Here is a 72,089-nt window from a genome sequence, read left to right as displayed (position 1 = left end):
CTGCCACACGTCGCGCAGCCTACACTGGATAGGAAAATTTTCCTCAAGACATGGGCCTTCACCAGGCTCTCTACCTCGACGTGGATTTCAGAAAAAATATTTTGAACTTCCCCAGCGACGTGCAGCCACTTCCCAGATTTGTTCGCGTCATTTTTAAATTAATTTGACTTCACAAAAAGACCCAATTAAGTGAGGGGTATTTTGGGTAATTTATGGGGTGAATATATATTCATTAGGTTCAATTTTAAGTTAAAATTAACCACCCAAATCAATTCCCGAAATCTATCTCACTTCTATCTAAATTCTCTCTCTAAGTCAACCACCATTGAAGAGCATTGGAAGCTTGGAGAAGAAGGCCTAATTATCAAATTTTCTTCTCAAATTTCGTGGATTAAGTCTTCCTTAAGGTATGGATTCTTCACTCATGGGTTTCCTTTCCCCAAGAGTTCCTTTCAAAGTTGATTTCAAAATCACCTGATTCCAAGGGTTTTCTTCTACAAACGGGTTTTCTTCTGTATTCAAAATTGATGATTAATTGTGATGAATTGATTACCTATGGTTAATTAAGTGTATATTGTTAAATAATTGATGTTAATTGTGGGATTTTTGTGTAGATCATGTCCTTTCCCCAATTTCCACAAACCTTGGATCTTGTTATGAATTGATGGGAATTGACCAATGTATTGATTGTTAGACTCATTTTAACTATTGTAATTCATTCATGGACTACCTAGGGTCATTTTATTGGTTGGATTGGATCTATTTCTTGAAGAATTCATGATGAACACTTTTCCCCAAATCCTAGGTTATGAGTTAAGGTTAATTTAGCTAGTATAATACAATTGACTTAGTTCTAGTATAGATTACTATTGTATGATGTTATTAAGCCTATTTATGGATGAATATGGTTCGTTTCATTCTAAGACCATTGAAGGAGTATTTTGAAGGTGAATTGGTAAGACTTGTGATCTTGTATCCTTACTTCAATTGTAATGGCTAATACTTGATAATGATGTTCAATAGAAGTATTGTATGTGATCAGATTTAGTACGTGATGGAATGATGAATGCAATGAAATTTCATGACTATATGAATTATGAGATTATGATGATATACTTAAGTGCCTTACTATGATATTATGATGATGATGTCTTAATCTCACAAATAAAGGTTTGTAATGAAAGGACATTCTCATGCAATACCTAATGATCTAATTATATGATATACAAGGAGTTAGTCTCCTATAGCCTATACTAAGTTATGATGATTAATAAAGGCTTAAAGACATTCCAAAAAGGAACTTTAGATTAGCACCGATCGAACAAGATATGAGATGTGTCCCTTCCCAATATGGGAAGGTAGGTTCACAATGGTTCTCATGAAATGGAGAATACATTGCAATTGTTCGTAAAGAGGGTCTCAAGCATGTCTCTTAGTTCTTGAACTGTGTTTCCCCCATAGGAATATTAGCTAGTGGATCCACCTAAAATGCTATGTTCATGTTATGGTACTACCTTGGAAAGTAGACCACCTTTTTTCGGTGTAGGGTTTGATGACACTGGATTTCGCATTTCGCTCATGTGGTCTATGTCGGTTAAGGTAATTGTTCCCGAAGGTAAAATGAAGTAATGAAGATGAGAACCAACTAGGGTGACTTAAGGGGTTTGACTTAGTGTAGGTAGGGTATGGGACTCTATCTATACATTGCACAAGTTAGCCTTGAGGGAAGTTCTAGGAGGTTGTTCTTATGTTATTATGTATTATGATATCATGAAATGTATAATGTTGACTTTATATGAGGTTACACTGATATAATTTTTGGTTACATTGATGAACATGGTATTTGTCTAAATTGTTATATATGTTGATGACTATCTATGATGATATGTGTTATGAAGCAAGGTAGTACTTATGATCTCCTACCTAATTTACTTGATTGTGTGGGTTATGGGGCTTCATATGAGCATTGCACTTGTAATCTTGGGATGTGATTGTTGATAAGGGTCTTCAATTTTGATGATATGAACTAATGAACATGAAATTCTAATGTGACTTTATGATGATGTTGTGCTTGTTAATTAACATGCCTTATGTTGTTGTGATCCTTGTTTTGTATATGCCCTCTTGTATGTACATAGAGACTTTCAAAATGACTTAGCATGTTTCTAAATAAATGGTCCCTTTCAGGCATGTCTTAAAATGATTTTATGTGCATATATCTGTACTTAGTACAAGTGGTGTACTAACCCATTTTTCTATGTTTTCTACAAATATGTAGTTTCGGACATTGAATTCCTAAAAGGCTGATTGAAGAAGATTTGGAATCTTTCCTCCAAGAGTTGGTAGGTTCTCGTGTTCGTGGATATTAACTTTTCTATCCCCTAGACTTGAAGTTGTATTGTCATAAAGACATTGTTCATTTGTTTATCATTTGAATATTGATGTAAGCCTATAATGGCATATTGACTTTGTATTGGCTATGTCCAACAATTGCACTTGTGCAAATGGTTCAATATGAGAAAAAGTATTAGACTAATTCCTATGTATCGATTATGTTGTCTAAATGAGAAGCCTATGTAAGATTCATATGCGAGGAGTCTAAGTAAACTCCATATGTAGTACGTGAGAGGTTTATGTAAACCTCACTATATATCTATGAAAAGTTTTTTAATTTTTTCGAGTTTTATTCTATGAAATGTAATGACAAATATTAAGAGGCTAGTCTTAGTCCTCTCTGAGGACGATGGAGCCGGTTACGTCTAGGGGTGATCCCCGGTCGTGAAACTTCACATCTAGCAAGTCCGGCTTCCCATAAGAGAACCCTTATGTTAGCAAGACTGCGTTCCCAACACAGCTGTTGTCTCATGAGATGGAAACTTCCACGTTAGCAAGTCAATAATTCAAATAAAAATCTCCTTGTTCCATAACTATGTGACCCCGTAGGTTATAGCTAGTGGATCCACCTAGATAGCTATTATGTAGGTTCTACCTTGGCAAGTAGAACACCTTTTTTTTAGTGTGCGGTTTTAAGACACTGGATTCCATGTAGCTCACTTGGTCTATGTCACTTATGGCTATGTCTCCCGAAAGTTAAGAAATGAACTAAGATAATATTATGAATTCTAATCATAACTCCTTAAGAAGTTTACTTAGTATAGGTAGGACTATGTACCCTACCGATGCATTGCACTAGTGGACTTTAATAAAGGATAGAATTGGATCCTCTTATGAAATAAAGACTTATATTTATGTATGATTAGTGTGAATGCATGTTAAAGTTAACTTTGCTTATGTCAATACATGAATTATGACTATGCATGTAAATTACCCTTATGACTTCTAAATGAGTTTACTTAGTATATGTGGGGGTATGGAACTCCATACGTACATTGAAAAAGTAAGCTTGTGAAGGGGTTGTGAGGATGGTATAGCTATGATATGAACTAAATGAGATATGATTAAAGTTGTAGTAAATGAATGGGTCGTTATATGATGCTATGAAGTATGTGCTCTTATGTCTAGTGATAAGTGAAAGTGTATGACTTATGGAATATGATATGCCTAGTCTAGGGTGGCTTCTTAGGAACACTTGGTGTAAGTAGATTTATGGGATGCTACCTACACATTGCACTAGTGTGACTTGGGGTTGTCTTAGGTGATGGTTCTTGTGTGAATGTTATATCCTATGATGTGCTTATGACTTTGTGAATATATGTTGTTTTATTAATGAAGGCTATGTGGAAATACATCTTCGGTGACTTTAAGGTGATACATTGTATTAAGTACCACTTGAGGGTCGATTAAGGAAAGAGGTTAAGGTAAAGAGAGGTAATTTGTTGTATGTGTTGAATGTACCTCAAAATTGATAAGTAGATTTATTTGTTAATATGAAAAGTGTACATGTCTATATGAAGTACGTGAACTATAGTACTTATATTATCAATGTTCACGATGTTTTACTAAAAGACATGTATGATTTCTATCTAAATGTCCTCTTAAAATTCATGTTTTTTCATGATTGTCATACTTAGTGCATTTTTTTTACTAATACCATTATTCTTCATCTTTTTTGCTAATACCATTACTCTTCAAGGATTTCCTATTTCAAAGATGTTCTTTAAGTTTATGTAATATTTTAGACATTATTTTATGTTGTTAAGGGTTGTGTCCCTATTCTACTCTATTGATGTTGAGTCTAAGATGGAAAAAGAGACTTAGAGTCTAATTATGTACTTATGATATTATATGTATAAATATATATATATATATGAAGTGATGTTCTACCATATGATAAGCTAATAAATGTTTTAAGTTTTCCACTAAATTTTCTATGAAAATGCGATGAATGATGTCTATGGGATTTTATAAGACCTCCGAGAGGTCAAGTACAACATGTTACTTCTAGGGAGTGCGACCCTATCGTGACAAACATGGTATCAGAGAATAAGTTTTTGGGATTAGCCCTAAAGTTTCAAACTCTCGCAATGGCATGTCTAGTTGAGTTTTTTAATCGATGTGAGTCAAGAGGCATCTATGAACGAGAGGCTATAGGATGATATAGTTCCAATTTCTTCATACTCTTGTGTCATGCCATAGAGTTTAACTCTATATGATCTCTCTCTTGTGTTTCCTTGTCCAGTGGCCTTTTAGATGTGATTGCTTGGAAGGGATGATGTGTCAAGGCTTGAGGGAGAAAAAAGTGAGTTTTGATGCTTATTGTGGTTTCATGACTTGATGAGTATATGTGAAGGTAAATTTAGAATATTTTGATGTGATGCCAATTATGGCTATAAATGACTTGTGAGAATTGAGGTTATATATTGAGGATTCATGTTATGATGTAGTTCTAAGTATGTTAAGAGTTGTTATGGTTGAATGTAGTCCCCTTGGAACGATAGGTTGCTTTATGGTTATGTATCATGATAGGGTAATGTTATGAAATAGGCTTGAAAGGTTTTGTAGAAATGTGGTAAATAATGAAAGATGAAAGTTGCCCTTTGTATATGAGTAACTCTTTGTATATATATCTAAAGCCTTTAGCAACATTGGTTCTAATGGAACTTAACTAATGCCAGTAGAGGCTTTAGCAGTCTTTATTAATGTTAATATTTAATACTACTAAAAGTTGTTTTTGTTATAGTGTCATAGTAGTCCTCTTGTGTATTAGAGTATTTTGTATAGGCTTTCTCCTAAGAAGGGAAGGTAGTGTGCTTACCTTGAAAGTTAATTGTAAAGTATGTTAGTTAATGGAAGAACCCATATGACTAGTTGATTAGCCCCTATATGAACCTATCCTAAGAGTTGGAAAAAGGGAAGAAAGGGTTTTGTTCCATAAGCTGGGATTATGCTTTGCCTAAGGTTGACTTAGAAGGATGTATGCACCCCTTAACTTTTTAAGAGAAAAAAAATGATGTTGACCTAATTTAAAGTGGTTAGTTGTCTTTTAAGTTTGATCTTAAGTATCGTCAATTGAGGAAGTGCTTAAAGAGTACCTAGGCATGGTTGGTTGGAGGTTCCACCAAAGGTGATGACCCTTGTAGGATTAAATCTGGAACTACTTACCTTGCTAGGGTTTGGTGGTAAAATGTGATGAGATATAAACTTACCCTTGGTATTCATGGTGTAGTTAAGGCCCCTGATATAGTTGGGTTGTATGACCTAATTTGATTGTTATGAGTTCCTTTAGGTGATAAACTTATAAGAGTAATGGTGCTTGAGGAGTACCTCTTTATGGTTGAGTTAGTAATCTCCTTGGGAAGAGATTAGGAGTGGAAAACCCTAATGATGTCAAACCCTCTTACGTGAGGAGTATGTAGATTTGTTCTTGACTTACTTTAACCTGGGTGTTAAGGGCATGAGTTGATGAATATTTGAGTTGGATTATCACAAATGGGGGATAATGTGTGTAGATGGTAAGTCTATGAATGTCCTTAATGGTCCCATTTTGATTTTCCTTGAACTTCCCTAGGTTAAGGTTCACTTGGAGTGATGAATATGGAGTGGAGTAAGTTAGCTACTCATTTTGTGATCTCTTGAGTTCCACACCTAGTGGAGTGTGAGTGACTAAATAAGTGGGAAATGGTTCCTTCCTTATAGATGGAAGGAGGTGATGCTAAGAAGGGTTTGCATAAGCTTGATACCAAAAGGGGGGATGTTGTGCTTAACCAGAATAATTGGTTAAGTCCAAGTTCTCTGGAATGAGATGAGTTTCTCTTAAGTGAGTTTACCCTAAGTGTGGAATGATGATTTTAGTAGTAAGATTGATGATATCCCTATCTTTTTCTTCTATTCTTACTCAAGATTTAAAAGAAAGAGCTCTTAGTAGCTTGTTCATGATTGGAGTCTTGCATAGGAGCATAATTTGCATGTTCTCCATATGATATGCATGTCTTAAATGACATTATGTTATTCATGTTATGAAAAATTATTATTTCATGAAATGATAAATTTCATGTTTCTCATATTGTTGTGCCTCTTGATATGATAAATGTGCATTTAACTTCATTAGATGGATAGATAAACATGCTTGATAACACTTTTGATGTGAGGGTGTTATGGCTCAACAATAAGGTGTTGAGTTTTGTTAAATGAGAAAAAATGAATCCCTTTTAAAAATATGTGACTTTTTTGACTTGGGAAGTGTTAATGTAGGCTTACTCTTGAGAAGTGATGATATGCCTAGACAATGTAATTTATGTGTGACTATGAATTATAATAATTTCCCTAAATTATGCATGTTTATGAAAGCTAGCGTCATGCTAGAAACTAAAAAATTGTATGGAATAACTTCCTATTGTTGTGATGTGTGTGGTGTTATTAACCATTTTCACATCATTAGGAAAAGGGTATGAGCATGCCTTGGTTAGGAGTGGATGAATTCTCCTTAAAATGTATTGACCTTTGAGCATTGATTTTATAAGAACTCTATGATCCCATGTATGTATGTTGTGACTAGGAAAAGGTAGTTCCTCTTTGAACAAAAAAAATTAAACATGGTAATGTCATGACATTGATGGTATTATGTCTAGACTATAAGATTGTAGTTGATCTACATTCTTCATGATTTTTGTGCAATTAAATGAATTGCTTAATTTTCTCATGAGTTAAAGTAAGGATTATGCCTATGTGTGCATTTAAAATCAATCGTATGGCTAACCTTCTGATGAAATAATGAGCATGCCTAAAGTTAGAGACAGTAGTTCCTCCAAGTGGCAATGTGTATGAAAAAGCATGTAGGCATGGAAATAATTGTTGGAGTAGTCCATTTTTGATTATGTTGCTTTAATTACGTGATGGTATGAAGCCGGTGTTCCTTTTAAGTTTGGTGAATTAACTAATGTGTTATGTTATGTTGGATGTTTTGATCTTCTATTTGGGTCATTGAGTCCTTAAAAGTATTTTAAAATTTTCAAGTGACATTAGAGGACGAATGTTCCCAAGTGGGGATATTGTAGAGACCCTCAAAATGAACTAAAATATCTACAGCCTCACTGTGCTTTAAAGGTTAGTAACATGTAAATAAAGAGTTTCACATCTTGTAATAGTAGTTTGAAAGAGTTTGGGAGCCAAACGTCAATGGACGACCAAGATGACCGAAAACTAGTCTTGTACGTGCTAGTGTGTCCTTGTATGTTTGCCTTGTTTTTATGTGTTTTTGGAGTATAATTACATTATAGGTTACCCTATTATATTAATATACATGTAAAGTGTCAAAATGTTTGGGTACGATTCCCAGAGAACCACCCTAAAGGCCCTTGGGGAGGACCCAAACGTTGAAAAGAATGCTCTCAAAGGCAGCGTGCAGCACCAAGATGTGGAGGCCATCACGGGCGCGCGCCTGGAACCAAGTCTTCCTGTGCGTCACACTCCTGACATAAGCCTCACCACCTCAAGAATATCATGAGGCAAAATTAGGAGTTGCCTCCACGACACACAGCCACTTCCCAAATTCGGTTGCGTTGTTTTAAAGTCAATTTTTACTTGTCTAAAAGTCCAAATAAGTATGGAGGTATTTTGGTAACTTCAGGAGTCAGTCATAAACTGTTTTAAGACTTATTTAACCCCTTTCCAAAGTCAAAACCCAACACCCAATAAGAAATCAAAAATCCCAAAACTCTCTTCTCTTCCAAATTCTCTCAAACCTCCATTGGAGGGCAAACTCAAGATCAAGCTAGGAGATAAATTTTGAGGTGGTTTATTCTACAAGTGTGTGGGTTTTTCTTATATTAAGGCATGGAAACCCTTGATCCTTAGCTAACCTTCAATCTATGGAGTTTAATCAAAGGTTTTTAAATGTTATTTCATGATCAAAATTTCTATCAACCAATCTAGTCATAGGTTCATTATCAAATTGTTTTCGAAGGCATTCTGATGGTGCATTTATGATTAATAAATGAATTTAAGATGAATTCAATAAAATTCATTGAAAAATCCATGATCTCCCTAATTTCTCAATTTATGATATAATGTAGGTCTTGTGATCTTGATTAGATGATGATCCAATTATGATTTGATTATAGTGTATTTCTTAATACTAATGTTATCTATATCAATTGATTATGAATTGTTGATAATGGGTCCATGGTGATCATGGCTTGTAGTATGGGTAAATTGACCTAATTTCCTACAGTTTAGTATAAAATATGACGTTGTTTGGTTTGGTCCACTTATGGTGGAGGTGTTTACATTATTGTTTATATTTATATATATATATATATATATATATATATATATATATATATATATATATATATATACGGTGATCATGGACATGCATTAGATGAAAGATGAATTGATATGATTATTTTCATGTTTATGAAGTTGATATGTGTAGTTTTTTATTCTAGCTGCATGTTTAAGGTATGTTGATGATGTTATGCATATGTGATGATTATGTTAGGGTTTGTTATGGTCTACATGACTAGTTGTGATGAATACTCTTGTAGCAATACCCTTACATATATGAACCCAACATGAATATGTGATCTTATGCATGTTAGGAGTCTCTTATTCTAATGTTGAATATGTTCTTGCCTCCTATGATGTAATGTGAGTGTGTCAATACTCTATATGTGTGTGACTTATGACTTGAGGAATAATGTACATGTGTTTTAATCTTTATAGGGTGGCTTCCTCAATACCATGTTATTGACATTATGTGATCATGTTGACCAATGTACACACACACACCTAATACAGATCGATGAGTCGGGTAGATTCATGGTGAATAAGGAAAGGATAGTTATTCTATGCACCATTGCCTATTACTATGCATATAAAGTATATGATTTGTGAGTTATGAGAATATGTTTCCTAGAGGTGTTTATGTCAAAGTATTTATCACATATGAATGTGCACACACATGAAGGTATGAATGGTAGAGTTATGTAAAAGTACATTCTCACATAATATAGGTTCTATGATAAAAGGACATTTTCATATTATAAACTTTTGAGTTATATGTGTATGAGGGAGCAAGTCGCTAAAGCCTACTTTATGAACTAACACTAATAAAGGCTTAAAAAGATGTTCTAAAGGGGATTCTGATCTTAGCACCGAGTGAACATGAAAAATAAGATGGGGGCTTCACGTCTAGCAAGTCAGGCTTCCCACAAGGGAACCTTCACGTTAGCAAGTCCGAGTTACCAACATAGATGTTGTCTCATGTGATGGAAACCTCCACGTTAGCAAGTAAAGGTCTCTAGTAACGATCTCCTTGTTCCATAACTAAGTGCTCCCATAGGTTATAGCTAGTGGAGCCACCTAGATAGCTATTATGTAGGTTCTACCTTGGCAAGTAGAACGCCTTTTTGTAATGTGGGCTTGTACAACATCAAATTCAAGGTAGCTCACATGGTCTATGTTGGTTATGTCAATGTCTCCCGAAGGTTAAGAAATGAACTAAGATAAGAATATGAATTCTAATGATAACTCCTTGAGAAGTTTACTTAGTATAGGTAGGACTATGGACCCTACCCCTGCATTGCGCTAGTGGACTTCAAGAAAGGATAGCACTGGAGCCTTTTATGAATTAAAGACTTATATTTATGTATGACTAGTGTGAATGCATGTTAAGGTTAACTTTGTTTATGTCAATACATGAATTATGACTATGCGTGTAAATTACATTATGACTTCTAAATGATTTTACTTAGTATATGTGGGGGTATGAGACTCTACGTGTACATTGCACACATAAGTTTGTGAAGGGGGTGTGAGGTGGTTTACCTATGATATAAACTAAATGAGTTATGATTGAAGTTGAAGTAAATGAATGAGTCCTTATATGATGTTAAGAAGTATGTGGTCTTATGTTTAGTCAAAAATAAAGGTGTTATGACATATTGAATGTGATATGCCTAGTCTAGGGTGGATTCTTAAGAACACTTGGTGTAAGTAGTATTATGGGATGCTACTTACATATTGCACTAGTGTGACTTGGGGGTTGTCTTAGGTGATGGTTCTTATGTGAAGGTTATGTTCTATGATGTGCTTATGATTTTACGAATATATGTGGTTATATTAATGAAGGCTGTGTGGAAATACATCTTGGGTGACTTTAATGTGATACATTGTACTAAGTACTACTTGAGGGTTGCTTAAGGAAAGAAGTTTAGGTAAAAGAGAGGTAATGTGTTGTATGTGTTGAATGTGACTCAAAACGTTGATAAGTCGCTTTATGTTTTAATATGAATAGTGTAAATTTCTATATGAAGTATGTAAACTATATTGTACTTATTGTATCAATGTTCATAAAGTTTTACTAAAATACATGTTGCATGATTTCTAACTAAATGTCCTCTATAAATACATGTTTTTGAATGGTTGTCATACTTAGTGCATTCTTGTACTAATACCATATTCATCATCTTTTTTAACAAAGAGTAGGTGATGATGGCTAGAGGATGTATTTTAAAATGAAGACCTTGATATATGTTTCCCAAGCTCCAAAAAGGGATCCTTAAGATTCAAGGATTTCCTATGTCAAAGATGTTCTTTAAGTTTATCTAATAGTTTAGACAATATTTTATGTTGTTAAGGTCCATGTCCCTATTCTACTCTATTGATCTTGAGTCTAAGATGGCAAAAGAGACTTATACTCTATTTATGTACTTATGATATTTTATTTATATATTAAGTGACTTTCTATCATATGATGTGCTATGAAAATTTATAAATTTTCCAATAAATTTCCTATAAAAATGCGATGAATGATGTCTATGGGCTTGTATAAGACCTCCGATAGGTCAAGTACGCCATGTAACTTCTAGGGGGTGCTCCATGGTCGTGACATGAGTCTACTTGGGAGGTTGAACTACATTAGCAGGTTTATTGCTAAACTCACAACCACTTATCAGCCCACTTTTAGACTTTTAAAGAAGGATGTTGATGTCAGATGGACAGAAGACTGTCAACGAGCTATTGTAAAAATCAAGGAGTATTTGTCCAACCCTCCCATACGGTGCCGCCTGAACCTGATAGGTCTCTCTTTCTATATCTTTCAAATAATTCTTTTGGCTGTATTTTCGGTCAACAAGATTCCACAGGCAAGACGGAGCAAGTTATATACTACTTGATCAAGAAATTCACTAGTTATGAGGTGAAGTACACACTCTTGGAAAGGATGTTTGCACCCGAACTTCGGTAGCTCAAAAGTTAAGGCATTACCTCTTGTCCTACACAACTTACCTCATATCTAGGATGGATCCTTTGAAGTACATATTTCAGAAGCCAATGCCAACTTGTAGATAGCGAAATGGAAAATTTTTCTCACTGAATTCGACATTTTATATGGCATTGACACTATAATGAAAGCCCAAGCTTTGACAGACCACTTGGCAGAGAATCCAGTCAATAGTGACTACAAAACTTTGGATATATATTTTCTAGATGAAGAGATTAACTCAATTGAGGAAGTAGGTTCACATGGATATCAGGCCTGGCAATTGTACTTTGATGGAGCAATTAACACAAAAGGCACAGGGATTGGGGAAATTCTAATATCACCCACAGAGCATCATTACCCTCACAACAGCTCAACTTCATTTCTTCTGTACAAATAACACAACTGAGTATGAAACTTGCATCATGGGTCTAAATATGGAAATAGATTAGGGTGTGCAAGAATTGATTATGTTGGGAGATTATGATTTTCTTATTTGAGAAGCTCAAGGCGAATGGTAAACTCGAGACCTTAAGCTTCTTCTATAGAGACAATGTGTGGAAGATCTTAGAAAAAGGTTCGAGTACATTGAGTTTAGATACATCCCCAGGTTTCATAATGAATTGGCAGATGTGTTGGATACTTTGGCCTCAATGCTTCCATATCCGGAAACACTTACATCACTCCCTTGGAGATTTAAGTTCGGAATCTACATGGCTATTCTAATATAGAGGAAGCAAAGCTAGATAGTAAGCCATGGTAACTCGACATCAAGAAATTTTTAAAGACAGAGATATGCCCTGAACATGCCAATGGAAGCCAAAAAAGAACTAATAGACGTCTAGATAATTGTTTCCTTTTTAGCGGGGAAGTTTTATATAAATAGACTCTAGATTTGAACTTGTTGAGATGTGTGGATGCTGAAGAGCCCGAGAAGATCATTACTGGAGTACATGTTGGAGTATGTGGACCACACATGAATAAATATGTCCTTGCAAAAAAGATACTCCAAGCTGGATATTGGCTTACCATGGAAGAGGATTTCTTTCGCTTTGTGAAAATATGTCATCAATGTCAATTTCAGAGTGATCTCATTCATTCACCTCCTCCAGAGTTGTACCTATGGCTGCTCCTTGGCCCTTTGTTGCATGGGGAATGGATGTCATACGACCAATTGAGCAAAAATTTTCTAATGGACATCGATTCATTTTTGTCACAATTAATTACTTTACCAAATGGGTGGAGGCGATCACCTTCAAAGAAGTCACTAAGAAGGCGGTCGTGGATTTTTTCCATTCAAACATCATTTATTGATTTGGTATCCCGAGATATATCATCACAGATATTGCGAAAAACCTTAATAGCAAGCGGATGAAGGAGGTACATGAGAAGTTTAAAATTGTACACCACAATTCTACTCCATACTGACCAATAGCCAATGGAGCTGTGGAAGCAACAAACAACAATATTAAAAATATTCATAAAGGATGGTTCAAGGCACCAAACAATGGAATTAAAAGCTGCTTTTTGCAATTTTAAGAAAACGCACAACAGTGCGCACCTCGATTGGTGCAACACCTTATTTGCTGATGTATGGGACTGAGGTTGTGATTCCAGCGGAAGTTGAAATTCCATCTCTTCAAATTATTGTCGAAACCAATTGAAGATACTGAATGGTTCAAAACCCGACTAGAGCATCTCGCATTAATAGATGAGAAACGAATGACGACTATCTATTTAGGTAAGCTTTATCAGAAAAGGATGGCTCGTCCATACAACAAAAAGGTACACCCAGGACACTTTGAAGTAGGTCAATTGGTCTTAAAGCGCATTTTCCCACACTAAGAAGAAGTCAACGGAAAGTTTTCCCCAAATTGGCAAGGTCCATATCTTATCAATGAAGTGTTGTCTAAAGGAGAATTGCACCTTATTGATGTGAATGGAAAATCACAGGCATAATTGTTAATGCAAAAGCAGTCAAAAGATACTACATATAATGCATTCTAAGATACTGCGAAAAGTTGGGAGAACAAATACATCTCTTCCAAAAAAAACCCAAAGATCCTCTCTTTCAATGTTTGAACAACGTTTGACCTAATTCCCAAAGAAAACGCATGAAACCCTCTAGGGTTCAGTCATACCATTTTCCAGTGTTTATAGAAAACTGGAGCACTTTTTAAATTTATTTTTGATAGAATCTTTTAAAATCGTAATTCCATTTATGATTTTATTCTAGCAACCGACATTTTGATCAACTCTAAGAATGATAGATTTAATGTGTCTTTCACGGACAATTGATCATCACAGCCAACATTGTTGAGTAAAAAAAAGAGAAACTTATGAATGAAAACCCTTGGGGCCACCGTAAGTTAAAAAAACTAGAAATCATAAATTCTCATCGGTGAAAACCTTCATAGGCCCCATAAGACGACAAGAGAAAAGATCTTATAGGTGAAAACCCTCGCGGAAACCTTGAAATAAAAAGAGAGAACGTCGTGGAAATGACCAGTTGGAAGAATCTACAAAGATGACCATTTCTCGACACCTCTGCATGAAGGATATAAAGATCAGTTTTAAATAAATAATGATTCAGATTTTGAGAATTAGACAACTCAAACGTATCAGGGGTCAAGTCCAAAGTGCATGTAATAGTGCACTAAAAGTTGACATATGCCTCCTGATAAGTTCTCTTTCTTATTTTTCTTTAAAAAGGAATGTCCTTCCTAAGTTTTTAGTCTTCTTGATCCAATATTTCACACTTTTAAGTCTGATATTTTTCTAGTCTCTTCGGCATAATCCCTTGATAAAATAATATAAAAAAATTGCAAAGCTTACTTCAGTTTTCAAAAGGTAAAGCTGAGTATCTGAGTTGACATCTCATCGAGCAAGGACTAAAAACGCCTAATATATTCACTAAAAACTCGTGAGGAACACAATATAGTCTCTTAGGTCATGAAAATATATCAAAGGGAGAATTCATTCTTTGGGACATCAGTCACTCCATGATATTTGGTAGTAGTAAAGATCAAGGTCCCTGAATTGACAAATAGGGAGCTTCAAAGATTGTTCAACCAAGAATCTGAAGTAGAGTCGGAGAAATAGGTCAGAAGTATGATCAAGTCATCAGAGCATCAAGGCCACAAACCAACCACCACTTTAAACTAAATATGTTCTTTTTCTTTTTCTTATTCTTTTTCTCAACAAAAGGAAGAAATAAATGCAGAATTACAAGTCAAAAATGAAACATCACAAAAGGATGTTCTTTTAAGTCCATCACATGTTTTTTTCCATCTCATGCAATTCTCGCTCTTTCCGCTAATTCGAGAGCTTTGGGAAATATGCATCAATCTCAATTCCGTGCAATATGCACACATCCTTTATTCATGTGCAATACGCACCAATCTGAATTTCGTGCAATACACACACATCCTTTATTCATATGCAATACAGACATGTCCTTTATTCATGTACTATATACATCATTCTTAATTCCGTGCAATATGCACCATTCTGAATTTCATACAATACGCACATGTTCTTTATTAATGTGCAATACGCGCATGACACTTATTCAAGTGCAATACACACTAGTTTGAATTATGTGCAATAAATACCAATATAAATTCCGTGCAATATGCATATGTACTTTATTCATCCGCAATACGCACATGTCATTTATTCATGTGCAATACGCACTAATTTGAATTCCATGCAAATGATATGCAATACGCACTGATATTGCATTCATTTGTAATCACAAGTCTTCTTTCATGTGCAATGTGCACCAGTCCTTATTCACATGCAATACACATCAATTCTCTATTCATGGGCAATACACACCATATGTATATCTTGGGAAATACACACCAATATGGATGGGTTACACGTAGTATATTCATATTTGGATGATACACCTAATCTTAGGTCAACCCACAAAGACAATACGCTTTATTTGAAACGCTCAGAGCAATACGCTCATTCCTTCTTTTCTTTCTAGGGCTACACGTCCTAGTTGAAGATTCTAGCTTCTTCAAAGTAACACATACTTTTGGATTTTTCATTTTGTGATCTTGAGTTTTGAGTTTCAACCGTCAACTCAAGTTGAAACATGCACTGAGAATGATCAACTAGCCACCAAGAGAGAATGAAGATAAATCTCAGAGATAACGTACAGAGCAAGTCGAAGATTAAGATGAGACCTTAAGAAAAAACATCAAGTAGGGATCTTGTAACTCTTGTAATGTAGAGAGACAGTTCTCTAGCTCTTTTCTTTTGACCCTAGTTTCTGATAGTTTCGGCTATCAAATTTTCTTGAACTACACTGACCTATTCCCTTTTAATCAAGGACATGTAGGCAACCTCTGAAGCAAGGTCCGATCATCTTTTTGTCATAATGTCTTCATCGTAGTTTGAAATAGTAAAAAAATTAGCCACTTCATTCACTTTCGTTTCTTGAAAATCTTCGTGTTTCCAAGTAAAGAGAGGCATGTTGTGAACACCTAATATTTGACGTATTTATTTTACTCTTATGATATAGAGTAATTTATTTTCTTATACTTTTGTTTGTACTTTTGGGTTGTTTTTCTTTGTTTGTATTATTATTTTTTTTGCCCAAATGACCCAATTTTGTTTGAATTGGGTTGATTTAGACCAATTTCTGATGTCCTAATTAATTTTGACCCAGTCCAATAGAAATGGTCAAGATTGAATCTCAATTATTCATGATATTCTGATCCAATGGCTATTATGGGACCCTAAGAAAAATACAGAACTCCAAAAATTAATATTTTTTATTTAGAGTTTTATTTTTTTCTTCCCTTTGCTCCCACCTGCCGATGGCAGCCACCACCTTTTTGACCGGAAAAATCTTCAAAAATTTATCATTCTTTCTTTACCATCTATATAAAATTCCACAAAACATTCATCCTTATCCATAGCCAAACTCCATAGATATAACAAAAATTAAATATGAATCTTCACTTTTTTCCTGAGATTTATGAAGTCCAGTCATCTCATCCCATATCCTTTACATATATATATATGTGTAGAGCTCTAATTTAAGTTCAATAAATTTTATGTTCAAAAACCGTCGAAAATTTTTCGGCTAAATTTTCCGACGATCCCCATTCACCCGAAAATTTATGTCAATATTTCCCCTCTCTCAGCCTCTATTCAAAATTCGTCATTATAATTTTTCAAAGCATAAAAGTTGTTTTGGTGTTGAATTTTGTATTGTTTTGTTCATTAAGTTTATCATGTTGAAGTTGTTGTTTAAATTTTGTTTCATTTTATTTTTTTAATTTCATTTTGTTGTTATTTTTTATTGTCTGCCTTAATTTGTTGTGTTTGATCTTCAAAATTGTTTAGATGTTTAAATTTTGTGTTAGTGAGCTAATTTTCTTTTGATCTTTGGGTCTTGTTGAAATGGGTCAACATTTTTGGGCCTATTTTAGAAATGATCCATTAGTTATTATTCAATTAATGAATAAAAGAAATGAGTCATCTAAAATGATATTTGAGCCTATTTTAAATTTTTTGATGATCCATTAAGTATTATTCAATTAATGAATAAAAAAAAGTATAACTTACATAAATATCATAGTGTAAAACCTTAATTACCTTTTATCCCTATTATTTTTAAAATTACATATATCCCATAGTTTTTAGTCATTTCAGATTTATACTTAAGGATCCGGATACATTATTATTGATACATTATATATCAATCTGTTGCACTGATTAAGGAAAAAACGGTAAAATTAATTTAAATCTCACAATATCCATTTGTTGCACTAATTAGGGGGGGAGCTGAAAATTAATTAAGATCCTAGAAATTACGTTATTCCATTCAATATTATTGTCATGAATTCAAAATCCTGTAGTGTAACAAACAACAAAATCAAAAAATTAAATTTATTCTTCTTGTTCATCGTTCTCTCTGTTTTATAAAAAATTTTGTTGAAATTTTGGAAAGCGAGGTGGATTATGAAGGATTGTATGAAATTGTTGTTAGACAAACGATTTCTTTTGTAAATCTTCAAGTTTATCGAATATCTTTTCGATTTTTTTCAAGATTGTCAAAAATTTTAAGATTCGAAATTCTTCTCTAGTTCATTGAAGATCCTTTCTTTTTAATTCAAAATTGTTGAAAATTTTGAATTTCAAATTATTCTCCTAGATTATTGAAGATTCTTTCAATTTTGATTAAAAATTATCAAATTTTTTGAGAAGATACATCATGAAGATCCTTTCAATTTAAATTGATAAGTGTTGTATTTCTACTAGGTACACTAAATAAGCAAGTGTTGCCCGTAACAATTTAGGTTTGAGATTGATACATTATTTGGTAATTGTTATGTATCAGATACATTTAGTATAAATTCAAATTTACGTATCATGACTAAAAAATTAGTGCATGATACATTATTATTTATGTATCTTATTTTGTTTGAGATCATGAAGATCCTTTCGATTTAAATTGATAAATGTTGTATTTCTACTAGATACATTAAATAAGTAAGTGTTGCCCCTAAGATTTTAAGTTTGAGATCAACCTATTATTATTTGGTAATTGTTATGTATCCGATACATTTAGTATAAATTTGAATTTACGTATCATAACTCAAAAAATAGTGTATGATACATTATTATTTATATATTTTATTTTGCTTGAGAAATACTACATTTTAAAATTTTAAAAAAATACATTACAGTTATTTTTTGAGATCGATACATAATTGTTTGGTAATTGTTATGTATCAGATACATTTAGCATAAATTTGAATTTACGTATCATAACTAAAAAAATAATGTATGATACATTATAGTTATCTATCTTATTTTGTTTGAGAAATACTATATTTTAAAATTTAAAAAAATACAATATACATGTAATTATTCCAAAATAGCCTCTTTTGGGTGTGTTTGATAAATAATATAAAGTTTATATATAAAATATATTTATATTGAATGTGATAAACATTAATCAAAGATTCAACAACATTAGAGTTGTGTATCAATACGTTAAATACATTGTATAAAACAAAAGTTATTGTAACAATGATGTATCATATCAATGATAACACTAACAAAGACTAATTTAAGACTAAAAATAAACTACATACATTAAAAATATGTATTTTGATAGTGACGGCCATGCTATGGTAGATCCAACTTTTTTTCTTTTTTTTTTGGACGTTTTTCAATAGTAGAAACATTATAAATACATATTTTTTTCAAGAAAAACTTTAAACGACAGTATAATTAATTAACTATGAAAAACATACAAATATTATACTAATTATTACTAAATAAAAACTACTACTATTACTTTTTTTCTAATTTACATTGTAAATGTTTATCATCATCACATAATTATTTATTCCACCTAGATATGTTTCTGATTTAAGATACGTATTAGTGAGTTAGTATATATTTTTTTGGTACATATATATTTTGCTTTTATATGTTTACAAAAATAGTGATAATTCATCTTTTTGAGGTTAAATTAAATTTCATCAAATACTAACTTTTCATTTTTAATTCGGTAATTCAGTAGTATATATCAAATAGAAAAATATCATATTTTAAATTTGAATGGGAAATAACTTTCAAGATTGTGTAACTTAAAATAGAGAGAGATTTGTGGAGCGAAATAAGGAAGGAACAAACATTGGTTTTGGTTAATATGATTTATGTATCCTTGGGGGTTAGAGAGTAAAATATGGGATTTTGAAGAAAATTTAAAACTAGTAAGGAATAGTGAAAATTATTGAAATAAAAGATGTGTATATATATAATTTATTCATTAAAAAATGGGTCATCTAAAATAACATTCTGGCGTATTTTAAATTTTCTAATGACCTATATAGATATTTTTCAATTAATGAATAAAAGAAATGGGTCATATAAAAGGGCAATGTTGTCTTTTAATTAACTTGAAAAAAAAAGAAAAATTTCATTGGTCATCTTGGGTGGCACCATGGAAAAACAAAGAGTCCAACGCTTGCACTGACTGTTAATCTTCAAGAAGAGTGAGGGGTTTAATATTCAATACCTATTAAAACCTCATTCTTCTTTCATTTCAAGGGAGAAAAGGGTAAAAGAAAAAACAAAAGAAAAAAGACAAGAATTAAATTGGAAGAAGGAAAATCATAAGATAAATAGTCTTCTTCTAGAAAATATATATTTCATCTTTGGTGGTTTTTCAAATTGAATCAAACTTGTTTTCATTATTTGTTTGTCATCAACTTTAGGAGTTTCTCCTACATTCACAACAAAATATTGAATTAATGTTTATGTTATTTTTATGTTTTGATTAAGTTGTTAAGTTTGCTTTTATTTAGTTGAGTCAATTGTCATTCTTATGTGATTATGTTTATTATTATGTATATGTATATATTTATTACTAATTGAGGTCTAGTTTAATTTTATCTCATTATAGAATTAGTAAGTAAACTCATGTTTTGCTTAAAAAAATAACAATCTCAAAGTCTTTTTTAATTTTTAGTTTCTGGTCACTTTAAAAGGAAAAAAAGAGGCTATTTTTTGCGAAGAATGTAAAACTGATCATTTTTTCAAAATAAAATAAATCTGGTCATTTTTGCAAACAAATATAAATCTCATCATTTTTGCAAAAAAAATGTAAATTTAGTCATTTTGAAAAAAAATGTAAATATGATTTTTTCATAATTATTTTATTTTTTCTCTTAAATAAATATATTAAATGACTATTGAAATAAAAGTACAAAATCAATTAATTTGGCTTAGTAATCTAACTATTAGAAAAAAGTGCAATCCTTTTTCAAAGAGAACAATGTGATCATATTGTATAAAACAGAAATTTTACTAAAATGGTTATTTCTGAAATTTTTTTCAATATAAAAAAATAATTAAAACTAGTATATCATTACTTATTTTAAAATGAGGCTTGATTATTATTCTATAAAAAATATTTTTTTTCTTTTGTTGTTATTGTAAAGTAGTAATAGTTAAATGTTTATTTGTTTCTTTTGATAGAAAAAATGTTAATAAATATATATATATATATATACAAAAAAAATTCAATTTCAGCCCCGAAATAGAAAGATTCGTCACCAGGTATGTGGGATTTCACTAGTGGATTCATTTCACCCATTATGTCCCTAGTTTTCAGTGTGATTCTTGATTCCCTTAATATCATCAAGACCTAGGGTTTCTTGAATGTTAAAAGTGTTGGGTTTTTAGTTGTTCGAGTGATTCAAATCAGATTTGTATGATATTATTCAGTTTATTACATGAATTTTGAAACCCTAAACATGTAGTTCTTTAGTTCTTGAATTACATCTGCTAGGCTAGATATTTTCAGTTATTTCAGATATACATGTTTTAGTTTTGAATGTGTCATTATCAGTGATTAATGTGCATTCCCCATTTGCATGTCATTTTGAGTTATTCAGTATATTATATAACTTAAATCATAATACGTTAATCATGTAATCCATTTCGAGTAGTATAATACCGAGTTAGCCTAAGGTTAATCGTACTCAAATAGTCCAAGAACTACTAGACACGTAGATTGTGAGTCCATATGTGGCATCATTTTAGTTATCGTCCCAGCATACCTCTACCTATGGCAGGGTATATTAGGTCCTCTCAATGGGGCATATACAGCAGACTCAATATTTAGCTCATGTGGTTTAATTATTAGTTATAAGTAGCTCCCATAGTTCAATCAAGATCTATTGCATTGACTATTTCAGTACAATCAGTATTCAATCTCAGTATGTTATAGATTGGTCATTGCATTTAGTTAGCTCAATATTCGGAATCTCTATCATGCTCAGATTATGCTCTTGAGTTATTGCTCATTTAGTTATGTGTTTGTTTCAGCTTTATTCTACTCTAAATACTCAATATATTTTAAGTATTGACACATATATTGCGCTGCATTTTATCGTGATGTAGGATCAGGTCCTCAACATTCAGATCACGCATAGATTAGTTCTGGATCTCTAGTTCAGTAGCATCAATGGTGAGTCCTCATTCTTCGAGGATACTAGTCATGTTATCTTTTCAGTATTTGTCCTTTAGTTTCAATTTTGCTAGATCTAGTTGGGGCATGTCTAACCATTTCTAATCAGATAGAGGCTATTCACAGACATAGTTAGATTCAGCTTAGCATTTGAGTTTGATAATTTTGTTTTATTAAACTCTCAGTTTTTCATATATTTAGTTTAGTATATGGGTATTCCACATCATATAAGACTTTATTTTTTACGATATTTAAGCTTCCAAAAAGGTTTGTTAATCAGTTTATCCCTAGTATGATTATGATTATGTCAACAGGGTTAGCTTGGGGACACTCGTAATCCTAGGTCCTTTGTCCGCGTCCAAGGGGTAGTCTCAGGGCGTGACAAACTTAGTATCAAAGTATTGGGTTTAAGTGGTCTAGTATGTTTTAAAGTCTACACTAAATAATCTTTTACATTGATGTGAAGTGCACCACATCTAATGAAAAGAGGATGCTACGAGATGTTTTAGGAATAACTTCAATTTCTTTGTTACTCTTATCGTATGTGAGGTATGATCTAACTTCTCATTATAAATCATGCATTTTATGTTTCACATCATACATCCTCATAGAGATAACGACAGGAATGCAATTGTTAGAAACGCAAACACAACTTCTCAATTCCAAGATTAATAAAAGTTTCAGAATACCATCAGATGCTGGCTCAGATTGTGGCCAACTAGAACAATCAGTGGGTTACAATTTAGGAAAAGTCTAATGTAGGGTCACCTCCCTCCTCAAATTATTAATAATATATATTTTTTCTTTTAAGAAAATCTTCAAATTATTAATGATATATCACTATCCGTCTTTGTTTTTGGCACTTTTATGTATATATTTTTTGGAGATAATTTTTTAAAACAAATGTTCAAACTGAATATTTAATAAATTTTTTTATGAGGACATGCGACATTATTTTGCAAAATATGGATTTATAATATTCTCAATTATTCTTTTTTAAAAAATGATTTAAAAACATTTCTGGTTTGCAAATAAACTTCAATATATTTTTATTTTTAAGAAATCTAGTTTATCTTATTTATTTTATGTTAATAAGTTTTTAGAGCTTGTTTATAATGGGAAGTTTTAAACTATATGTCTAAATTCTAATTGTAATTAAGAAAATTAATTTGAGGGGAAAGTACGTTAATATTAGGTTTATTAGTCAATAATCAATTTTATATTATTATTATAATTATTATAATTATTATTATTATTTTTATATTATTATTATTATTATTATTATTATTATTATTATTATTATTATTATTATTATTATTATTATTATTATACTAAATGAAAGAGTCTAAAGTTTTTAAATCTTTCCATTTTAAAATAGATCATTTAATTTTTTTAACATATATCACTTTAATTTTAAGTAATTCATTGATAAAATATTATTATAAAAATTTATTTTCTAATTTAATTTATCTTCTATACAATTTTAGTATTGAGTTACGTCATACATTTTTACTTCCTATAAAATTAAATTTATAATTTAAGATTAATATTTTAAAATTATTTGATTGTTTAAATTTATTAATAATATGTAAAATTTTGTTATAAAGTTTGTGTCATCTTTAAATGTATTTTATTTTCTTTTGTGTTGTTTGATTTTTCAAATGAACCTTTGAAAAAGAAAATAATATAGTGTTGCCAACATAATGTTTAATTAATTAACCACTAAATAAAGGGAAAAATGCACAACTACCCCTCAACCTATGTCCGAAATTCCAGAGATACACTTATACTGTACTAAGGTCCTATTACGCCCCTGAACTTATTTTATTATACTTGAGCATTATTCCCCAAATAAAAGTAAAAATTGAGTACAGTAACGGCTAGGAAGTTACAACAGAAATTAAATTAAAACACTATCTAAAAAGTGATAAAACATTAAATCATTATCTTCAAAAGTCAGATAAAAACAATTATAAATTATATAACATTAATTTCTAAACCTATTTTAAGTTTATATTTTAAAAAAGTAAAATTTAAATATTAATAAACTTCAAATAATTAGTTTTAATTTTAAGGTTATTTTAGTTCTAATTTTAATTTTAATCGAGCCATTTTCTTAGAAATTATATTTATAAGATTATTGATAAACTAAAAATTATTTAAAATAAACGCGAGAACAATACCTTGTGAACTCTTGATATTGACCAAGTTGTGTTATCACAACGCAGAAAGATTAAATGACTTCCCAATTTAAATTCAAAATAGAATAACAAATATCTATCGGACAAAAAAAAATACTGAAAGGACTACCTCATGTTTGATATTATATGTTTCTAAATTTATTTATTTATCACTGTTTTGTTCATAAGTTTTTAGAGTTTGAGCATAAATAGGTGTGTAATGAAAAGTTTTAAAACTATCTATTTAAATTTAAATGGTAAATAATGATCTTTGTATATTTTTTCAAACTAAGTCACATTTTAACATCTCTTTCAGAAGATTGGGGTAGGGTGTAAGGTAAAGCTCTTCAACATTAATCAATAATCATTATAGAGTGGCTTATTTTCTTGATAATGTATCACATATTTCTATTGCAATATACCACAAAACTTACCATTCAAGATTTAACCTCACTTTCAATATGTTTTGTGCACGGTGTACCATTTAAAGAAGTCATAATCTACTATAGCTAAATATCTGTTAAAAATTCAAAACTAAATATAGATAACTATTACAAAAAAAATCATGTCTACCATAAATAAAGGAAAAGACAGTGAGAAATATCAAAAATATTACCATTTTTGACAAAAAAAAAACGTTTCTCGCAGTAAACTTTTTCTTCTCCTTTTCAATTAGTTAAATCCTATTTTGCGCATCTACGAAAGCATATCTTCGTTGGTCATGGAAGTCTTCAATAAATAAACAATGAAGAACTCCAAAAGCCTAAACAATCCTTAGATGATTAGTAAACTTGGTCGCACTCTGAAATAAATGTTGCTTTATTTTTGAAAATGGTATTTAAATTTATAAGTAATAGAGAGATATTAGGTTTCTATAAGTAACCCACATCTTTCAGTTTCTATAAAAGAAATAAACCGTTTTAGTTTCAATATTACCGTTTCAAAAAAAAAATTCAAAATAATTCTACTTTTTTCTAAAAATATAACGTCTGTAATTTTTAAGACTGCAGTTTTTAAAATTGCTTTCATGTTTATTTATTTTGAATTTTATAAAACTTATCATTAATATAATTTAAAATAATATATTTGTTATAAAATCAAGCTCATAATAATACAATCATAAAGAGAAGAAGACAACAGAAGTAGATAGAAGAAGAGGATTTTTCTTCTTCTTCAAGTTTATGTAAGTCTGATCTGTATATAATACAATAGTTAATGAACAACCCTATTAATAGTAAAGAAATCACTCCAAAAGTCATCATATTAAGCAGCATAATAAATAGATATATTCTTATCCAAAAAGGTTCAAGAAACCTAGTGAATATGGGTAGTTGTTCATGTACTTACTTTATGGACTATTCACTCATTCAATGAATTTATAACACTCCCCCTTGAATGTCCATAGATATTGTGCCTCGTTAAACCTTACTAAAAAAATCATGTGGGGAAAAATTCTAGTGAAGGAAAAAGAGAACACATATCTTTTGATATGCATTATTTATTGCCTCATTAAAAACCTTGCCAGGAAAACCCAGTGGAAAAAAACCTCGGTCAATGAAAAAAGAGTGCAACGCGTATTGTACTCCCCTGATTAAAACATCACTTAATTTCTTGCAATGATGTCTCCAATCTTCATACATTGTGGTTGGTATATTCTTTTTCAAAGAAAAACCACACATTTCCTGAATGTGTGGTTGTCATTTATCTCAACCAGACACACTCTCGACTTGCTTCATAAAGGGGTTTTATTTCTGCATAGCAACATTTGCTCCATTGATCGCCAGGATATTATTGTGCCTCCACATGCAAACACATAGCGTGCTTGAGATAGAGCTTTATGCGGATCAGATAAATATTCTACATCTGCGTAACCAATCAATTTTGTCTTCGATTCCTCGAAATAGAATAAATCCATAACTATGGTCCTTTGAGAATATTCAATCATGTGCTCAACACCATTTCAATGTCCTTTTATCGGGAAAAACTGAATCTTGCCAGTAAATTTACTATAAAACAAATATCTGGTAATATTGTTAGCAAAATGCACTAGTGCCCTGATTGCACTAAGATATGGAGTTTCATCACCAAGAAGCTCTTTATATTTCTTTTGAGATTAAACTGAATCATCATTTATGTCAAGCGATCTCATAATCATTTGGGTACTCAATGAATGTGATTTATCTTATACAAAAACATATCTGTGTATGTGTACTGATAGACAAATATTTCATTTATCAAATCATCAATCAGTAGGTCAAGACAAAACTCTGTCTTATTAAGACCTTTTCATAAAAATACAAAGACAATTAGGGTCATTCTTTTATATCATTTTCTTCCTTGACTTTTTCAATCTATAGAAGGACTCTTGAAATTTTATTGAAAAAGCTTCTTTCAAACTTTTATATGCTACAGACACCTCGATTGCTTCAAGAATTTTCATATAACCTTCATTGTCTAGCTAGACATGACAATTATTTCATTATATGCATTCAAGTTTTTCATATGTTGCCAGATCAAAACAAACCTCATTGCATCCACCATAGGAGAAAACATCCCCAATAATGTCAGAATTTTGCGAAAAATTTTTATGCCCCAAGGCACAAATTGTACTTGATATATTACGATTATACCATCGCACAATAATTTATCGTACCCCACTAACATTATACTTGATTTATGAACTATCAGTTCAAAATGTCTCTATTCTAAGTGAAACAAAATATACTTGAATTGTGCATTTTACTTGGTCAATCATTTTGTCCACACTATATGACAGATTTGAATTCAAGATCTTCGTCATAATTTATATCATTGAGCGCTACCTCATATCAAAGATACCGTCGACGGTTATTTGATATCGATTTCAACAAGACATAACTTATCGAAATCTCTTCATTTTTCTTCATTTTTCAGGTACCTGAACCTTTTTCCGAGTTTTATGAAGTGTTATGTCAATGTGCTCTTTTATAGCACTTGTCTCATTATTATGACCATATTGATCATTTGCTCCTTCCTTTTTTAAGGAATTTTATATTTGGAATCGATTGGTCTATTACGCTTCCGGCGTATCATAGACTATGTCCTTCAAGGACTTCACATTGGAGCATTTGCAGCTGAATTATTTCATAGGGTCAGTACATTCATCTGTCAATTGATTTGCAACATTATGCAAATGAATTATCCTTTGAACTTTAAGTTCACATATTAATTTAACGAGGATCTAGATAATTCATAATTAACCTCACACATAATTTCCAGCTGTCAATCATGTCTCCCCCTAATGTTAGATAATCTAACATTCATTCCAACCTTATTTGGAAGTTAATCTTTGTGAGTGGTGGAGCAATTAAAATCATAACCGCACATTCAACATTTTAGATAAAAATTATATAGTTCCTGACCCTGAACCAATTTTAGTGGGGGAAACCTTCTTGGTTTGATGCATACATGTGTTGCTACATGTTAAATAAAATTATCTCATATCAAATCTTATTTGCGAGTTTTGTTTTCATAACCATGATTTAGCTATAATTGGAGACATACAATTTCATCTAAATCAACCAGCATTATCAATATAATTTCATAATTTGGAACTGTGCTCTTAATTTAACAATTCGAGCAAACAACCTTAAAAACACCAATTTGTAAGTTGACACTAAAGCACATGTGATCATCGCATAGATGCATCTGTCACATAGTTGCGAATGATCCACATGACAAGTGAATGATCTCATACCCACCTTTTTATATGTCCCAAAAACTTCAAGGAAATACAATCCCAACCTTAACTGCTAGAATGATCATTTTATGAAGAGAAGAAGCAACACATGAGAATTCTTGAAGAATCATTTATTTCTTCATCATATAATCCACATGAATTCTCAATTAAATTTGCATCACATTTAAACCAGAATGGTCAACCGGTCATGCAAACTAATCTTTATTTCAGTACACTTGTAATTTACTTTCGCATGTGATTTCATCAGCATGCCCATGTTTAAGTGCAACAAACAAGAGGAAACAATGGGTAACCTTTTACATAAATATTTATAACCCCTTCGATTGTAGTGATTTATAATCTCGATATTTATTTCAATTCATCCGAAACTTAAAAAAAAAAATTCTTTTGAGACTTACTACAACCCTATTATTATTCCTCTGATAATAACACAACTCGTTAGAGCTTGCTATTAATTTTGTGTACTATCACAAATTGCATGACACAATCCCTATTGTGAGCATCTCCTTCAAGGAGAAATTATATCATTATTGTCATGGTCAAAACATTACGAGCAAGACATGTTTTTTGCTTTACTTTTGTTGTAGTATAGGTACACAACCAATGACAAATTTGTATTGCCATACAATAATGACCACAACCCTTATAGACAAGAACTATTTTTTTTTTTTGCCCTTTAGATAGTTCATAACAAACATACCATAATATTTATGACGTATAAACGCACACGACCATTGACCGTTCATGTCAAATAAAATTTATATATTTCTCTCAAACCTCCCGTAGAGATGAGATGTGGTATATATCATTTTTTTTCTCAAACCTTCCATAAAGGTGAGTTGTGCATACATCCAACCCATAATAATTTTAGGAAAAATAACTTAAATACACAACTATAATTTTTATATTCTCTAATTTTCCCTACTTTTTTTAAATATTAAATAATTCCTTTTTTTTTAGTGTAATTTTTTTAGATACATTACACTCTCTCTCCTATAATACACATTTACCAATTTTAATGCCTATTTTTTCTCCATTAAAACACTCAACCTCTTAAATTAGTTTTTGAATTTTAAATTTTATCAATTTAAACACTCAACCTTTTAATCAGCTTTTTGATTTTGAATTATTAAATTTAATTAATTTTAAATAAAAGACCAAATTTTGAAATTTCAAAAAATCAGGAAGCATGATAACTTTCATATCTTTCTACCGTTTTGTTCTTACTTCCATATCTTTTGCTTGCACACCAAAAACATAAGAACCAGTGCCTCTTGCCTTAGAAGAAGTTAAGGTGATAAAAATAAGTAGACAATCTTCATCTCATCCCAATACATTCTCCTAGTTACCACTTCCCCTTCCTCTTCCTCTAGCATCAACTTTGCATAAGGCCAAACAGGACTCAAAGAGTTAAAGTTTGTTAGGCCTACATTGTCTCGGGTTAGTATTTTGGTACTTAAAACTGTTGTTGAAATTAGTAAAAATTTTAAGAAATCTAGTGTGCTTGCCGATACATTTGATTAAGTGTGTATAGTGTTTTAGATGGTGAATTGATACATGAATTTGTTGTGTATCATAATATTTTATATGTATCATGAAATTTTAAAAATTGTTATAATGTATCATTCAATAAGTTTAGTAAATGTGTCATCAACTGTGCTTGATGATATAGAATCAGTGTGTACAGTGTTTAGTCAATTCACTGATACATGTAGTAGATATGTATCACATGTTTTGCATATAGTATGAATTTCTGAAAACTGATATCATGTATCAGTAAGGTATTAGTTGTTTAGTTGATGTACTGATACATGTTTTGAAAATTGTTATAATGTATCATTCACTAAGTTTAATAAATGCGTCATCAACTGTACTTGATGATACATATAGAATCAGTGTGTATATTGTTTAGTCGATGTTTCTGATACATGTATTAGGTACGAAATTGAATCTCCAACAACGATTCCGTCGATTTTGTAACTTTCATTCTGCAATTCGTTCATCCAAATTTCGGAATGTCTCATCAAAATCGAAGTATTCATCTTGAAAAATCCACTGTAACAACAATAAAATTACTGTAGTTCGAAATTTAACAGATTGTTCAAAAAAATTGTTTTCAAAATAGATGATATAATCTTTGTTTTTCAAAATTTGAAATTAATATCCAATTAAGTGCTGATTTTATGTTGATTAATGATATGTTACCGTAAATTTAGCTGTTTTATTAACAACATTAACTGTACCGTTTTTCCCCCTTTTTTTTCTCAACTGTTTAAAATTACCATGTATCATTACCATGTATCACTAGAGTCTAAAGTATCACGGCTCAACAAATTTAAGGGATTTTTTGTAAATACTAAATTTGTCGGGACAGAATGAAATTATTGAATTACAGTATGGGATTCCTTAAATTTTTACATAATTTTATCACATCTTGACCCATTTTCTTATAGAATGGTCAAACATTCACGATACTCATCACAAGTTACATTCTTTCCAAGGAATGGACTAATCATTTATATGTACTTCAATAATTTGCATTATAAGTACATTGTCATATTTTAAAATTCATCATATTTGCATGACACACCTCAACATCACTTTGAAAGATCAAGTGTACCATCACTTTATCTTCTTGTCTCATGATAGAGGATTATAAACTTGTGAAATTATTGGGTTGACAACATTCACAAGTCCAATGACCTTTCGTACCATTTTGATAATAAAAGTTGCCTTCACATTTTGAAGGACTATTTGAAGAACTCATAGTATTCTTCCTTTTATCATTACCACAATGATGACTATTATAATTTTGTCCCTCCACGCCCTTATTCATATCAATTAATTATTTGTCATCCTTTAGACTAATCATTCACTGTTACCACATTCATATGATTGAATGGAGCAAGTCAACAAGCGAATTTCAGAGTTATCATATGTTGCTATCACATTCTTTTCAAGGAATGGAGTAAATTCAATATGATGAATTTCAAGACATTTCATCAAAAATATATTATTTTTGCCTTAATCATAATTTTATCACCATTATGGTGCATTGAGACTCAAACTCAATGTCTTATCCATATATTATTATCACGGTGCATCAAAATTGATGTCTTACCCTATTAGTGCGATAGAATTTGAATCTATCGTCTGATCCTCAAATAATTTTCATTATGTGCATCTTGGCTTAACCTGATGTCTTACCCCTTTTGGTGCGATGAGACTTGAATCATCTTACCCTTAACCAACGGTATGATAGACCGAAGTACAACATGACTCACCCTTTGAGTCTTTCCAAACAATCAAAATAATATTCAAAATCAGGCTATTATACCTTCTTCTATTTAAGAAATTTTGTATAGCCTGTCATATTCAACCAATAGTAGTATATGTCTTGGGTTCCTGATAATTGTTAGTGACTGAATACTATTTTATTCTAAATCATAAAAATATTTTAAAAAATACATACCTGATTTTATGCAAATAATACCTTGATTCTCATAACGAGATCAACCAAAACATGAGTTAAAGAAAAACTAAAACTCATTGTCAATTGGCTAGAGACTCGTGCTGATAACGTGTTATAAAATCAAGCTCATAAGAATATAACCATAAAGAGAAAAAGACAAGAGAAGTAAATAGAAGAATATGAATTTTCTTCTTATTCAAGTGTATGTAAGTCTCATCTGTATATAATACAATAGTTAATGAACAATCCTATTTATAGGTTGAGAAATTACTCCAAAAGTCATCATATTAAGTACCATAATAAATATCCAAAAAGGTTCATGAAACCTATTGAATATGGATAGTTGTTCATGTACTTACTTTATGAATTATCCACTCATCCAATGAATTTATAACAAAATTTAAATTGTAAAAAAATTTGATAAATTTGATAAGGTTTAGTGATTGTAAAAAACTAAATTAAAAATAAAATAGTAATTTATTATTTATTATTTTTAATTTTATTAAATTTCAATATTTTAAAATGTTGTCTTTTTAAGAAGTGGGCAAGTTTTTTTTTTTTTTCATTTTGTTTTTGTTTGCAGTCATCTCTAGTTTTTTTTTTCATTTTATTTTTATTCGATTTTCATAAATCTGTTTTTCTAAAATAAAGTTATTATTCAAAATTTTAATTTTCAAGAAAGTGGGTTCCGTATTTTTCATTTCTTTTGTTTGCTGTTATGTTTAGTTCTCTTTTCATTTCATTTCTTTATTTTTTTAAAATACAATTTTATTAATTTTAATTTAATGTTTTTCTTTTACGCTGAAATGTATGCGCTATCACCTTTCTTTTATATATATATATATATATATATATAGAGTTCTCTTTTCATTTCTTTTCTTTATTTTTAAATACAGTTTTATTAATTTTAATTTTTTAAAATATTTTTTTGTACTAACATGTAATTTAATTTTTTAAAATATTATTTTTTTGCGCTAACATGTATGCGCTATCACCTCTCCAATATATATATATTACATTATATTTATATTAATAATTCGAAAATAATAACTTCACCTCACATCTTCCCACTATACCTATACTACACCCAACTCCTCTCAACCCCTACACCACTATACACCCCCCAACACACACGTATCACACACATCTCCCACAATCCACATCACACATGCACTACTATAATCAATATTAACAAGACATACACGACAAAAAAAAAAAGAAATCAACCAAAAAAAAGAGAGAACACAATCTGCACACACAACGAATAAAAAAAGAGAGGAAACAATCAGAGAATTCAGAAAAAAGAGAAAATAAAACACATACGCTCACGAGACTCAAGAAAAAATCAAAAAGAAAAACCGAACTTATCCTTTTAAAAATTCACCAACACATTCATATTTTTTCTTCTTTAATCATTATTTTATTTAACACAATATATATCATCACAAACCACCTGTCAAAATTTTTTATTTTATTTAACACAACATATATCATCACAAACCACCTATCAAAAATTTGATGGGTGTTTTAATCGAGGTTCGATCATAAAATTTGTGATATTCGATTTTCCTTTATCTTGTTAATTCATTTAGAATTTACTGTAATTCTATGACAAATTTTTTTAAATTTTATGTTATTCATGAATTTAATTGAAATGATTAATTTGTTAGTTGGTATATCTCTATTTCATGAACGAAGGTTATTTTAAGCTATGATTATTTTTATTTGTTAGTTATGGTCTCTTAAAATGAATGGATCACAACATTTTTCTTGTCTTGATTTTAAAAATAATAATTAAGTAGGATAATTAGGTTAAATAAATAAAAAAAATTATAAAATAAAAAATGAAATTTCTCTTTAGTAATTCGTTACTGTTTTGTTTGATTAGAATGTGTATGCCTTATTCTATCATTAAAATTTAACATTAAAATAAAATATATATGTGTATGTCTAATTTTAAGGTTAACTTTAAGAGTACATAAAAATAGAAAGGTGTAATATTGATCTTAACTGTTACCATGCACTCTAAAAGTTTAGATTAATTTAATATTATTTAATTATTAATTTTTATAAACAGCAAAAGAAGTTTAGGCATATTGAAAATAATCATTTTAATTAAGAATGCGTGCATCTTTTTTGAGACAATTAAAAATAAACTCAAGAATATAATGATGCACTTTGTCTAACAATATATAATTAATTTTTATTAATTTAATGTAGAAAATAATAAATAATAATAATATTAGGTCTGATACAAAGAAGACATTTATGTCTTTAAATGTCAAGATCAAGAATGCAGTTACGTATCTAGACTCAGACTAATATAATTCAAAAAGAAAAAACATGACCTATAATAATAATAATAATAATAGTATATGTATATAATAGTAATAACTTAAAATAAGTAAAAGTTAATAGAAGTGGCCTTGCTATAACCACGAGACTCGAGGGATACACAATACCTTCCCCTCGGTCAATAGAATTAATTATCTGAATTTCTAGTTGGAAGACCAAACAAAGAGTCATTTCCTTTTGATTGAAAAAATGTGACTTGAAACACCACAACTCAATTTCAAGTGGCGACTCTGAAAAAATAATAAATATTTCATTAATCAATATCGTCACTTAAATTTAAAAAACCCTTGCGCCGGTGCGAAAAGGGGTGCAACATATGTGGCGACTCTGTTGGGAAATAATCAAAATTCGAGCTTTGTGTATTGACTTTTACTTGATTTTATTATTTTATTTTATTGGATATATTTTGTTTGATGGCCTAATGTGTTATTTGCTGCTCAGTTTTTATTTTTATATTTATATTATTGAAATTCACTTTAAAAAATCCTCTCACCACACCTTATGAGTTTATGACTACACTTATACACGTTCAGAGGAATGCAGTTATGCATTCTGCTTTCTCTTGAGATAAAATTGGAGTGTTTTTTCACCCAGTGAAGGATATATAATTACATATGTTAGGCAGGTTGGACCAACAATGAAGTCAGAATAGCGCTGCTACTGATAAATTGTTCTCTCTGGCTTGAGTTGTCCATTTGAGAATCACTTTTAGGTCATGGTTTCCACTAGTAGGTTTCACTTATTTACACGATTGCATTTGACTTAGTGACTTGAAACAAAAATTGAGTCCGTCTATGTAACGACCTGTTTAGTCGTTTTGAGCAGCAGATTTTATTTCTGGAAAAACAGGCTGAGGCGACGGACCCAACGACGGACCATCATGGGCACGACGGACCGTCGCAGGGTCTCATTTCAAAACACTTAGAAAAACTGAAACTTAGGTACTGAAAATCGACTCTCTAAACTTCGTAACGAAATGGCAGGTGTGACGGACCGTCACAGGTGTGACGGACCGTCACAGACCCTTGGTGGAAATTTGGGTCTCTGAACTTTGCGACGACCTGCAGGACGGACCGTCGCAGGCACGACGGCCCGTCACAGGTTGCGCAATCCCAGTCCGGGTCGGATTTCTTTATACGTTTTAAGGGACGTTTTTGACTATTCCTGCTTTAATTATAAGGTTAGTGGGTTAATGTTAATAAGTCTAATTACTTGGGGGTTAAAAGAGGTAACCTTAAGTTAATTAGTGGGTTATTATTGCCATCTTTTACACTTGATTATATGTTAATTAGGGTAAAAGAAAGAGGGTTTGAATAAGAAAAATAGAAAGAACAAAGAGAAAACAGAAAAAGAAAGAGAAACGAAGAGGATAGCAAGGATTTTGAGAAGATAACTTGTTGATCGCAATTCTTCGGTAGAGGTAGGTTATGGTTTCTCTTACGATATTCGTAGTAAACTCTTAATAGAGAATGATATGTATTGATAATATTGTAAACCCTGCTATGTGCTTAATTGTATGCTTGCATGAATGTAATTATATAATTGTGATTATATAAGCATGATGAAGTTATTGAATCCCAAATCTTGCAAAATCCTAATCTCTTTGTTAATAATGAGGCCTTGGTATAAAAGAAGGCGTGATGAACTAAAATAATGAGATTGATGATGCCTTGGTAAGAAAGAAGGCTTGATGAATTGATGGAAGGAGATTAGGGGATCGGGTGTCACGAACCGACACGTAGAATTAGGGGATCGGGTGTCACGAACCGACACGTAGTATTAGGGGATCGGGTGTCACGAACCGACACGTAGAATTAGGGATCGGGTGTCACGAACCGACACGTAGTATTAGGGGATCGGGTGTCACGAACCGACACGTAGTATTAGGGGATCGGGTGTCACGAACCGACACGTAGTATTAGGGGATCGGGTGTCACGAACCGACACATAGATTTAGGGGATCGGGTGTCACGAACCGACACATAGATTTAGGGGATCGGGTATCACGAACCGACACGTAGAATTAGGGGATCGGAATGTCACGTACCGACACAAGAGGATTAATGAATATTGAGGGAGCGGAGTGTCACGTACCGACACAAGAGAAATAAAGATAATGAATCTTGAAAGATGTTAATATACTCAATCTAATGAACATGATTCCCAAATGAGTATGGTATTGAGGCTTGAGTCCTCATGTGTGAACTTGAGGGTAATTGTTAATGATATAGTATTTGTTGTTGCTACATGTTGAGTATCATAGTTGATTTTATGATATTACTTGGTATATATTGATTTCTATTTTGATTTGGCCGATGATATCTACTCAGTACCCGTGTTTTGTACTGACCCCTACTTTTATGTTTTCTTCTTGTTTATTTGTGGAGTGCAGCAAACGTGCCATCGTCTTCAACTCAACAGTAAGTCAAGCCAGTCTTACTACATCGGAAATTCAGGGTGAGCTAATGCTTCTAGTTTGGACTGGATCTTCTTCTTCAAGTCTTGATGCCTTGAACTTCCGGCATGGACTAGCTTCTTATGTATTTTTAGCTTTTAGAATACTCTTAGTTTAGTCATTTGATCGTAGATGTTCTTGTGGTGATGACTTCCAGATTTTAGGGATAATAATAGTTATTGATTCTAATTATGAGTTTAAGTCTTCCGCATTACTTTCTGTTTATATTATATTGAAATGTTAAGGTTAGATTGGTTGGTTCGCTCACATAGGAGGGTAAGTGTGGGTGCCAGTCGCAACCCGGTTTGGGTCGTGACAAACTTGGTATCAGAGCATTAGGTTCGTTGGTCTCATCACACAAGAACAGGTCTAGTAGAGTCTTAAGGAACGGTAGGGGGACGCCTTTACTTTTCCTTGAGAGGCTATAAGACTTTAGGAAAATTTCACTTTTTCATTCTTTCTTTCGTGCTACTACTTGAGTCCAATTGGTATCTAGGCGATACAAATTGGTATCTGACCATCTTCACTCTCTTTTGCAGATGGTTAGAACTAGAGCAACGACTACGCCAACACCAACACCAGCACCGGCGGGACAGGGTGCGTCTGAGCCAGCCACTGGGGCTGTAGCTCGAGGAAGAGCAGCGGCAAGAAGCCGTGGTAGAGGTCGTGGGAGGACGTCCTCTAGGGGAAGAGGACGAGCACCTAGCCCATCTGATACTAGGGCAGTGACTCCTCCACCGACTGAGGAAGTAATAAGAGAAGGGGAGGATGAGGAAACTGAACAAGTGCAGAATGAGGGATTGCCACCCCAACCTACCCCAGAGTTAATCAATCAGGTTCTCGCCTATCTCAGTGGGTTGTCTGATCAAGGTCAGGCACCTCCAGTGTTTTCTGCGCCAACACCTCCGGTTTCAGAAGTACAACATGCAGCCACTATGGCTCCTCGTATGGATGCCTCATTGGACATAGGCACATTTCCACGTCTGACTACTGGGCCTATAATGACAAATGATCAGCATGAAATTTTCAGTAAGTTCTTGAAATTGAAACCTCCGGTCTTTAAGGGTGCTGAATCGGAGGATGCTTATGATTTTCTGGTTGACTGTCACGAGCTACTACACAAGATGGGTATAGTAGAACGGTTTGGTGTGGAGTTTGTGACTTATCAGTTTCAAGGGAACGCCAAAATGTGGTGGCGGTCGCATATTGAGTGTCAACCAACAGAGGCACCACCTATGACTTGGGCCTCACTCTCTAGCTTGTTTATGGAGAAGTATATCCCTCGGACATTGAGGGATAGGAAAAGGGATGAGTTCTTGAGCCTAGAGCAAGGCAGGATGTCGGTCAATGCATATGAGGCTAAGTTTCGTGCACTATCCAGATATGCCACCCAACTTTGTTTCAGTCCACAAGAGCGGATTCGTCATTTTGTGAAGGGGTTGAGGTCAGAGTTGCGGATTTCAGCCTTACAGGTAGCGGCTACGGCAAAATCCTTCCAAGAAGTGGTAGATTTCGTGGTAGAGGTGGAAGGAGTGAAGCCAGATGAATTCACCATGGCATCGGCATCAAAGAGGTTTCGAAAGGGAGGTGAGTTTAATGGTTCTTACTCTAGAGGACAAGGTTCCGGAGGTTACTCAGTTCGACCTATTCAGTCTTCACTACAGTTTGTAGTTGGGGGTCCACCTCAGACCGGTCAACACTTCTCTGAGAGACCTATGCTTGACTCCAGAGAGTGTTATGGATGTGGGGAGACTGGACATATTAGGAGGAATTGTCCCAAAACAGAGTTATAGACCCCCAATAGCTAGAGGTAGAGGTGGTCATGGTAGAAGTCGTTATTCTGGAGGACGTGGTGGTCGAGGTAATGGTGGTCACCAAAATGGTCGAGGTGATGGGCAAACTGGAGCCACTACATCACAACATGGTAGGGGCAATGGACAGACAAACGATAGGGCCCATTGTTACGCTTTCCCTGGGCGGTCTGAAGCGGAGGCATCTGATGCTGTCATCACAGGTAATCTTCTGGTTTGTGATTGCATGGCTTCTGTATTGTTTGATCCTGGATCCACGTTTTCTTATGTATTTTCCTCATTTGCTAATGGTCTAAATTTACATTGTGAATTACTTGATATGCCTATTCGTGTTTCTACTCCGGTGGGTGAGTCTGTGGTAGTTGAAAAGGTATATAGGTCTTGTTTGGTGAACTTTGTGGGGAGCAACACTTATGTAGATTTGGTTATCTTAGAAATGGATGATTTTGATGTAATTCTGGGTATGACTTGGCTTTCTCCGCAATTTGCGATCTTGGATTGTAATGCTAAAACGGTGACGTTAGCCAAGCCTGGGACAGATCCGTTAGTGTGGGAGGGTGACTACACTTCCAATCCGGTGCGTATCATCTCTTTTCTTCGTGCTAAGAAAATGGTTAGTAAAGGGTGTTTAGCTTTCTTGGCACATCTCAAGGATGATACTACCCAAGTACCTTCGATTGAGTCGGTTTCGGTGGTCCGTGAGTTTCTGGATGTGTTCCCTGCAGATCTTCCTGGTATGCCACCAAATAGGGATATTGATTTCTGTATTGACCTTGAACCGGGTACTCGCCCCATTTCGATACCCCCTTATAGAATGGCTCCCGCGGAGTTAAGAGAGTTAAAAGCCCAACTTCAAGAGTTGTTAAACAAAGGCTTTATTTGACCAAGTGCATCTCCTTGGGGTGCTCCGGTTTTGTTTGTGAAGAAGAAGAATGGGAGTTTTCGGATGTGCATAGACTACCGGCAGTTGAACAAGGCAACCATAAAGAACAAGTACCCTCTTCCTCGCATTGATGACTTGTTCGATCAGTTACAAGGTGCTTGTGTCTTCTCTAAGATTGACTTGAGATCCGGTTATCATCAATTGAAAATACGGGCAACGGATGTGCCAAAGACTGCTTTTCGAACGAGGTATGGGCATTACAAATTTGTAGTGATGTCTTTTGGTCTTACGAATGCCCCTGCTGCGTTCATGAGCTTGATGAACGGGATCTTTAAGCCATATTTGGACCTCTTCGTGATCTTATTTATTGATGATATATTGGTATACTCAAAGAGCAAGAAGGAACATGAAGAGCATTTGAGAATGGTATTGGAAATGTTGAGGGAGAAAAAACTTTATGCCAAGTTCTCTAAGTGTGAGTTTTGGCTAGATGTAGTGTCCTTCTTGGGGCACGTGGTTTCTAAGGATGGAGTGATGGTGGATCCTTCTAAGATTGAGACAGTGAAGAATTGGGTAAGACCTACTAATGTGTCAGAAATAAGGAGCTTTGTTGGGTTAGCTAGCTACTACCGTCGATTTGTCAAGGGATTCTCTTCTATTGCTTCCCAATTGACGAACTTGACTAAGCAGAATGTTCCATTTGTATGGTCGGACGAATGTGAGGAAAGCTTTCAGAAGCTCAAGACTTTGTTGACTACCGCACCTATCCTTACCTTGCCAGTAGAGGGTAAGAACTTCATTGTTTATTGTGATGCATCCTATTCGGGTTTGGGTGCAGTGCTAATGCAAGAGAAGAATGTGATTGCTTATGCTTCAAGACAATTAAAAGTGCATGAACGTAATTATCCAACTCATGATTTGGAATTAGCTGCGGTAGTGTTTGCATTAAAGCAATGGAGACACTATTTATATGGGGTTAAGTGTGAGGTCTACACGGATCATCGTAGCCTTCAGTATGTCTTTACTCAGAAGGATTTGAACTTGAGGCAACGGAGATGGATGGAGCTACTAAAGGACTACGATATCACTATCTTGTATCATCCGGGAAAAGCGAATGTTGTAGCGGATGCTTTAAGTAGAAAGGCGGGAAGCATGGGAAGTCTAGCTCACTTGCAAGCTTCTAGACGCCCATTGGCTAGAGAGGTTCAGACTCTAGCTAATGACTTGATGAGATTAGAAGTAAATGAGAAGGGAGGATTGTTGGCTTCTGTGGAGGCAAGATCTTCCTTTCTTGACAAGATTAAGGGAAGACAGTCTGATGATGAGAAACTGCGCAGAATTCAAGATAAGGTATTGCGAGGAGAGGCTAAGGAAGCACAAATTAATGAGGAAGGTGTTTTGAGGATCAAGGGAAGGGTATGTGTACCCCGCGTCGATGATTTGATCAACACCATTCTGACAGAGGCTCATAGTTCAAGGTATTCGATACATCCGGGTGCAACCAAGATGTACCGTGACCTAAAGCAACACTTTTGGTGGAGTAGAATGAAGCGTGACATTGTGGATTTTATTGCCAAATGTCTAAACTGTCAACAAGTAAAGTATGAACACCAAAGGCCCGGAGGAACACTTCAGAGGATGCCCATTCCGGAATGGAAATGGGAGAGAATCGCAATGGACTTCGTGGTTGGTCTTCCAAAGACGATGGGTAAGTACGACTCTATTTGGGTGATTGTTGATAGGTTAACTAAGTCTGCTCATTTTATTCCGGTTAAGGTGACTTACAATGCTGAGAAGTTAGCCAAGATCTATATCTCAGAAATCGTTCGGTTGCATGGGGTTCCACTATCCATCATATCAGATAGAGGTACGCAGTTTACTTCTAAGTTTTGGAAAACATTGCATGCGGAATTGGGTACTAGGTTGGACCTTAGTACTGCGTTCCATCCTCAGACCGATGGTCAGTCTGAGCGAACGATTCAAGTGTTGGAGGATATGCTTCGTGCGTGCGTGATAGAATTTGGTGGCCATTGGGATAGCTTCTTACCCTTAGCGGAATTTTCATACAATAATAGCTATCACTCGAGCATTGATATGGCTCCATTTGAAGCATTGTATGGTAGGAGATGTAGGTCCCCCATTGGTTGGTTTGATGCATTCGAGGTTAGACCTTGGGGTACTGATCTTCTGAGAGATTCAATGGAGAAGGTGAAATCTATTCAAGAAAAGCTTCTAGCGGCTCAAAGTAGACAGAAGGAGTATGCAGATCGGAAGGTTAGAGACTTGGAGTTTATGGAGGGTGAACAAGTCTTGCTGAAGGTTTCGCCCATGAAAGGGGTGATGCAGTTTGGTAAAAGGGGTAAGCTAAGTCCAAGGTACATTGGCCCCTTTGAAGTACTTAAGCGAGTAGGGGAGGTGGCTTATGAGTTAGCCTTGCCTCCAGGGCTGTCCGGAGTGCATCTGGTATTCCATGTGTCGATGTTGAAAAGATACCATGGGGATGGAAATTACATTATCCGTTGGGATTCAATTTTGCTTGATGAGAATTTGTCTTATGAGGAGGAACCTGTTGCCATTCTAGATAGAGAAATTCGCAAGTTGAGATCAAGGGAGATTGCATCCATCAAAGTTCAATGGAAGAATCGACCCGTTGAAGAAGCCACTTGGGAGAAGGAGACGGATATGCGAGAAAAATACCCACATCTGTTTACAGATTCAGGTACTCCTTTTCGCCCTTGTTTTCCTTCTTGTGATCGTTCGGGGATGAACGATGGGTAAATTGGTATCTATTGTAACGACCTGTTTAGTCGTTTTGAGCAGCAGATTTTATTTCTGGAAAAACAGGCTGAGGCGACGGACCCAACGATGGACCATCATGGGCACGACGGACCGTCGCAGGGTCTCGTTTCAAAACACTTAGAAAAACTGAAAATTAGGTACTGAAAATTGATTCTCTAAACTTCGTAACGAAATGGCAGGACGGACCGTCACAGGTCTGACGGACCGTCACAGGTGTGACGGACCGTCACAGACCCTTGGTGGAAATTTGGGTCTCTGAACTTTGCGACGACCTGCAGGACGGACCGTCGCAGGCACGACGGCCTGTCACAGGTTGCGCAATCCCAGTCCGGGTCGAATTTCTTTATACGTTTTAAGGGACGTTTTTGACTATTCCTGCTTTAATTATAAGGTTAGTGGGTTAATGTTAATAAGTCTAATTACTTGGGGGTTAAAAGAGGTAACCTTAAGTTAATTAGTGGGTTATTATTGCCATCTTTTACACTTGATTATATGTTAATTAGGGTAAAATAAAGAGGGTTTGAATAAGAAAAATAGAAAGAACAAAGAGAAAACAGAAAAAGAAAGAGAAACGAAGAGGATAGCAAGGATTTTTAGAAGATAACTTGTTGATCGCAATTCTTCGGTAGAGATAGGTTATGGTTTCTCTTATGATATTCGTAGTAAACTCTTAATAGAGAATGATATGTATTGATAATATTGTAAACCCTGCTATGTGCTTAATTGTATGCTTGCATGAATGTAATTATATAATTGTGATTATATAAGCATGATGAAGTTATTGAATTCCAAATCTTGCAAAATCCTAATCTCTTTGTTAATAATGAGGCCTTGGTATAAAAGAAGGCGTGATGAACTAAAATAATGGGATTGATGATGCCTTGGTAAGAAAGAAGGCTTGATGAATTGATGGAAGGAGATTAGGGGATCGGGTGTCACGAACCGACACGTAGAATTAGGGGATCGGGTGTCACGAACCGACACGTAGTATTAGGGGATCGGGTGTCACGAACCGACACGTAGAATTAGGGATCGGGTGTCACGAACCGACACGTAGTATTAGGGGATCGGGTGTCACGAACCGACACGTAGTATTAGGGGATCGGGTGTCACGAACCGACACATAGTATTAGGGGATCGGGTGTCACGAACCGACACGTAGATTTAGGGGATCGGGTGTCACGAACCTACACATAGATTTAGGGGATCAGGTGTCACGAACCGACACGTAGAATTAGGGGATCGGAATGTCACGTACCGACACAAGAGGATTAATGAATATTGAGGGAGCGGAGTGTCACGTACCGACACAAGAGAAATAAAGATAATGAATCTTGAAAGATGTTAATATACTCAATCTAATGAACATGATTCCCAAATGAGTATGGTATTGAGGCTTGAGTCCTCATGTGTGAACTTGACGGTAATTGTTAATGATATAGTATTTGTTGTTGCTACATGTTGAGTATCATAGTTGATTTTATGATATTACTTGGTATATATTAATTTCTATTTTGAGTTGGCCGATGATATCTACTCAGTACCCGTGTTTTGTACTGACCCCTACTTTTATGTTTTCTTCTTGTTTATTTGTGGAGTGCAGCAAACGTGCCATCGTCTTCAACTCAACAGTAAGTCAAGCCAGTCTTACTACATCAGAAATTCAGGGTGAGCTAATGCTTCTAGTTTGGACTGGATCTTCTTCTTCAAGTCTTGATGCCTTGAACTTCCGGCATGGACTAGCTTCTTATGTATTTTTAGCTTTTAGAATACTCTTAGTTTAGTCATTTGATCGTAGATGTTCTTGTGGTGATGACTTCCAGATTTTGGGGATAATAATAGTTATTGATTCTAATTATGAGTTTAAGTCTTCCGCATTACTTTCTGTTTATATTATATTGAAATGTTAAGGTTAGATTGGTTGGTTCGCTCACATAGGAGGGTAAGTGTGGGTGCCAGTCGCAACCCGATTTGGATCGTGACAGTCTAGGACAATTATCCGTTTCTTATTGACCACTTAAATGATTTTCTATACCAAATGAAAATGCAGTTATTTCAAAAGTCTTTATAAGTAGACTCATTTTAGTGTGATTAGTATAGTGAGAAAATAGTTACCTTTCATTTTTATTATTATTATTATTATTTTAAAAAGCGCCAAAATATTTATTGTTTTAGAAGTTATTACACATTTCTTAAAAATAATATAAGAAATTTTGCATAGCTTAATTAAAAGTAAATAAATTTATTTAGATTAGTTTTATAATAAATATAAAAAAAATCAAAATATTTTGTTTTCATTATACTTATAAAAATAATGATTTTTCCAGTAAACTTTTAATATTTTATAATTTTTTATTATTATTGTCTAGTTTGAACGAACTACGCACATCCGATTCTAACTTCAATGAGATACGTAGGCAACCCTCTTTGGGTTCGGTGATCTTTATTTAAAAAATAATAATTTATTTTTTAAATAATTAAATAAAACAACAAACTTTAATTTTGTTATCAAAAATAAGTTTTTGTTAATTTTCGTTTAGTAATTCAAAATGAAAATAAGTATTTTAGAAAAAAAAGAATGCAATGATCTTATCCAAGCTCTCAAAAGCATGTTACAGATTGATTACGCATTATTAAATCATTTTTTTAAAAAAATAAAAAATTAACAATTAAAAAAATATTAACCTTAACAAACTTTATCATTCATGCATAGAGTTATAGTAAGATGGTTGATTTGTGGCTAAGCTGACATCTCATCCCTACAATACAAGATCAAAAGAGAAAAATAAAATGGCTCAGAAAGATGAAAAATGAGTCAGACAATGATGAGGTTTGAATCCATATGGCTTCACAAGAAATAGTGTCAACAGAAGAGGTAAAGGTATTAAGATAGGAATGACAGAGATGTACAAAGCTTGGATGAGTGGACAAGCTCATCATCTTCAATTCGTGACTATATAAATATAAATATGTCAACGCCTATCCAAGTGTCGACAAATTATCCAATTTATCCACCTAGATGTGGTCCCTATGCTAACGCATCCAGCGTAGCTGAAACTTCTACGGTGCACCCTTTGAGTACACCTATGATAAGTAATCTAGGCGTTATGAGATTTGGTGAGAAGGAAAATCAATTTGTAGAGAAATTACTTGAGAATCTAAAGAGGAAAAGAAGAAGAGATACCCACATCTTTTGGAATCGGAGAAGTTCCAAATTAAGGTACTAATCCTTTTCTTGGCATTGATATAAGTTGGCATGTTGTGTTTATATTTTGTTGTTGGGTGTTTGAAATGAATGTAAGATGTTATAACATAAGCCTAGTAATAAGTAATCTCATTCGAGGACTACTACTCCCAAGGGGGATATATTGTAACATCTCGTAAATTGAAATAGCTAGAAGAAGCTTAGAAGTTGATATAGTCAGTTTTTGAAGAAACAAAAATCTGGATATTTTCTTAAGTTAGAAAAAAGTGAGTTTTTGTCAACTTCAAATAGTCGTAACTCATAGCTTATGATGATTTAGGTGTAGTTCCTGACATGGTTGAAAAAACCATCAAAAAACCTTTTCAACGCCACCGAGTTTGTAAAATTTTGAATTCGGATGAATGAGTTATGCCCTTTGAAAGTTGGGTTGTTGGATTGAGGAAATATCCAATTCGAAAATATAAAGGGTAATTTTGATCTTTTCCTTATCCAATTAATTAAATTTGTTTTCGTAATATTATTAAGGTTCTAAACTAAACTTGGTCAGTTTTACGCTTTTGGAGAAAGGTTAGGGTTTTGGAGAAAGAATGCAAGGGAAGAGGAAAGGAAAAAGGAGCCAAGATTGTCGAGTTCATCCAGAATAACTTGTAGATTTTATCGGGAGTGATCCCTAAAAAGTATGTGAGTCTCTCATAGCGATTGGGATCGTTCACCCAAATATTTTTAATTCAGTGTAATCCATTCTAAAAAGGGTCAAAAATTTATGTTCTTGATTTCTATTCTTGAATTTAAGTGTGTTCTTGGATTGACTTGAATGTTGGAGGTTTGAGACCTTAATTGTGGAGTTTTAGAGTTGCTTTGAGTTAGGTTCATGAGTATTAATGTTAGGTATCAGGATCTAAAATTATTTTTGAGAAGATATTCGTGTTTGGGTGAATTGCAGTTGGAAAACGAAATAGGAAGAAGTGGAACTTGCTGCGTCAAACAAGTCCGCGTCGCGAACTTGTTCCCTCTGTGAACAAAAAGTCACTCCGCGTCGCAGACAGAAAGCGGACTCCTTTGTCTAAAAATTAAATTTCACGAATAATCATCTGGGAATATCTTTGCGTCGCAGACTTGTTCCAAGACGGTAATTTCATCACTTTTCTAAAGTTTAGCTATTCGGAATCATGCCTAAATATCACAGAGTCTTTCCAAACACAAATCATAATCCTTGAATCCATAATTCAATTCAAGGATCAGTCAAGAGTCAATTCAAGTAAGAGTTAAGATCAAAGTAATAGTTAAGTAAGAGAAGTTCATTTGAAGTTATCATTTTTTATAAACATTTTAACTTTATTATAAGACTTAAAAGTTGCGTTTAGTAAAAGAGTAAAACTGGAGTTTATTCAAAAAAGTATATGGGGATATTTTCAAAGAGGTTTTAAAACAATGTTTTCACATCTAAACAAAAATCGATACTGAAATTTTTAAAGAGCCTTCAAATTAGTTTTCAGAAAAGAGTAATAACTTTATAAATGAAGCAAGAATGGAAGTTGAAATCTCCAAGATAGTTGTTGACACCCAAATTTTACCAACCTTTAACCATTTTTAGGAATGCTATTAAGAATATTTCGAGTTTAAAGTCTTAGTCGATTTTTTCCAAAATTATATAGTTTAGTATGCATACTTTAGAAAAATTATTGTAAATATTATTAAAATATTTTAATATTATTAATAAACATCGAAATAATTATTTTAGTCAAACATTTTAAAGTTTAAGTGATTTTAATTATGCAAAAAATATTATAATATTTGTATTATTTTAATTGGATAGCAATTCCTTCATTTTTCCTCTAAATCATTTAAAACTTAACCTATTCTATTCTAATTCATTTTAACTTTAGCCACTCTAATTCTATTTGTTTCAATTATAGTCATTATTTAATTTCACTTGTGGCCCATTTTAATTCCAATTTCAGTTTTCAGCTTTAGCCATTCCAATTCAAATCTCTTACTTATCTCTTAATCCTAACCATTAATCTCTTTTATTTAATCTCGACCCTCATCTATTTTGAAATCGACGTTCAAGATTCGATTCCCTAATCTTTCCAATTTTTACATGTAAAAGAACCTAACCCTAAAAATCTTAGCTAGCGTTTGGCCATAGATTTCCAAATATTCTTGACAAATATTATTTGAGTGAAAATTTGGGTGAAATTTCACCATGTGTTTGGCCATAAAATTTGGGAAATATATTTCACCTTTTTAGAAAAATATGATTTATACACACAAGTTTTAAAAACTATCAAAACTAACTAAAAGTTTGTATTACAAGTCAATTGAATGTTAGTTACAACAATAACAAATAATGTCCATGACAATGAAGCAATGTGATAATTTGGACTGAGTGCAACAAGAATTATTCCATACATCGTGAAGTAGATAAAGTACATGACTTTGTTACCTAAAGCCAATTTATAATAATTTTCATCAACAATCATAACATTATTTAATATTCACTAAATATTTCATCACTATTTTGGTGTTCACGTAAAAAATGATGTAATACAACGCAAGCAACTACTAGAGAGGGTGTTTTTGTAAAAGATAAAAGATTGTGGTAAAATTTTAATTTTTAAAATATCCGAAATAATGATATTTGGTCCAAATACTAGAAAAAAACTAGTATTTGGAAATTTGAGATATCTGCCAAATAATGACAAATTGTATGGACAAACATTATTTGCCAAATTTTTCGCAAATATTATTTGGAAAATTTATGGCCAAACGGGCCCTTATTCTCCTCTTCCTCTCCTCTTAGGAAAGTCGCCTCCCCTCCCCCCTCTATGCTCCGGCGAAACGCTGCGAATGCAGAGATGGCCGCCTCCCTTCGTCCCTCTCTTCATCCCCTCTCTTCTCTTCTCCTTCGGTCCCTCTCTGTTTCTCTCTTCTTCTCCGGCGGAGGAGCAGCAGCGCGAGAACGCCGCCTCTACTCCCTTTGCTGGTGGACAGCAGCTGCGAGGAGAGCAATAGCAGCCGGACAGAGATCCTCCATCACTGGCAGCAGCTCCAGCTGGCGACAACAGTTCGACGACATAGCGGCAGCAGCTTCGGTGAGTGACCAAGCAGTGCCGCCCTCTCCCTCGCCTTCTCTCTCCGTCGAGGATGGATGATACCAACGGCATTCTGGAAAAACCTATTAGCAGCAACTACGGCAAGCAACTTTGATGGAGGTTACTAGTATATTTCGGACGAAGTTTGGTTGGTGAAAAAGCTTAAAAACTTTGCCATGCTGAAGATGGATCTTTAGCGGATCACCGAGGTTTCTTCTCTTCTAATTAAAACCTTATTTTCCTAGAGTGACTGATTTCAGTGCTTGCTGCTCCCATGTTTAAATCAATAATCCTCTCATCCCAGTTTCAAAGTGTTCTATTTATAATCCTTTGAATTTGTTTTAATCATTTGAAGTGGATTACAGTATGCTTCGAGTTTGCTATACTACTGAAGTTTTATTCATATTAATGTGATATATGATCAAAATGTATTAAATTTTTTTGCGTAAAATTAGAGATTTGTGCTTTGTTTTTCTCATCTTTTAGTGATTCTGAATCTGATTAGTGGGCTAATCTAATTAAGTATGCTTAAATTTTTGTGTGTGCTCAAGTTTTGGTGTGAGTTTTACATCTTATGCTAATTGACTCTATGTTGATTTGATGGGCTGCTCATTAATTTATTTTACTGGCTCAATTAAATTTGCTAAATGTTAACAGGTTAATTGGTAGAAATAAGTCTGTGAAATCGTACATCTTGACATTGGGTTTATGCAAAAGTATTGTTTTCCTTTAGTATGTCTATTCTCTCCTCGCCTTCTCTAACTTTGACTGTTCCTTTGCTTTGATTAAGTTGGCAACTTCATTTTCTTATAATAAATAAATTAAAGAAGATTCTTACATGCTTTATTTTTGGTAAAATTGTGATTGATTTATGTTAAAGCATTTTATTGATTGATACTGCTTTATCTAATGAAAATATATATTACAATTAACCCCTTAATTATTTCTTTCCTATTAGTGGTGTGCCTTCTCATATAGTATATAAGCAAGGCCCTCTTGTTATATTTCATATATTTACCCACTCATAGCACTCACTCACTTTCTTCACGCAGAACACACCTCACATTGCTCATAATTGAATACTAAAAAATAATATATTTCTCTCTACTCTTAAAAGAAATAAGATTTCATTTAACATTCAAGTGCTTTCTTTGTTATTTTGTTGTGTTCAGGTCGAAAGTGTTATTAAGTTGTCTCCATCATTGCTGATAATCTTTTCTCCTAAAATTGATTAGTGTTCTTATTTAGCATTTATATCAGTCTTGCATTCATATTTATGTGAGTTTATGGTGATATAGGAAGCATCCGAGTTAGTATTCTTATCCGTTCTCTCAAGGTGTGGTCTTATATGCCGAGACTCGTATGTTGGTCATGAATAATTCTGTGTTTCTATCTATATAGTTACAATCTTGTCTTAATTATTTTGGTTTAGCAGGTTTGAACTTAAAGTTCAAGACATTGAAGAGTCGCCTAGGGATAGGATTTCGGATGAAGCTATCTTTGTTTAATAGTTTATTTTTATTGTATTATGTTGTTACCTATTTTATTTCGGCTTTGTAATATCCATATAACACTAACTCTCTCTCTCTATATGAAATAAATTTGGGGATCTTCCAGGGGAGGGGTTTATACGCTATTGGTTTAGTTATTTTAGCATAACTTATTTGTGTTAAAAACCAAGCCTACGGAATTTTGATTTGTTTGATAGTCCGTATTTAATAAATCCCTTTTAATCCAACTAAAAATAATAATAATAAAGTTATGATTGCTTGATCACTTATTTAATCTTATCTAATTAGTATTTGAAACTAAACCTTGTTTAAATGCTAATTACTTGTCATTTCTCATGTCACCTTTAGTTGGCAGTGCTTATAAATATAATCAAGCTCATGTGATTATTATGTTGTAAATGCCTTTTTTAAAAAAAATCTAGTATTCATTTCTTTAAGGTAGAAATCATGTCTATATGTATGTTGATTTTAATGTCATTAGAATTAGCTTTACTTTATATATCATTTGGGTATGTGTGGCACCGGAACCGGTACCTATCGATTCCCGGTCCGTCCCGGTTCGGTTTGGTACCGGTTAGTACTGGTTAGGACATGGAATTTCTGGTTCCTGAACGGAATTAGGTAAATTTCAGAATTTACTGGTTTCGTTAAGTACCGGTCCGGTCCGGTTAAATTTTTATTTTTTTTAATACAGCTGTTACTAGTCGTTGGGTAACGGCTAGTGCCCCCCCCCCCCACCCCAATGGCTAGTTGAAGAGAAATTCATCCAATAGGGCTCCTACTCCACCCCTAACTTTTTTAATACCCTAAAATTTTAAAAATTACACTTTGACCCATTTTTTTTACTTATAAATACCCCTAAATTTCATTCCTTTAAATCACAATATCATCTATTCATCTTCTACTCTCTCAACTCTCTACTCTCTATCTCTAATCTCTAAATTTATAATATATAATATCTTAAATTCTGGTGTTGCCTTACTTGGTCTTTGGAAATTAGATTTGGAGCTTCAAAATTCAATTTTCAACTTCCACTTTCGGCTTTCGGCGGTCATAAACGTCTACTTTTTTAAGTAGACGTTCGGTACATTCGTTATAACTTTTATTTTACGTTTCATTTATATTTAAATAATTATTTATTTATTTGTGATTTATTATTTGCATAATTGCATAACATTTTTCGTATTATATTTAATCTCACGTTTAATTTTTTAATATGGATTTCGGCAAAAATATTATTCAAAAAGGAAAGGGAAAAAAAAGTGCATTAGAGTGTGTAAGAAATGTTTGTAACTTTACATCCTCCGATAATGCAAAAACCGGTAGTTCTTCTAAATCAAAATCTAAAAAATCTACTATATTAAGAATAAATACGGATGATTATACACATGTTGATGATACGGTTTTTAATATCGATAGTAATTCAGGATTAGATCCTTATCATGAACATTTACAACGTCGCTTTGGTAATTTTGATGAGGATTTGCCTAGTGATAATGATAATGATAATGATATTGATAATTATACTGATACGCCTACTTTTGATGATGATGATGAAACTCAGCCACCTATGGCTACTACTACTCCTAGTCCCGCTCCCTTTCGTTGTCCTGCCCCAGTTCCCCCAGTACATCCTAGGCCTAAGGTACAACGTGTTAAAAAATTGATTGTTTGGCAATTTATGACACAAAACGAAGATAAAACACAAACTATTTGTAATAAATGTAAACATATATTAAATCATAAAACTGTGGGCAAATCTGGCGGGACAGGACATTTGAGTAGTCATTTAATGTCTTGTTGTAAAAATGAATTTTTGTATGCTAAAGCGGTAGCGGAAGCTAAAAAAAACGGTACCCCCCTTCCTGAAAATGTAGGAGTAGGCGGCTCTAAAATGGTACAAACACAATTAAATCCGTCTAATGTTTCTGGCTCTACTTTACTACCTTCATATAGTAGAGAAAAAGATCTTGAAGAACTAACTAAAATGATATGTGTTATGGGTTTGCCATTTAGTTTTGCTGAAAATCTCGATTTTATACATTATATTCAAATTGTATATAATCCAAATTTTAAAGGTTTTGCTAGAAATACAATAAAAAAGCTTGTATTTGATTATCATGCACAACATTTTCAATATCTTCGTTGTTTATTTTATTATAATACTTGTAAAATAGCTATTACTTCTGATATGGGTCGTAGTGTAAATGGTAACGATTATTTGACTGTTACTGCACATTGGATTGATGAAAATTGGTATATGCAAAAAAGAATTTTAGGTTATAAATGTTGTCAAATGCAAAAAATCGGTAGTTATATTGCTCAAACTATTTTAGATATTTTACAAAGTTATGGAATATGTGATAAAATAAGTAATATAACCTTAGATAATGCTTCAAGTAATAATTCTGCTGTTCAATATTTAAAAATTACACTTTGTCCTTTCTATGGTGATAATTATCATATTAGGTGTACTGCACATATATATAATTTGATGGTTAGAGATGGTGTAAATATGTATGATAACGGATGTACAAATGGTGAAAATGCATGTCATTTTATATTTAAATGTCAAGTTAAGTCTCGGCGTAAAGATTTTCAAAATCGCTGTTTTGAAAAATAATCTTCCACTTAGAAAAATTCCAAAAACAATGGCTACTAGATGAAATACTTTATATGAAATGCTTGTAGTCGCTTATGAATATCGAATACCCTTACAAATGGTTTGGAATGCTCATAATTCTGATATGACATATAGACTAGATGATAATGATTGGCGTGATATAAATGAACTTATAGATTTCCTAAAAGTTTTTTACTTAACTACAAAAAGAATTTCTTTACTTTATAGTCCATCAATTTGTACTGTTTTGCCTGATATTTGTATGATTTCTTCTAAATTATATAAATTTCTTTACACGTTTTAAGGGACGTTTTGGACTATTCTTTCCTTACTTGAGGGATAAAAGAGGTAATTTTGGGTTAATTAGTGGGGTATTATTGTCATCTTTTACACTTAGTTATATGTTAATTAGGGTAAAAGAAAGAGGGTTTTGAATAAGAAAAGAGAAAAGAAAAGAGAGAGATAGATTGATCGATTGAGAGAGAGAGTCGAACGAGGAAGAAGAATATCAAAGCTTGGGAGATTGCTTGTTGATTCCAATTCTTCGGTGGAGGTAGGTTATGGTTTTCATGCTTTCATAGTAAACTCTTAATAGAGAACGATATGTATTGGTAGTATTGTAAAACCCTGCTATGTGCTTAATTGTATGCATGCATGAACGTGATTATATAATTGTGATTATATTAAGCATGATGAAACTATTGAATCCCAAATCCTGATAAAAACCTAATCTCTTGTTAATGATGATGCCTTGATATAAAAGAAGGCTTGATGAACTAAAGTAATAAGATTGATGATGCCTTGGTGAGAAAGAAGGCTTGATGAATTAATAGAAAGAGATTAGGGGATCGGGTGTCACGAACCGACACGTAGAATTAGGGGATCAGGTGTCACGAACCGACACGTAGAATTAGGGGATCGGGTGTCACGAACCGACACGTAGAATTAGGGGATCGGGTGTCACGAACCGACACGTAGAATTAGGGGATCGGGTGTCACGAACCGACACATAGAATTAGGGGATCGGGTGTCACGAACCGACACGTAGAATTAGGGGATCGGGTGTCACGAACCGACACGTAGATTTAGGGGATCGGAGTATCACGAACCGATACAAGAGGATTAATGAATATGAGGGATCGGAGTGTCACGAACCGACACAAGAGGATTAATGAATATGAGGGATCGGAGTGTCACGTACCGACACAAGAGAAATAAAGGTAATGAATCTTGAAAGATGTTAATATACTCAATCTAATGAACATAATTCCCAAATGAGTAGGTATTGAGGCTTGAGCCCTCATGGATGAACTTGATGGTACTTATTGATGATTATAGTACTTGTTGTTGCTACATGTTGAGTTTTATAGTTGATTTACGATAATATTTGATATATACTGTTCCCTATTTTGAGTTGGCCGATGATATCTACTCAGTACCCATGTTTTGTACTGACCCCCTACTTTTATGTTTTCTTCTTTGTTAATTGTGGAGTGCAGCAAACGTGCCATCGTCTTCAACTCAACCGCAACTCTAGCCAGTCTTCGTCACATCGGATCTTCAGGGTGAGCTAATGCTTCTAGCTTGGACTGGATCTTCTCCTTCATGTCTTGATGCCTTGAACCTCTGGCATGGACTAGCTTCTTATGTATTTTTAGCTTTTAGAAACTCTTAGAATTAGTAGTTTAAAGTAGATGTTCTTGTGATGATGACTTCTAGGTTTTGGGAATAGTAGATGTTGAATATTGATAGTTATTGAATTGGTTTTTATTAATGAGTTTAAGTCTTCCGCATTATTTTCTGTTGTTATTACATTGAAATGTTAAGGTTTAGATTGGTTGGTTCGCTCACATAGGAGGGTAAGTGTGGGTGCCAGTCGCGGCCCGGATTTGGGTCGTGACAATAATCATGCATCAACTCTAAGACTACACATACAAAGACATAGTCAGAGTCTAATATGATCACCTAATAACATCAATAGAAGAATACATAGTTTCTCTTAATTACAAGATATTAATATGACCATACTTCAACTACAAAAATCATCATAATACTTCAAGTAGTTCCGAAAAGGCCATGATCATCATAATACATAAAGTACGCAGACAAGTCCACCTCATTTACGTAGCACCGCCACCTAAAGTGGACCATACCAATAAAAATAGATTTTAAGAGTTACTTTACATAAAATAAAGAGAATTAGGGAAGCGTATGACCAATCCATTCTCAACACTTCAATCCAAAGCTAAATTAACCAATTCAATACCATAAGGCCCTTACCCATGGCCATGAACATCAATTCAATACAAAGACTATAATACTCAATGAAACTAGGTCAATTAAATATATATATTTAAAAACATAAGACATCCTATACATCAATTGAATATAATGCTTACATCATACAATATCCCATAGAAAACTACACTAGAATTTATAAGCATTAAGTCAATATCAAGTAACCCATAAAGTAGTCAAAAACTAGGGTTCATCAATTACATGGGTTCATAGGTTAATTAAGTTAAAATCATCTAATTTACAACAATTCAATCAATATTCAATGATTTAAAACCTTTAATGCAAGAACCCATGGATATATTTCAATTTTGAAAACTCATCTTTTGTGAAGTCTTTGAAAATCACTTTGAAGATTGGCTCCTTGATGAATAGAGTTTAAAGGATAAAAAACAATACCTCAACGCGTTAAACTCTACGAAACATGCATAGACACTCAAAGTCGTTTCAAGGCAAACCTTTTGAACATCATGGACATTCTTGGACGTTTGACCTCCAAACTTCATGAAACTTGACACACTACCTATAAACACTATAATAACTCATATAAGGATCCGTAAGCTCATGCAACACACATATAAACACATAACCCAACACTAGGCACATAGGTGACTTAGTCGTCGAACGTCTTGGTTGTCCCTTGACGTTTGACTACCAATGCACCTAAATCTTTAGACTGCCTAGATATCACATTCTAAACCATGTTAAGACCTTAGACACTCATTTAAAACTTGTTAGGCTCTAGCTTCACCTAAGTAATTTTTGACATATTATAAATACCATGTTCATCAATGTAACCAACATTAGATAAAAGTAGCATCATATAAAGTCAACATAATACATTTCATGATATCATAATACATAATAAAAATAAGAACAACCTCCTAGGACATACCTTAAGGCCAACTTTTTCAATGTATAGATGGAGTCCCATACCCCTACCTACACTAAGTTAAACCCCTCAAGTCACCCTAGTTAGTGCTCATCTTCATTACTTTATTTTACCTTCAGGAACAATTGCCTTAGCCGACATAGACCACATGATCTAAATGTGAAATCAGTTTCATGAAACCCTATGAAGAGATCAGGGGGCTTTATGATCGGAGAAAGAGAAGGGGCGTGGTTGGTGTGTCACTGGGTCGGTGGGGGAACCCATAGGAAGGGGGGCCGACCTGTTGAATTCACATCAGAAATCGCCAATATGAACACAAATGAAATCTTGATTGCGTATAGAAAGAAAACGAACCACTTTTATTCTCAGAGCTGAGGTATATGAAGAATGGATTTTCGGTCCACCGAAAGAAGGGTCCACTTGACATTTTAGTACCTTAATATGAACATAGCATTCTAGGTGGATCCACTAGCTAGTATTCCTATGGAAACAACATAGTTAAAGAACCAGGAGACATTGCATTGTAATCTCAATCTCATGGGAACCATTGTGAACCTAGTTTCCGATATTGGAAAGGAACTCCTCTTATATCTAGTTCGCTCAATGTTAAGCTTAAGTCCCTTTTTGAAATGACTTTAAGCCTTTATTAATCATCGTAGCTTAGTATAGTCCATACAATTAACCCATTGTATATCATATCATTATCTCATTAGGTAGTAAATAAGAATGTCCTTTCATTACAACCCTTAATTTACGAGATTAACACACTATCATCAATCATACAATAGTAAGGCACATAAGTGATTCAATCAACCTTATGTCATCATAACCTTAATCATAATATCACAATTCATATATTCAAGTCATGTCAATTATATTCATCATTCGATGACCTACTTAATCTGGTCATATATAATATTTCAATTGAACATCATCATCAAGTATAAGCAATTACAATTGAAGTAAGGATTCAAGATCACAAGTCTTACCAATTCACCTTCAAAAGCCTTCTTCAACGGTCTTACCATCAAACCAACTATATTCATCCATCAATAGGTTTAATAACATCATACAATAGTAATCTATACAATATTAAGTCAATTGTATCATCACTAGCTAAATTAACCTCAATTCATAACCTAGGGCTAGGGGAAAAGGGTTCATCATGAATTCTTCAAGACATAGATCCAATCCCAAAAATAAATGACCCCAGGAAGTCCATCAATGAATTAAAATAGTTAAAACGAGTCTAACAATCAATACATTCATCAATTCCCTTCAATTCATAATAAAGATCAAAAGGTTTGGGGAAATTGGGGAAAGGACATGATCTACACAAAAATCTCACAATTAACATCAATTACTCAACAATCTACACTTAATTATCCATAGGTAATCACAATTAGTCACAATTAATCATATATTTTGAATTTAGAAGAAAACCCATTTCTAGAAGAAAACCTTTGGAATCGGGTGATTCGGAAATCAACCTTGAAAGGAACTCTTGGGGAAAGAAAACCAAGAGTAAAGAATCCATATCTAAATTAATACTTAATAAACTAAATTTTAGAACAAAAAAGTTGAGAACTTGGCCTTCTTCTCCATGTTTCCAATGCTCTTCGATGGTGGTTGAGTTAGAGAGAGAATTTAGAGAGAAGTGAGAGAGATTCGGGGAATTGATTTTTGTTGTTAGTTCTGAATTGAAACTACCCTAAATAAATATATAGTCACCCCCTAAATTACCCAAAATACCCCTCACTTAATTGGTGTTTTTGTTAAGTCAAATTGACTTAAAAATGATGAGAACGAATTTGGGAAGTGGCTGTGCGCCTTAAGGGGCAGTTCCACATATTTTTTCTAAAACCTGGGTCGAGGAAGAGAGACTTGTGAAGGACCCTTACCTTGACAATTTTTTCCTATCTACTGTAGGTTGTGAGACGTGTGGAAGCCTTCAAATCTTGGCTGCACGGAGGCTGCTTTTGCAGCCTGCTCGCCAAAGTACGGGTCCTCCTTAAGGACCCTTCGTGTGGTCATTGGTGGATTGTGACTAGACGTTTGGACCCTACATACTATATTTTACCTATTTCAAGTCTTTTTAAAAGTTTAAGACTTCATACGAAACTCCCAAACCTTCACTAAACACAAGCACGTCTACTTGTTCAATTTCGTTAGTTTTCGGACGTCAATATCTTTCTTTGACATTTTGGCTCTAATACTCTTAAATCAAATTTATTATATTAGTATAGGTCTGGAAATATAATTTTAATTATTTTAGGTAGGTGAGTCTCTAGTCTAAGTTCATAAGCTTTCGAGGTGTTATATGAAGCCCCCACTCTCATTGTTGTGTTCACTCGGTGCTAAGCTCAAATTCCCCTTTTGAAAATCTTTAATCCTTTATTATCATTTGTTCATAAAGTAGGCTTTAGGTATTTGATCCCTCATACATCATATAGCTCAAAGGTTACTAAGATGAGAATGTCCTATCATCATAGAATCTATATTATGTGAGAATGTACTTTCACATAGCTCTACCATTCATACTATCATGTGTGTGTGCATTCATATGTGAGAAATACTTTCACATAAACACCTCTAGGCAACACATGCTCATAACTCATAAATCATATATTTTACATGCATAGTAATAGGCAATGGTGCATCAGAGAACTATCCTTTCCTTAGTCACCATAAATCTACCCTACTCATAGATGTGCATGAAGTGAGTGTGTACATTTGTCAACATGATCACATAATGGTAATGAAATGGTATTGAGGAATCCACCCTCTAAAGATCATAACACATTTCCATCATACCTCAATTCTTAAGTCACACACCTCTTGAGTATTAAGGAGTATAGACTACACACACTCACACTAGCATGCATAAGATCACATATTCATGTAAGGTTAATATAGGTAAGGGTCATTTTACAAGAATATTCATCACAAGTAGTCATGTAGACCATACAAAACCCTAACATGATCATCACATATGCATAACATCATTATTACACCTTGATCATGCAACTAGAACCAAAGACTACACACATCAACTTCAAAAACATGAAAACAATCATATAACTTCGTCTTGTATCTAATGCTTTTGAGTCCATGATCACAACATAAATAGATATACAAGAATGTAAACACTGCTACCATAAGTGAAACAAACCAAACAACATCAAATATAATACTAAAGACTAGAAAACTAGGTCGACTTAACCATACTCTAAGCCACTATGACCATGGATCAATTCTCAACAATTCATAATCAATTTATATAGATAACATTAGGATTGAGCAATATACTATAATCAAATAATAATTTGATCATCATTTAATGAAGATCACAACACCCACATTATATCATATATTGTGAAATTAGGGAGATCATGGGTTCTTCATTGAATTTGGTTGAGATTTGTCTTAAATTCATTGATTAGTCATAATTTCACCATTACGATGCCTTTGAAAATAATTTGACAGTGACACCATTGCTAGATTAAAAGATAGAAATTTTGATCATGAAATCACATTGAAAATCTTTGATTGAAATCCTTAAATGAAAATAAAATAAATTCCCACACATTTGGAGAATAAACCACTTCAAAATTCATCTCCTAGCTTGAGCTTGAGTTTTCCCTCCAATGGAAGTTTGAGAGAATTTGGAAGAGAACAGAGTTTTGGGATTTTTTATTTATTATTGGGTGTTGGGGTTTTGACTTCGGATAGGGGTTAAATAAGTCTTCAAAAGAGTTTATAACCGACTCTAAAATTTACCAAAATACCCTTATACATATTTGGACTTTTAGACATGTCAAAATTGACTTTCAAATGACGCAACCAAATCTGAGAAGTGGCTGCGGGTCATGGAGGAAGCTCGTAATTTTTCCTCACGAGATTTTTGAGGCAGTGATCCTTGTGTTAGGCGTACGATGCAGAGGAAGACTGAGTTCAAGGCGCGCGACACGTGATGGCCTCCACATCTTTGTGCTGCACGCTCCCTTTGACAACTTTTTTGTCCAACATTTAAGTCCTTCTCGCGGGCCCTTATGATGGTCTTCACGGAGTCGTACCCAAAAGTTTTGATCCTTTACATGTCTATTAATATACTAGGGTCACATCTTCTCACATCCGGGGAGCACCCCCTTGAAATAACCGGTGTCATTGTCCTCAAATAGGACTAAGACTAGCCTCTTAGCATTCGTCATTACATTTCATAGGTTAAATTATGGAAAATTTTAAAACTGTTCATCTACTTCTACATTGAGGTTTTATATATATATATATATATATATATATATATATATATATATATATATATATATATATATATATATATATATATGAAATTTACATAGACTCCTCGTAATAGGAAGCATTAGACAGACTTTTACTGTCACTTCACATACATAGTATAACAATATAATATCATAGTAAGTCTAGTATAAGTATTACATTTAAACAATCTAAGTCGAATACAACATTTGGGCATAACCCTTACTTTACTTCAATAAATCCACATATAGGTATATACAACAATTGTGTTCGAATGAAAAAAAAAACTAAATGTCTTAAAATTAGAACAATATTAATATATAGATAGTGGCATCGTCCTCGAAAGGTGATGACCTATCGAACTTGTGGAATGAGTATCCAAGTATCTTCAAATGGCCCTTCTAAAAGCTCAACGACCGGAACCTACATAATTGTAGAAACATAAAATATGGGTTAGTACACTCTTGTACAAGTATGAGAATATGCACATAAAATATTGGAAATCATGCTAAAGGGTAAATTTGTTCAAAACCATTCTAAGTTACTTTGAAAAGCCTTATGCACAATCAAGCACACATATAAGCCAATAATCACATATTCCTTAAGACAAAACCTTATTCAACACAAGACCAACATCATCAAGTACAAGCAATTCGACACGTGTAATAGCATAATCAATTACATAACCAACCCAAATCTAACATCATGTTATAACAACAAAGCATGTATATAAGGGTTCATAACATTTTTAGACATACAAGACCATTACTCATAACCCAACATCAAGTCCACAAGTTTAATTACCAAGTACAGCCCCATAACCTTATTCAACCAAGTAAACCCAACAAAAGACCATAAGCAATGTCTAACATGATATAACATAACATTAAGATGAATCATCATCGTATCTAGCAATATAGACCAATAGCATGTTCATAAATGAAACTGGACATCACATAAGGTCATTAACACGTAAGGTCAACATATGCATATCATTTACTTCATAAAATATAAGAACAACCCCCCAATACAACCCTCAAGTAAAACTAATGCAATGTATAGGTAGAGTCCCATACCCCTACATAGACTAAGTCAAACCCCTTACGTCACCCTAGTTAGTGTTCACATTATTACTTCATTTTACTTTCGGAACACTTTCCTTAACCGACATATACCACATGAGATACATGTGCAATCCAGTGTCGTCAAATCCTACATCGAAAGAAGGTGGACTACTTGCCTAGGTAGTTCCAAAAACATGAACATAACATTCTAGGTGGATCCACTATCTAGTATTTCTATGGGGGCAACATAGTTCAAGAACTAAAAGATAAACTTGGGACCCTTTTGATGCACAATTGCACTATGTAACCATCTCATGAGAACCATTGTGAACCTACCTTCCCACATTAGGAAGGGACACATCTCACTTCTAGTTCACTCGGTGCTAAGTTAGAGTCCCTTTTTGAAATGTCTTTAAGCCTTTATTTATCATCAAAACTTAGTATAGGCCATAGGAGACTAACACCTTGTATATTCATATCATTATCTCATTAGGAATTTCATGAGGATATACTTTCAACACAACCCTTATATGTGAGATCAACATATTATCACCATCATATTATAATAAGGCACATAGGCAATTCATAACCAACCTTATATAATTTCATCTTAAACATAATCTCAGACCTTCACAAAATCAACACATTTCAATAACATCATCCTATAAACACCTAATAAATAAAATCACAAGGCATGTCTCAATTGAACGTCATCACCAAGTAAAAGCCATCACAATTGAAGTAAAGGTTCAAGATCACAAAGTCTTACGTATTCTCCTTCAACAAGTTATCATCATTGGTCTTACCCTCAGACAATGAAATTTCGTCATCAATAGGTGTAATAACATCATTCAATAGTAATTAACACAACAACTAACTTAATTGCATCAACACTTATCAATTCAACATGAGTTCATAACCTAGGGTTAGGGAATTTGGGTCAATTCATTATCTATTCTACAATCTAGGTTAATTCATCAAGAACCAATATAATTGATCCATAATACCACATAATATAATCATAATTACTAAAAGAAACAACAAACAATACAATTTATTTTACGATCCGAGAGTACCCCCTAGAAGTTAGGGAATTCTCAAATTGCAACACGACGTATTTGACCTCTCGGAGGTCCTTTACAAGACCATTGACATTGTTTATTGCATACATGTACGAAAAGTAGTGTGGAATTAAAACTTTTCACACAACATAATGATACTTCAAAATATCTCTTTTATATAAAATATAATGAAAGGCTAAGTCTCAAAGTCGCCATCTTAGACATAAGAATATACTGGGACATGACCCATACTTCATCATATAGGAAAATAGATAAGTCTATTACAATACTTTCAATAAGGAACACTAAACATTATGATGTCCTTGAATCTCGTGAGGACATACCAGATTCCTCTGAAATTCCACCTACACCTTTAGAGATAGACAAAAAGTATGGAATTAGTACTAACACTTGTACTAAGTATGACATAATGCATAAAATCATGATAAACGGGCTTTTTGTATGAAACATGCTCTTTTTGAGAAAACCCTTTAAGACTAGTATAATAGTTACTTACAAGTCAACATATATGTATATAAGTCACATTCCACAATATTGAATCAATATCACTTTAACCCATATAAACATATACATCTCCCACCAAAGGTATCACATTCCACAATATAGCATCAACACCACTTCAACCTATATAAACGTTCACACCTACTACCAAAGGTTATCCTAAGACTTACTTAAGTAAGACAAGAAGAGACCGCTCATACACACTCGTCAAGCCTACCTAAACAATCCTTAATATTACCTAAGATAAGATTGTTCCCTTTTCCTTTTATTTACTCCCCACCTAAGGTTACTCCAAGATTCATCTAAGTAGGACACGAAGAGACTTCCCATACACACTCTTCAAGGTTACCTAAGAAACCCTCAAAGCTACCCTATATAGAGGACCTTTTAGTCAACATACATTATCTAAATTCAAAATCATTCCTTAAGTCAATTTAGAAGGCATTTCATTCATTAAGGACTTCACATAATGGTCTTAGAAAGACCTAGGGAACCTACACTCTAGCACCATCAAAGCCTACTCGTGCCATGAATAGATAGCATCCCATTCCACTACCTAAACATTATAGAACTTATCAAATACTAGAATGTATCCCACATGATGAGAATAGGCAATAACCGACATAGACCATACTAGATAGGAATGGAATTGGAGTCTACCCTACTCCGATGGTGACAAGGGTACAAATAGGACACATCCCTTGTAGGTACATGGTTAAGGAATATCAAGGTCTTTTATGCACTCTAGTCTCATTATCAAGTAGACATACATTGTACTCTAGTCTCCTTCTTAAGTAGATATACAAACCATAACATATTCACTCGGTGATAGCCTTTGTTCTCATAGAGTAAGTTTAATACAAAGGGGCATATGAAAAGGTACCATCCCTTCTTCATTACCTAGTCATAAAGCACGTACCAAAGATGGGTCCACTAAGGCTTCCACTTCATGGTCTATAAGGATAGCTCATTCTTAACCTTCATTCTATCTAGAAGGTTCCACGTATTAGTCATTTTTAGATTGGCTCCATCTTAGGTCTACCAATCCTAGACATTCATTCAACATTCATCCATACACATACAAAACAAAGGTGCATACGCCTACTAAGTTAAGATGTTCATAACCATAATGTACATGTATTAATTAAGGGACACAAGTCTACCAAGACAAGACCCACACATCTTTACATATAGCATATCATTCTAATCACATAGGCATGACCAATAACATCTATAGGTCACCCTATTATCTACTATAATGTCGTCAATATAACCATCATAGGACCCACATAATCAAGTAGGAAGAATCATGCATCAACTCTAAGACTATACATACAAAGACACAGTCATAGTCTAACATGATCACCTATCATTCTTAAGATGTAGGTAGATATGATCATGCTTCACATAATCAACGTCACAAATCATCATAATACTTCAAAAAGTTTCCTACAAGGCCATGATCATTATATTACATAACGTAACACCAACGAGGCAACATAATTTAAAAGTAAAACACAAATCACCGCCACCATAAGTGGACCATACCAATCACAACATATTTCAAGAACTACATTACATACAATAAAGAGAATAAGGGCAGCATACCACCAATCCATTCTCACCACTTCAATCCATAGCTAAATCATCGAATATAATACCAATAGGCACTTACCATGGCCATGATCATTAATTCAATACATAAATAACAATATTCAATAAAAATAAGTCAATTCAATATAAGACAACCTAAAAATCCACCCAATACAATTCCTACATCATTCAATAGCCCATAGAAAACTACACTTGAATTCATAAGAATTAAAACAAGATCATCACATCCAAGATATATCCAATTTGAAAAGATTATGTTTTGCATGGTTTCATGAAAAATTTAGGTTAGAATCACCTAATTAACATCAATTCAATCATAAATCAATGATCTGAAATGTCTATGCAAAGACCCATGGCTAGAAAAGATTTTATGGTTTGGATCATATTTGAAATTTATTGGAATTGACTCCTTGAAGAAAGTGATTTCAAGGATGAAGAACCGTACCTTAATTGTGATGAAAATCCCACAAGATTGATGGAGAAAAAGTTGTAAAATCTGTCTTCCTTGGAGCTTCAAAACTTCATTAATGGAGGTTTTTGGAGAGAAGAGATGGATATATTTTGTTTTAGACTTGAGAGGTTATGATTTGAAGGGTGTATTGAGGTTTAAATAGGTCTAATAACCAATAATATTTACACCCTAGATACCCAAAAGACCCCCAAACTTTTAGGACCTTTTAACCAATTCAAACTCAACTTATGTTTCTGAAATCATCGTCGGGGAACAAGTCCCCTATGCGAAACTAATCCCAAATCATTTTTGAAAATAATACTTGAACCGGTGTAGTCCTACATGTGTCCCAATGCGGAGCAACATTTTGTCTCTTGGTGGACCAAGTAGGTGACGTGGACTTGTTCCCCCAATGACCAAATGCTGTTGCCTTGTGCAGCTTGCTAGCCCAAGGCTCGGGTCCTCCTCTAGGACCCTTTCCTCAGTCCTCGGGGAGTTTTTCATGGACGTTTCCACCTTAATTACACTCATATACATGTTAGGAACATCACACATCAATTCTAATTCAAAAAAAACACATTAAACTTGACGAAACAAACTAAGACACACAAGGTCAATTCAAGGCAAACCTTTCGAACGTCATGGACTTTCTTTGACGTTTGACCTCAAAACTTCATGAAACTTTAGATACTGACTGAAAGTACTATTAATAACCATTTAATGACTTTAAAACATCATGACACAAGTGTTAGGATCTAGTTCAACCTAGCTCATTTTTGAGGGTGTAACAATTTAGAAGATCAAATTTGTATTAGGAAGAAATCCATATGAAATCATCTTTTTGAAAACCATTTTCGGAAGAAATCTTTGGAAAGGAATCCCAGAGGTGAAAGAATGACATACCTTGTTATTAGTTGAAGATTTATGGATAAAAGCATCCTTCATTCTCACCTAATAATCTTGACCTATCCCTTCAATGGAGTTCTTCTTTTGGGAGAGAGAAAGTAGAGAGAAGGAAGAGCAATTTGGGTTTGAGAATTAGGGGGAGTTAAGTTGCGTTTAGACTTAGGGTAGATTATATAGTTATTTAACTAACTTAGTCAATATCTCCTAATCACTAATTAAACCCCTAACTAACTAACTTAATTAAATGAAGCCTTTGAAACTCACCAGCGAATTTGCAGGCTCGACCTAGGTCCGTAGGTCAGTCGACACGCCTTGGGACCAACCGTCCCGGCATGTCGACGATAAGTTAGAGACATGTAAAATTGGACATTTTCCAAAATGGTTAAGTGTCCGACGACTGAGGCATCGACACATCGTCGTATCACATAAACCCCATCGATGGCAAGCGTAGGTGGACATTACTTGCACTGCCCCATTTGACAGCTTTGGGTCAAAATGAAAGGGTCCTCCTCAAAGACCCTTGGGGTGGTTCTTGGGGAGTTGTACCCATATTTTTAGACCCTAAATCTACTATAATATGAGTTAGACACCATTTTTCCAAATTTCATCCATTTTCGACTCGTAGAATCCCGTGAAATAGGTTAAGGCACTCTATCACCTTTTTGACTAGCCTCCGAATGTCATGGATGTTCCTTGATGTTTTGACTCCAAACTTTCTAAAGGACTCATAAACATTAGTTTTGACCTTAAAAAGGTTTTAAAACTTTTAGACACTCATGCGGGGCTCTAGATTAGGTCTTGGACTTTCGGAGTGTTACATTATTCCCCTCGGGAAACATTCATCCCCGAATGACACTAAAATATTTTTAAAGAAAAAGGATAGACTCAATTCTAGCAGCCCAACAAAAACATGTTAAAACATGATTTAAAAACTCAAATCAACTCATCAACATGGAATTTACACATAGCAACTCAACACATTAATTTCCTTATATAAGGTTAAAAAAAACAACATAAGACATTTCCTTTTCAACTTTAACATGATCTCAACAATACATAAAGAGTCACTTATGCCAAAAACTCATTTCAAAACACATTAACATGTTCAATATCTTTATATAAAGGCAAATGAAGCAAAAGAGCATCTTTTCATGAAAACTCATTTTAGCCAAAACACTTTACCATAATTAGGTACATCTTTGCAAAACAAGTCAAGTTCAATTTTTACTCATTGTTATAGTTATTAGTTGGAACAACTAAACTTTAGTACCAAAGAGATGAGGATATCGGGACTTCATGTCGGCCTTGGCCGCTTATGTTGCTAAATTAGATAGTTAGTTCTTCAGTAACACTTTTACGGAAGTCACATCCTTGTTCCTCAATATCTTCACTTGTCGATCAAGGATTTCCACTAGAATATCTTCATAAGAGAGATTCCCATGCACATCTAGACATTTAATAGGAAGAATGGACACGGGGTCACCAATGCATTTCTTAAGAATGGGTATATGGAAAATCGGATGAACCAAAGATAGCTCATTAGGTAATCTCACATCGTATGCAACCTTGCCAACCCTTTGCAAAATTTCAGACGGGCTAACATAACGAGGACTCAAATTCTCTTTCTTGCGAAATCTCATCACCCCTTTCATGGGTGAAATTTTTGAATACACATAATCATATTCTTCAAACCTAACTCTCTTCTCCTTTTGTCGGCATAGGACTTTTGCCGGCTATAGGCTATTTTAAACCGATTTCTTATGATGTGAACCTTTACCAAAAACCTATAGATCAATTTGGGACAAAAAAGTGAGGACTCGCCAACTTCAAACCAACGAATAGGATATCTACATCTCCTACCATAAAAAGCTTCAAAAGGATCCATGGATACAGTTGAATGATAACTATTATTATAAGAGAACTCGACCAAAGGCAATTATTCATTCCAACTTCCATTGATATCAATTACACAAGCCCTAACCCTACCCTTTTTTGAACGACATCCAAAATCAAGATGTAAATTGATCACCTCTATCTGAAATAATGGATAACGAAACACCATAAAGACTCAAAATCTCGTTGATATAGATCCTTGCATAGTCTTCCGCCAAATAAGTCGACTTAACAGGGAAAAAGTGAGCGCATTTTGTCAACCTATCCACAACCACCCATATAGAGTCATTTTGTCTACGAGTCCAAGGACAACCCACTACAAAGTGCATATTAATATATTCTCAATTTCAAACAAGAACTTGTATTTCGTGAAGTAAGCCACCCGGCTTTAGGTGCTCGACTTTTACTTGTTCGCAGTTCATACATTTTGCAATAAATTCTACTATCTGTTTTTAAGACATCCCACCAAAATACTTTTTAAGGTCATGATACATCTTTTTTGAACCCAGATGAATCGAATAACGAGAACCATGAGCTTTCTCTAGGATCCAATTTCTCAAATCATTCACATTGGGTACACACAACCTCTCCTAGTACCTCAAAGTACCATCTCCCCAAGGAGAATGATTCACTAAGATTGCCAAGAACCAATTTTTTTTAAATGCATCAATGATTGATCAAGGTATTGCTTAGCATTCACCACAACCACCAAAGACGACTCAGAGTTATGATCGACCATAAAACCATCTAACACCCAAACGAGCCAACCTATGAGCATCTTTCACTAGGTCTTTCTTGCCCTCTTCAACATGAGGCACAATAACCATAGTCATACAACTTAGATCATATGCAACCACATTGGTTTTGTCAGAGTGCTACAGAACACTCATATCTTAGTCTTTCCACAATTCCAACCACCTCCATTTTCTGAGATTTAACTCCTTGTAACACCTCTAAAATGACTTAGGTGAAACTAGGTCCTAACGTTTGAGTCATGAAGTCTTGAAGTCCTTAAATAATTTAAAATGATGTTTCGAGGCAGTGTTTAAAGGTTTGGTAAAGTATGAAGTCAAACGTCAAGGAACGACCAAAACGTTCGACGACTAGTCATCTATGTGCCTTATGTGTTTTCACGTCCTTATGTATGTGGAACAAGTTTATGAAGTCCTTATATGTTTGATATTAGTGTTTATAAAGGCAGCATATTGAGTTTGGTATGGTTTGGAAGTCAAACATCCAAGAACGTCCGATGACGTTTGATAGATAGACTTTGGATGTCCTTGTGAGTTTGGATATGTTTTGGCATGTTGCTTGGCTTGTTTGATGTCGAACTTGATTGGAGATGATCCTAAGACCTAGATGTGAGTGTTTAAGGGGTTAACATTTGGGAATGACTCCAGCTAGAACCGACAAGGGGCCCCAGAGGAGGACCTTAACTGGATGAGGAAGACTTCCAGGTAGTGGCCAAACAATGACCCCTCAAATGATGGCCAGTCATCCAATCGACGACACGCCGATGGTGTCATGATCCGAGACCACACTCTAGAAGTTAGGTGTAACGACCTGTTTTAGTCATTTTGAGCAGCAGATTTTATTTCTGTAAAACTGACTGAGACGACGGACCCCACGATGGACCGTCATGGACACGATGGAATGTCGCAGGGTCTCGTTTCAAAACACTTAGAAAATCTGAAATTGGGTACTGAAAGTCGACTCTCTGAACTTCATCACGGAATGGCAGGACGGACCGTCACAGGCGTGACGGACCGTCATAGAGTCTTCAGTGGAAATCCAGTCTCTGAACCTTCCGACGACCTGCAGGACGGACTATCGCAGGCACGATGGGCCGTCACAGGTTGCGTAATCCCAGTCTGGGTCAGATTTCTTTACACGTTTTAAGGGACGTATTGGACTATTCGTACTTTAATTATAAAGTTAGAGGGTTAAGGTTAATAAGTCCAATTACTTGGGGGTTAAAAGAGGTAACCTTAAGTTAATTAGTGGGTTATTATTGCCATCTTTTATTCTTAATTATATACTAATTAGGGTAAAAGAAAGAGGGTTTGAATAATGAAAATAGAAAGAACAAAGAGAAGGAAAGAGAAACGATAGAGAGAGGATCGAACGAGAGGAAAAACACAAAGCTTGGGAAATTGCTTGCTTGATCACGAATCTTCGGTGGAGGTAGGTTATGGTTTTTATGCTATTCGTAGTAAACTCTTAATAGTGAATGATATGTATTGGTAGTGTTGTAAACCCTGCTATATGCTTAATTGTATGCTTGCATGAATGTGATTATATGATTGTGATGAAATAAGCATGATGAAGCTATTGAATCCCAAATCTTGATAAAAAACCTAATCTCTTGTTAATGATGATGCCTTGGTATAAGAGAAGGCTTGATGAATGGATAGAATGAGATTAGGGGATCGGGTGTCACGAACCGACACGTAGATTTAGGGGATCGGGTGTCACGAACTGACACGTAGATTTAGGGGATCGGGTGTCACGAACCGACACATAGATTTAGGGGATCGGGTGTCACGAACCGACACATAGAATTAGGGGATCGGGTGTCAACGTAGAATTAGGGGATCGGGTGTCACGAACTGACACGTAGAATTAGGGGATCGGGTGTCACGAATCGACACGTAGAATTAGGGGATCAGAGTGTCACGTACCGACACAAGAGGAATAAAGATAATGAATCTTGAAAGATGTTAATATACTCAATCTAATGAATCTAATTCCCAAATGAGTATGGTATTGAGGCTTGAGTCCTCATGTGTGAACTTGACGGTAATTGTTAATGATATAGTACTTGTTGTTGCTACATGTTGAGTATCATAGTTCATTTTATGATATTACTTGGTATATACTGTTTTCTATTTTGAGTTGGCCGATGATATCTACTCAGAACCCGTGTTTTGTACTGACCCCTACTTTTATTGTTTTCTTCTTGTTATTTGTGAAGTGCAGTAAACGAACCGTCGTCTTCAACTCAACCGGAATTCTAGCCAGTCTTCGTCACATCGGATCTTCAGGGTGAGCTAATGTTTCTACCTTGGACTGGATCTTCTTCCTCATGTCTTCATGCCTTCAAGTTCCGGCATGGACTAGTTTTTATTTGTTTTAGCTTCTTAGAATACTCTTAGTTTAGTAATTTGATCATAAATGTTCTTGTGGTGATGACTTCCAGATTTTGGGGATAATAATAGTTGTTGAGTTTTTAGAAGTTATTGAATTGGTTTTTATTAATGAGTTAAGTCTTCCGCATTATTTTCTGTTGATATTATATCGAAATGTTAAGGTTTAGATTGGTTGGTTTGCTCACATAGGAGGGTAAGTTTGCGTTCCAGTCGCGGCCCGGTTTTGGGTCGTGACATTAGGACAATCTCGAATCGTGGCACAGCGTACTTGAACTCTCGAAGGTCTTGTACAAGCCCTTTTGTATTGTTCATCGCATATAAACATACAAAAAGTAGTGCGGAACTAAAACTTTTCACAACATTCTAACAGTCATTAAAAATCTCTTTCATATAAAACTCAAAGAAAATACTAAGTCTCGTTTCATAAAATCTTAGAAACAAGAATACTTGGGATACTACCCATACGTTACGAATATAGATATACTTAGTTTATTGCACTTCAATAAAGGAAATAAAAGACATCTATGCCCTGGAATCAAATGAGGAAATACTTCAACTTGCTTGAACGATCCTATAATCCAAGCTTAGATCCCAAAATCACCTTAACCTATGAATCACTTTAGAAATAGATAAAAGAATGGAATTATGACAAACACATGTACTATATCACATCGGGGGGAACCCCCTAGATGTAACCGGCGTCGTCGTCATCTATGAGGACTAAGACTAGCCTCTTAGATTATGTCAGTGCATTTAATAGGTTGAAAATGCAAAAATATTTAAAAATTTTCATTACTACTACATGGAGGGTTACATATCCCTCTACATACACATAATAGTTATATCGAGTATACATAGACCCTTCATATATGAAGATTACTTAGTCTTCTACTTTTATTGCACATAGATATATATAAAATGTAAGATAGTTTCAAAAGCATGTCTCATCTCATAACCATATAACAAGAGTGTAATAATTTAGTCTTAGCCCATATATCAATATAAAAAGACAACATATAGGTCATACAATGGTTAGTACTCAATAGAAAAGGAAAGAACTTGAGTCTTAAAACTAAAGTAACTTCATAAGTTTGATATTGTCATTGCCCTAGAAAAGTGAGGACCTACCCTCCTGGATGATTGAGAATTCTAAGTCTTCTTCAAAGTCGTCTCAAAAGCCCCTCAATGACCAAAACCTAAGATGTTGGGTAAAAGAGAGAAAATGGGGTTAATACACCACTTGTACTAATTATGAGACCATATGCACACACCTCATAAAATCATGCTAGAAAAGGGACAATTCATTTAGAGTATGCAATTTACTTTAAAAACCTTATGCACATATTCATTTAGAGTATGAAATTTACTTTGAAAACCTTATGCATATTCAAGAAGACCTTACAAATTAAGAATACATATTCATTAAGTCCAAAGAATGTACATCACAAGACCAACAATACTAAGTCTAGTGAAGTCAACATGAATAACACATAATTGAATATATAATTAAAGCAATCGTATCATCATGTTATAATGGAAACAAGCATGAATAAGAGTTCATTTAAACATAATTAAATCAAGAAAATTACCCATGAACCCTTATTAAGTCAACTAGTTCAATGACCAAGAAAAGACCCATAACATTACTCAATCAAGTAAACCCAACAAGAATCATGACCAACATCCAACTTCACATAACATAGCATTTAAAGATACACATCATCATACTTTAGAATTAGAGATCAAATACATGTTCATGAGAGTAACCAACATCACATAGTGTAGAGTCCCATACCCCTACCTAAGCTAAGTCAAACCTTTTAAGTCACCCTAGTTAGTTTGTAATTCATTAGTTCATTTTAGTTTAGGGAACACTTGCCTTAATCGACATAGACTATTAGAGCAAAGTGTGGAATCTGGCGTTGTAAAACCTTACACCGACGGAAGGTGGTCTACCGGCCAAAGTAAAAATAAACATAGATGTAGCTTTCTAGGTGGATCGACTAGCTAGTCTTCTTATGGGAGCAACCTTGTTTAAGAACTAAGAGATAGGTATGATATCTCTTCATGCCACTTGGAAATCGGAGCCTCATCTCATGGGAGTCTATAAGATGAATCTCCCTCATAGGGGAGTCACCATCTCATGTGGAACTATAGGGTGA

The 72,089-nt window shown here is 33.8% G+C and overlaps 1 long non-coding RNA gene and 1 pseudogene across 1 annotated transcript; both read left to right on the top strand.

The window, feature by feature from the left end:
* The first annotated feature begins 35,466 nt into the window (after nt 1-35,466).
* LOC138349224 (uncharacterized) lies at nt 35,467-45,647 on the top strand (annotated as a pseudogene).
* Nucleotides 45,648-47,344: 1,697 nt separating this feature from the next.
* LOC138349112 (uncharacterized) lies at nt 47,345-49,304 on the top strand. Its single transcript, XR_011221676.1, has 2 exons — nt 47,345-47,877; nt 49,104-49,304. It is a non-coding gene; the product is annotated as an uncharacterized lncRNA (long non-coding RNA).
* Nucleotides 49,305-72,089: the final 22,785 nt, after the last annotated feature.

Source organism: Solanum lycopersicum, chromosome 6 (genome assembly GCF_036512215.1).
Source record: "Solanum lycopersicum chromosome 6, SLM_r2.1".
Classification (NCBI taxonomy): domain Eukaryota; kingdom Viridiplantae; phylum Streptophyta; class Magnoliopsida; order Solanales; family Solanaceae; genus Solanum; species Solanum lycopersicum.
The sequence above is the reverse complement of the archived record's forward strand: the minus strand, read 5'-3'. Positions and strand labels throughout refer to the sequence as shown.